The sequence below is a fragment of the Gallinula chloropus genome, assembly GCF_964237585.1.
Source record: "Gallinula chloropus genome assembly, chromosome: 4".
Taxonomy (NCBI): domain Eukaryota; kingdom Metazoa; phylum Chordata; class Aves; order Gruiformes; family Rallidae; genus Gallinula; species Gallinula chloropus.
The window spans coordinates 39548554-39610383 of record NC_140088.1 but is presented as its reverse complement, the minus strand read 5'-3'; the positions used below and the strand labels follow the sequence as shown (position 1 = coordinate 39610383).

The window sequence follows — 61830 nt, the reverse complement described above, 5'->3', positions numbered from 1 at the left end:
GGAGGTGCCGGGCGGTGACGTCACGGAGGCCGGGTGCGGGCGGTGACGTCGCGGCGGCGGAGGATGAGTCACCGTGCCGTGATGCAGTCCCCGGGCACGCAGGCCACCCCCCCCACCCCCCATCCCGCCTCCACCCACCCCCCTCCCCCCCGCTGCCGCCCGGTGCCCGCACCCGGCACCCGCCCCGGGGACAGTGGCAGCGGCGGCAGCGGGGACAGCGGCAGGCGGTGAGCGGCTCTCGGCCTTCCCCGGCCCCCCACTATCTCCCACCCCCACCTCCCCGGGACCCCAAACGTGTGCCCTCCCCGGCACCCCTAACATCCTACCCCACCGGGACCCCAATCCTCCCGTCCCGGGGCCCCCCCCAGTGACCCCTCACGGGACCCCCGATATCCGTCCGGGACCCCCAAAACCCTCCCCATCCCAACCCCCACGCCGCCTTTCTCTTCTGGCTCCCCCGGGGACGGGGCGGTGCCGCCCCGCGCTGCCCCTCACTCCTGCGATGAGCTGACCCAGCCTCAGCTGGCACGGGGCGGGGGGTGGAAGCGGGCTGAGGGCCGGCTGTATCGCGGGCGGGGGGGGGGGAGGGGTGTTTGGGCCCGGGAAGTGCCGCCCCCCCTCCTCATTATTCCCTTTTAACCTTTTTTGCAGGCCGCCCCCCCTTTTCCGCCTGCGTCTCACCTTGGCGGGGGGGGGGGCCCGGGGCGGCGGTGCCCCCCCCGACCTCGGCGCGGGAGGAACGACGGCACTCGGCACTCTGCTGCGCTGCTTCCCCTGCGAGCGGCTCTGCGGGGGGTGCACGGTGCCCCCCGCTCCCCCGCGCCCCCCCGGGGCTCTGCCGCCCGCCATGCCGCCCCCCCGCCGCCGCCTGCCCCCCGCCTCCCGCCTGCCCCCCCGGACCTTCCACAGCTACCTGCCCCGCTCCCACCGCACCTACAGCTGCGTCCACTGCAGGGCGCACCTGGCCCGCCATGAGGAGCTCATCTCCAAGGTGCTCCCCGGCTACTCCCCCGGCTGTCCCCCACCCCCACCCCCCCGGGTCAGGGAGCACACTCCACCGACGTCCGCAGGGCAGGGACCTCCATCCCTCGGGGCCCCGGGCAGCGAGCATCCCCCCTTCCCCCGGTGACCGGGTGTGAGCCTCTTCCACAGTGGCGTAGGGACACACAACACCCCCTCTCCTCCCCCCCCCCCACACACACACACAGCGGTGCTCCTGGTGCAGCAAGTGACACCCACGGTGTCCCCGGGGGGAGGGACCCAACACCCCTTCCACAGCCTCCATGGTGGTGAGCATTGCCCCAGGGCAGCGAGTGTGTGTGTGTCCCCCGTGCTGTCCTGGGGGTGCAGGTGTCCCATCTGAGGTGACCATCCCCCTGCGGTGTCCCCAGGCTGCTGAGTGAGTGTCCCCCTGTGTCATGCCAGGCCGGAGGTCCGGGTACCCTGGGGTGTGAGGGCCCAGGGGTGTGGGTGCTGCAGGATGTGGGTACCCCAGCTGTGCGGGGGCCCCAGGGGTGGGGGGACCCAGGTCCACACAGCCCAGCTGGTGACGGTGCCGTGTCCCCACAGTCCTTCCAGGGCAGCCACGGCCGGGCCTACCTGTTCAACTCCGTGTGAGTACCCCTGGCACTTGGGCACGGTGGCCATGAGCAGCAGGGACAGCAGGAGGGAGGGGGGCTGTGGGCACCAGCCGGTCACCCAGGGTGGCTGTACAGCAGTGCCAGACCATGCTGTGCCATGCTGTGCCGTGTCAGGCTGTGCCATGCCATTGGCTGTGCCATGCTCTTGGCTGTGCAGTGCCATTGTTTGTGCCGTGCCAGGCTGTGCCAAGACAGGCTATGCCGTGCCAGGCTGTGCCGTGCCATTGGCTGTGCTATGCCAGGCTGTGCTGTGCCAGGCTATGCCATGCCAGGCTGTGCTGTGCTGTTGGCTGTGCCATGCCAGGCTGTGCCGTGCCAGGCTATGCTGTGCCAGGCTGTGCCACGCTGTTGGCTGTGCCATGCCATGCCAGGCTGTGCTGTGTCAGGCTATGCCATGCCAGGCTGTGCCGTGCTGTTGGCTGTGCCATGCTGTTGGCTGTGTCATGCCAGTGGCTGTGCCACAGCGTTGGTTGACCCCTGTCTCCCGGTGCAGGGTGAATGTGGGCTGTGGGCCAGCAGAGCAGCGGCTGCTGCTGACAGGGCTACACTCGGTGGCCGACATCTTCTGCCAGAGCTGCAAGACCACCCTGGGCTGGAAATACGTGAGTGCCCCTGCACCCAGCACCCCCACCCCACTGCGGGGTCTGCCACCGGCACCCGCACCCCCATTACCACAGGCAGCACCCAGGGCATCCTGAGCCCACCCTGTGGGCAGCGCCCCTGGCACTCCAAACCCCCGGGCTGGGCACCCCAAACCCTTAACATGGGCCCCTTTGCTGTGGGCACCACAAAGCCACGGCAGAGGCAGGCAGCACCCCGGGCGCCCCAACACCGGGGCACCCGGTCTGGGGTGGGGGTCTCATGCCATGTCCCCCAGGAGCAGGCCTTTGAGAGCAGCCAGAAGTACAAGGAGGGGAAGTTCATCATCGAGATGTCGCACATGGTGAAGGAGAACGGCTGGGACTGAGGGCACGGTGGCACGCTGTGGGCACCCGCACTGGGGTGCTGCAGTGGGTGCCCCTCGCCGTCCCCAGTCTCCCCTGGGTGCCCAGTGCCAGCTGGTGCGCCCTGGGAGGTGCGGTGCCTGTCACCAGCACGTTGGGGCTGCGGGGGCTTTTCTAGGGCAATAAAGGCTTTTTTTTTTTTTCTAGGAGGGTTCTGGGTGTCACCAGCCCCCGGTGCTGCCACACCACCCCCCACCGGCTCAGCCCTGGCACCCAACCAGGACCCCCAACTCCCCTCTGGGACGCGCCAGCTGTCCCTGCCCCTCCCTACAGGCAGGAGTGGCGCTGGGCTAAGTGTGTTTATTGGGGTTCAGACCCCCGCAGGGAAACTGAGGCGGGGGGGGAAGAGAGACCCCATAGTGCCCTGTGGGAGGGAGGGGAGATGTGGAGAGATGGGGGGGTTGGAGATGGGGAAGGAGGGGAGGGGAGATGGGTGGGAAGGGGGGAGGGAAGGGGATATGGGGGTCAGGGAAGTAGGGAAAAGAGGGATGGATGGGGGCTGGAGGGTGGTGGGAAGGAAAGGGGGAGGGAGAGTGGGAGGCTGGAGAGGAGGGCCGGAGTGAGAGGAGGAGTGCCGGAGGGGAAGGAGGGACAAGAGGAGGAGGGATGGGGAGGGGGAGAAGAGGGGAGGAGGTGGGAAGAGGGGAAGGTGGGGTATCAGGGCTGGGGGTCGCTGAGGCGACCCATGAAGAGGGGGACGGCGCTGGCGTCGTGCCAGAGGACGAAGAGGAAGGGACGCAGGAGCTCCAGCATCAGGGCCGTGCGCGCCACCGAGGTGGCCATGGCTCCCGCCGCCTCCACGCCGGCCTCGTCCAGCGCCAGCACCGCCCGGTGCCGCGCCGCGTCCACCGCCGCCGGGCCCCGCGCCATCCCGCACAGCTCCGCGTCCAGGAACAGCCCGTAGTCTGCAGGAGCCGTCCTCAGCGCCACGGGCACCGCGGGCACCGGGGGCACCAGGGGGAGACGGGGGATATTGGGGACACCAGAGACGGTGGGGAAATTGGGGGCCAAGGGGGACACCCGGGACGTGGGTACTGGGGGACATCAGGGACAGATGGGGCAGGGTCCCAAGAGGGGCCAGGGGGACCCAGGAGGGGCCAGGGACATCCCGCAGGGTGTGACATCATTGCGCATCCGCTCCCGCGCAGCAGAGCGACATCACGCCCAGCCCACCCAGCCTGAGGAGCAGCAGTGTCGCAGGCAGGCCCCGGGGTGTGGGGTCAGTGGCCTTACCCATGTCGTGGACCAGGGCCACCACATCCAGGGCGAGGTCGAGGCGCATGCGGGGCAGGGCCAGCGCGGTGGCACGCAGTGGGGTCTGGGACGCCCGCCGCAGCAGCCCCAGGAAGGTGGGGGGGTTCAGCGCCCGCTCCAGTGTCTGCAGTGGCCCCAGGGGCCCAAGTGGCACCAGCACCACCAGGCTCAGCCCCCCGCTCAGCTCCAGCCGCCCCACCTGCAGGACAAGCCCCTGGCCCTCAGCACCTCTGCAGTGACCTCACAGCCTGGCACACACACCCCCCACCCAGTGCCACTGCAGTGACCTCACAGCCTGGCATCCCTCCTGGTGCCACCGCGGTGATGTTACAGCCTGGCACCCCTGCCAGCCCCAGGAGAATGAGGTCACAGCCCACGCCCACCCCTCAGTGCCAGGGGAGTGACGACATAGCCTGGCTCCCTCCCCAAGGATGCCACAGGAATGATGCCACCCGCCTGCCCACCCCCAGTGCCAGAGGAGTGACATCACACCCTGTTACCCCCTCTGGTGCCAGGCAGTGAGGCCCCAGTACCTGGACCTGCAGGCGGGTGTCAGCGAAGGAGCCCACTGGGTACTTCTTGCTGGTCATGGTGGGCACCAGGCGGGGGGGTGCCCCAGGACGCAGGAAGGGCAGCAGCATCGTCTGCTTGGCCTTCAGCGGCGTGCGCCAGGTGGCTGCGGGGACACAGCACCAGGGTTGCAAGAGGGACCAGGGGGAGGGAACCAGAGGGGCCACGCAAGGTGGTGGCCTCGGCCCCACACTGGGTGCCAGGGAGATCCCAGGGTAGATCCTACTTCAGGTCCATCCCCGGGGCCATACCCCGGAGGTGGACAGCGCTGAGCAGCAGCAGACGGGGCTGGGGGGGCAGTGCAGACAGGAGCTCAGGCAGGAGCCCCCGGCTCGCCTCGCGCACCCACTCGTTGATGTGCAGCAGGTCCAGGCTCTCGTTGCCGCTCAGTTCGCGCGGGCGGGCGCCGTAGAAGAGCCAGGACTCATTGAGGAAGCGTGACCGAAGGTGCAGGTCTGTCCGGTGGCACAGCTGGCATCACCCCGTGCCTGCCTAGCACCGGGGGTCCCGCCACTGCCCACCCACCCACGTGCCTCACCTGGCTGGTGAAAGATCTCAGCGGCAGAGAAGAGGCCGGGCGCGCCAGCGAGCTGCTTCAGGGTGCTGTGCACGCAGCCCAGCTCTGGTGGGTAGGCCAGGATGGCACCCAGACGCTCACGGGTCTCTCCGCGGGCACCTGCAGGCACAGGGGGAGCTCAGCAGGGAACAAGCCGGGGCTCCTGCTGCTCCGTGGCTGTCCCAGACTGGTGCCCACAGCCGAACGACAGCAGAGCCCACAGCAAAGCATGCAGCGATGCCCATGGTGCCCAGGGCAGATCCCATGGTGCCCACGGCAGAGCCCACGCGGTGCCAGTGCCCGTGGGCAGCTCCTCACCCAGCAGGACGTGCGAAAGCCCCATGGCCACATTGATGGGGGAGAAGAGCAGGTTGGCATCAGGCTGGGCAGCCTCTGCCATGTGCTGGTAGAAGCGGAGGGCGAACGTGCCCAGCGCCTCAGCCACGGCCACCCGCTGCTCTTCCGTGGGCACCCCACAGGCCTCGGCCGGCTCCTCGTCCCCAGGGCATGGGGGAGCACTCGTCCCCAGGGTGCCTGGGAGGCCGCAGGTGGTGCCGGGGGTGGGTGCCGCCGTGCTCCCGTTGGCCGTGGTGCCCAACTCCTCGGGGGTGGGTGCCGCCGTGCTCCCGTTGGCCGTGGTGCCCAGCTCCTCGGGGCTCGGTGCTGCCACGCTCCTGTTGGCCATGGTGCCCAGCTCCTCAGGGTTTGGTGCTGCCATGCTCCCGTTGGCCATGGTGCCCAGCTCCTCAGGGCTTGGTGCTGCCACGCTCCTGTTGGCCATGGTGCCCAGCTCCCCAGGGCTTGGGAGTTCTATGGCCTTGAGGGGGGCATCTGACCTGGGTAGCTCCTCAGGATGGGCATGGTGGGTGGGCATGGGCAGGACAGATGCCTCCACATCCCCCGGTGGGCCTGGGGCAGGATGGGGGGGCACTGTCGTCATTCGGGGCTCTGTGAGCAGCTTCACCTTTGTGGGAGAAGTCTCCAGCACCTGGGCACAGGGAATGCAGTGAGGGGGGCAGGGGCACCTGGGTGGGGGAACATGCATGAGGCTGGCCACAGGGGCAGCTGGGTGCAGGACGGCCATGTCCCTGGGCCACACTTACCCGGGTGACAGTGGCTGTGGCTGAGGCCACCAGCAGCAGCAGGGGCAGCCAAAGTGTCATGGTGGGCATCCTGGAGGGCAAGCATGGGTCAGGGCCTTGATGGGCACCCCCCCCCCCAGCTCCTGGCACCCCGCCTTGGCACCCAACACCCTCCCAGCACGGTGCCCTGCTCCCCATTCCCAGCGGCGCCGGTATCCCCACCCTGTGACCCCCCCACCCAGGGCTGCCCAATGTTCCGACACCCCCCAGGGAGCTGGTGTGGGGGGCAGAAGGAGGCAGCGCCCCAGGCCCACCTGGGTGCCCAGCGGGTCGGGTCCCTGCGTGTCTGGCTGAGTGCAGCGGGGATCTGGCCGGGTTTGGCCCTGCCTGGTTAAAGATTAAGGCGGGTGGCAGGCAGCAGCCGAGACTTCCCGTAAATCAGGCGGGCCGGCGGCTGCGGGGGTGCCTGGAGCAGACCAGAGGGCTGGGCGTAAGCGCCCGTGGCAGGATGTGCCCCCGCCTCCAGCCCGACGTCCTGCTCTGCCCCCTGGGGACACCACGGGGGAGGTGGAGAGGAGGTGTTCTGCCTCCCTCCCCAACTCCCGTGGTGATGAGGGGCAGTCTGGCCACTCAGGCCCCAGCTCCAGCTGGGGTCCTCATCTCTCTGATCCCCCCAGTGATTTGGGGGGAGGCCCAGGTGGTCTGAACCCTCCTTCTCCAGTGTGTCCCCCCCCATGCCTCTGCTGCCTGGGGTGGGGCAGGGGCGACCTTGCCCCTCTGCCCTCCAACCCTCGGTACACCCTGCCCAGACAGCAGGGGATGATCTGGGAGCCTGCCTGACCCACACCTCCCCAGCGCCTGGGGCTGCCCCAGAGCGTCTGGCCACTCCACCGACTGTATGACCTCCTCTGCCTGTGCCAGGCTTGGGACTTGGAGGGGTGGAGCCCCCCAAAGAGCCCTCCCCACCCCACTGAAAGACCCAACCTACTGCTCCTGGGCAGCCAGGGCACTGCGGGGCAGGCTGCCCTCACCCCACCTCCCAGCAGGCACTGAGGCATGGACCCCTCTGGTCCCCCACCCTGCCAGACCTGCCATGCCCACGACTGCGTAGGGCAGGTCCAGCCCCTCACTGCCAACGTCTGTGGCCCTGGGGCACCCAGAGGCTGTCTGAACCCTCATCCCGTCCACCTCTGTGGTCCAGGGACACCTGTCTGGGAGCTCATCCCGCCCATCACCGTGGCCCCAGGCCCCCCCCTGCCCCACAGCGCGTACTAGGGGGGCGGTGCTGGAGCAGCCGGACCCGCCTCCCCCGGGCCGGGACCTGACGGAGTCCCGCCCAGCGGCACCGGGCACCGGTACCATGGCCGGGAGGATCGCCAAGGTGCGAAGGGGGAACCGGGGGTACAGGGGACGCGAGGCTGTGGCAGTACCAGGAGGATGTGGGGGGGGTCGCGGTGTCCGTCCTGCGAGGTGCTGACACGCGGGTGTGGGGCAGCCGCGGGCTCCCGACCTCGGGGTGCGGCGGGCTCGGGCGGGTATTGGGGTGCCGGGGTAGGGGCGGAGGTAACGGTGCCGCTGCGGCACTGCCGGGGTGCCGGTGTCAGGGGCTCTGCCGGTGCCGAGGCGGGGGTACCGGGGGGGGGTTCCAAGCCCCCACGGGCCGCGCCCCGGTTCGGTTTCGTTTTCCCGGCGAGAACCGATCGGGGAAGGGGGGGGGGGGCGGGGGGGGCGGCGTGGCACCGGCGCGCCCCGCCCACGGGGCGTGTCCGGGCAGAGCCGAACGGGCGTGTCCCGGGCCGTGTCCCGCCCACGGGGCGTGTCCGGGCAGAGCCCCGGGCCGTGTCCCGCCCACGGGGCGTGTCCCATGACTGACCCCCGCCCACAGGAGCTGGACCAGGCCCGGCGCTGTGACCGGGTCCGCGACCTGCGGACGCTGGATGGGAACGTGCTGCGCTGGGGGGGGCTGCTGCTGCCCGTGCGTGGGGTCGGGGTCGGGGGGGGGGGACACGGACAGGGTGTGTGGGGCTGGGGAAACACACACACAATATATGTGGGGCTGGGGGGGACACGGCTTGTGTGGGGCTGGGCGGGGGGCGGGAGGAACACACCGTGTGTGGGGCCGGGGTGGGGAATTCCCTGAGCACAGAGGGTTGGGAGACCTGGGGGCAAAGGTGGAGGGGGTTCTCGATGTCCTGGGGGTGTGGGGGACTTGAGGGCATGAGGGGACTGTGGGACCTGGGTGGGGGCTGTGTGGGGAGAGTGGACATGGGGGTGTCTCCTGGGGGGCACTAAGGGGGTGTCTCTACCACAGCAGTGTGAAGGAGGGCCATCCTGGGGTCCTGGACTGAGAGCACTGGGGGTGGTTCCCCTCCTGGGGGGCTTGGGCTGGGGGTAGTTGTCTCCCCAGGGTGGCACTGGGCAGGGATAGGGGTCCACCCGATGGCCTCTGCAGTAAGAGGAGCTGAGGTGCCCCTCCTATGCCATGGCAGAACAACCCCCCATACAACGCAGGCGCATTCCGCTTCGAGATGACCTTCTCCCCACACCACCCGCTGACACCCCCCAGCATCACCCTCCGCACCAGCATCTACCACCCCGGCGTAGACCCTGATGGCCACGTCTGCCAGTCCCTCACCTCCGTCCAGAACTGGGTGCCCAGCACCCGTGCCATCCAAGGTGGGCACCTCAGGGATGGGGGTGGGCATGGCAGGAGGCGGTGCCTGTCCTGATGCCCTCCATCCCGGTGCCCGCAGTGCTAGAAGACCTGCTGCTGATGCTGGACAACCCAGAGCCCCACCAAGCGCTGCGTCATGATCTGGCCCGTGAACTACAGGACCAGCCTGAGGTTTTCTGGCGCAGGGCAGAGGAACACACCTGCCTCCATGCTGAGCCACGCCCCAGCCCCTGAACCCCATACCTGGGGGCTCTCAGGGGCACCCATGTCTCACCCCCACTCTCAGTGCTGGCCAGGGTTGACCCTGGCATCGCCTCCATCATGGCGCTGGAGCCTGGGCATAGGGGCAGCCTGGCCACAATGGGGGGTCCTGGCACACCGCTTAATTTAAGTTAATAAATGTGCTCCTGTTCCTGCTTTGGCACCATGATGCCTCGCTGGGATGAGGATGCGGGGCAGCGAGGTGCTGCTCGCCATGCACCAACCCCAGGGGGGACACCACCCCAGCTGCCCCACTCCTCTGTGGTGACAGTGGTGACAGCTTATGCCAATCCCCAACACCCCTCTTGGCACCCACCCCCCCCCCCCCAAGAGACAAGGCTGTCGCCGCACAGCACCTTGAGCCTTTACTGCTGGGGTATGAGGCTGGGAACAAAGCAGGGGGGCTGACACGGGTGTGGGGCTGCTGCAGGGGACCCCTCCGGTCAGCGCTGCTTGGTCCTGACCAGCCCCTTGGCCACGAGGCAGCGGTACAGCTCCTGCAGGTACGTGTACACGCACTTGGCATCGGGCACCGGCATCCGCACCATGTCCTCCACCTCCAGCAGTGGGGCACAGCCCGCCCGCTCCCTGTGGGGATGCAGCTGTCACCCGGGGCCACCCACAGGGATGGGGGGGGTGCTGGTGTGCATGTACGGGAGGGGGGAGGGGGTGTGTTTCACGCTCGCACTCGGCAGTGGTGAAGGCCAGGGCAAAGTTGTGCCGTCGGGCGCCAGGCTCCAGGCCGCCATAGTCGAAGGCGTCGGGGAAGAAGCTGTGGAGGAGGGCGCAGAAGGCCAGGCCGCTGCCCCAGCTCCCAGAGAAGTTCTGCACGTCCACGTGCTGCAGCAGAAGGGTGGGAGGGGACAGGGTGCGACACGGGATGGGACACGGGTGGGGGGACACGGGATGGGATGGGACGGGACGCAGGTGGTGGGACGCAGGATGGAACGGGATGGGACACAGGACAGGATGGGAGACGGGCGGGGGGCATGGGACAGGGCGGAACGGGACACGGGCAGGGGGACATGGTGGGAGGGGTTCAGGCGGTACCCACCCGCGGCCACCCCACGCGCGGCCGCCCCGCCCCGGTTCGCACCTGGTAGCCGCGGGTCCTGGCGCGGCACCACTCCAGCAGCATGGCCTTCACGGCGGCGGTGCCCCCCGCCCGCCGCAGGTGCGGGGCCGGCCCCTTGGCTGCCCTGCGAGCGGCGCCGGGCGCGGTATGGCGCGGGGGGACGCGGGGTCCTCACCCCCATCGGCCCGAGCCTCCCGCCCGCGCTCCATTGGCTGCTGCCCTCCCCGTCCGGACCCCCAATTGGCCAGGCCCTGCCCTATGCCGCATCCCCATTGGTCCATCTCTGCCCTCCCTCTCCAAGACGGCCTTCCCATTGGCTGATCCATGCCCCACTGTTACCCGCTGGCCCATTTCCCCCGCGGCGTCCGCCACTGGGTCTCCCCATTGGCCAGCGGCCCTGACCGCCGACCCCGCCCGAGCCCCTATAGCCCCCTCACATGGCCCCGAGCTCCCCATAGCACCTCGTGCCCCCCCATGCTCCCCATGCTCCACACCCCCCCGTGACCCTCGTGTCCCCCAGCCCGCCAGTCCCCCGTGCCTCCCATACCCCCCACGCTACACACATCCCCCTAACCGCCGTGCCCCCCCCCCCCCGCGCCTCCCCACGCCCCCCAGCCCTCCAGTCCGCTGTGCCCCCCCCCCCATACCCCGCATACTCCCCACGTCCCCGTGCCTCCCATGGCTCCCTGCCCCCCCCCCCTCCCCCCGCCCCCTCTCACCCTCCGAACTTCTCCAGGATGGCGCTCCGCCCCTGCGCCCGGGCACTCGTCCTCGGCCGCCCCCCGGCGCTCTCCGGCCTCGGCCTCGCTGCCCCGGGGGGCGTCCGGCCGCTCGTCCCCGCCGCCGGCACAGCCCTGCGGGCACACGGGTGGGCTCGTGGGCGGAGGACGCACACCCCCCCCCTCAAACACCCCCCGTGGGGCCGTGCCCCCACCACCCCTGCCCCCACTCACGTCTTGCCGCGCCCCGAACCACCGTCGGCGGCAGCTGCAAGGGAGAGAGGGGAGGGCAGCGGGGGAGACACACTGCGGGGGGGGGGGTGGCACCCCATCCCTGAGGTGCGCCTCACCCCCGCCCTCCCGTACTCCTCCGGGGATCCCGCCAGCGGAACGGTGTGTGGGGCAGCGGTGACCCCCGGGCGGCCCTTACCTGTGGGGGATACAGGGGATACAGGGGACACGGGGGACACGGGGGACACGGGGGACGTGGGGCTGGTGCCCCCCTCCGGGGACGAGCAGGGGGGAAATTCGGGCCACAGTTCGTCCTCCTCGTCCTGCAGCCAGGAGGGGTCCTGCAGACACAGCCGGGCGGCGCTCGGCCTGGGGGGTGGCACCCCCAGCCCTGCCCCACGCCTATCCCCCCGTGTCCCCTCTCACCTGCCGGCCCCGGGTGCTGCCCGCCGCCGCCGGCCCCTCCGCAACGCGTCCCCCGGCACCCCCTGCCCCGGAACCCGCTTCAGAACTCCCTGCCACGGCACCCCCTGCCTCGGTATCCCCCTCGGAACCCCCTGTCCCGGCACCCTCTGTCCCTGCACTCCCCTCGGCACCGTCTGCCCCGGCACCCGCCTCGGAACCCCCTGTTCCGGCACCCTCTGTCCCTGCACTCCCCTCGGCACCGCTCGCCCCGGCACCCTCTGCCCCGGCACCCCCCTCGGAACCCCCTGCCGCGGCACCCCCTGTCTCGGTCCCCCTCGCAGCCTCTCCCTTGGTGTGCCCCCCGCCATTCCCCGCTGCCTGGCCATCGTCCCCCACATCCTGTGCCGCCGTGCTGCCAACCCCCTCGCCCCCCGTGTCCTCACCCCCCACTGCCCTGGCTTCGCCCTCCGTGTCCGCCGTGTCCCCCGCGGCCCCCGTATCCCTGTCCTCACTCCCCACGGCCCCCGTGTCCCCGTCCCCACCCCCCACATCCCCTTCTCCCCGGGGTCCGCCCCCACTGCCCCCCGCCGCCCCTTCCCCCTGGCTGTCACTGCCGTCGCCCCCCCCTGCCCGGGGGTCCCTCCCGTCATGCTGGTCTGTCGCTTCCCCGTTGCCCTTCCCCGCTCCCACATCCCCCGGGTCCGAGGGGGGCCGTGGGGGGGTGCCGGGGGTAGGGGTGTCCGGGACGGGGGTGTCCGAGGTGGGGGTGCCAGGTGTGTCGGGTTCTCTCAGGGGGTCCATGCTGCTGTGGTCACTGCTGCAGGGGCATAAGGCTGTCACTGGGATGCCCCCGGTACCCCCCCTTCCCCTGTCCCCTTAGTCCCCTCCAGCCCAGCCCCCATTCGCCACCCAGTTCCCCCCAGCCATCCGGCACCCCTGTATCCTTCCTAAGCCCCCCTTGCCCCCACCCCAGGACCACCCATGTACCCCTTCCGACCCCCCATGTCCAATCCTAGCACCTCCAGTTCCCCGTCCCGACCCGCCCCCAGTCCCGTTCCGACCCCCCCCCCCCCGCCATGTCCCATCCCAGCCCCCCGTTCCCCTTCCTGACCCCTCCGGTCTCCTCCCGACCCCCATTGCTAATCCGGGCCCCCCAAATCTCCCCCCTTCCCCGTTCGCCCCCGATCCAGCGAGACCCCCGTACCCTCCCTGTCCCGCTCCCGCCCCGGCCGCTCTCTCCGGCCCCGCCCGCCCCGGCGCTATTTTTACCCGGCGGGGGGCAGGTGCCGCCTTCACTCACCGCCCACCCGCGGGGCCCGGGGCACGCGTGGGGCCGGGGCGGGGGGGGAGACGGGGACACACGTGGGGACGTGACGGACACACGGACACGGCCGGGGCGGGCAGACGCTCCCGTCCGGACACCGGGGACACCCGGGGGGTGCGGGGAGGGGGACGACAGGTGTGACCCCGGGGGAGGGAAACAGGGTACACGGGTACCCCAGAGAGGGACGCGGGGGTCACAGGTACGGGGGGACACGGGGAGGGGGGGGGGGACACGACACACAACCGGGGCACAAGCCCGCGCGTCGCTCCCGACCAGCCGGCCCCGCCCCCGGGCTATGGCCCCGCCCCCCGGGCTATGGCCCCGCCCCCCCCCCTCCCGGCGGTGGCCCCGCCCCCAGCCGCTGGCCCCGCCCCCGGGCGCTGACCTCTGTCCCTCTGTCCCTCTGCCCCTGGCCCCGCCTCTTGCAGGGCAAAGGGCGGGCAAAGCGCGAGGCGGCTCCTCCCACCGTCCCCCGCCCCTCCGTGAGTGCTGCCGCCGGCACGCCCCCTTTCACGGGGCCCTATCAGCGTCGGGGACGCGCCCGCCTTTCCCCGCCCGCCCGGCTCCTATTGGGTGAAGCCGGGGCGGGGTGGGGCTGCCTTGGCGGGTGGGCGGAAGCGCGGCACTCACGTGGTTCCTGCGGGCGGCCGCCGAACCGGGCCGGGCCGGGCGCCATGGACCCGCTGCGGGCCCAGCAGCTGGCGGCCGAGCTGGAGGTTGACATGATGGCCGACATGTACAACCGGTGCGTCCCGCCGGGGGAGCGGCGGGGGCCGCGGGGGCTTTGGGGAGACGCTTGGACCTGGGGCGCTGTGGGCAGCGAGGCGGTGCTGGCCCGTGGGGCTGAGGTGCTGGGGGGCACTGGGAGGTGTTCGGGCTGGGGGGGGGTGGAACTGGGGGTACTGGAGGCTCTGGGGGATGTCTGGGGCGAGGGGGGACACTGGGGGGATGGGGCGGGTTGGGGGGGTACTGGGGACTCTGGGGAGTGTCGGGGGGGTGCTGGGGTCTCTGGGGGTTGTGCGGGGCGGGGAGGGGGACATTGGGGGTGCTGGGGGCTCTGGGGGTTGTCCGGGGCAGGGAGGGGGACATTGGGGGTGCTGGGGGCTCTGGGGGTTGTCCGGGGCGGGGAGGGGGACATTGGGGGTGCTGGGGGCTCTGGGGGGTGTCAAGGGGTCGGGAAGGAGGAAGGGAATGAGGATGCTGCAGGCACTGGGGCTACCCGGGTGTGTTGGTGAGTTTCTGGGGTTGGAGGGGTTCTGGGGGACCCTGGAGTGCTGTGGGGAGGCTCTGGGGGTGGCTGAGCACAGGGGATGTGGGGAGTCCTGGGGGGGGGTGCCTGGGAATGGTTGTGGGGGGGCAGGAGGAGTTGGGGTGCTGGGCTTGGGGCTAAAGGTGCTGGTGCTGTGCAGGATGACCCAGGCGTGCCACCGAAAGTGCGTCCCCCCCCACTACAAGGATGCGGAGCTGTCAAAGGGGGAGAGCATCTGCCTGGACCGCTGCGTGGCCAAGTACCTGGAGGTCCACGAGAGGATGGGCAAGAAGCTGACGGAGCTGTCGCTGCAGGACGAGGAGCTCCTCAAGCGCATGCAGCAGGGCACCGGCACGGCCTGAGCCCCCCCCGGCCCCCTGCTCCCCATCTCCCCAATAAACTGGAACCTTTGGGACAGCTGGGTTGAATCTCTTGCCCCCACAAATGCACCCCATGATGATGTGTTGGGGTCCATGCTGACCCAGTGATGCCTTGGAGTGCTTCTGGGCTCCCCCTCCCCCAGCCTCACTGTTCCCAGCTACCACATGCCATGTCCTTGAGGGGGGCACCCCTGGGTGTGTCCTCGCCCCATCCCGGCCCAGCCCTTGTAATCCCTGGGATTAGGCAGAGCCAGGCTGAGCCCCTCGTAATCCCCTGTGGGGTGGGGATGGGGCTCTGCCCCTCCCTGTCTGACCCCCAGAGGGGACCTCACCCGGGGACACAGCCCTGGGGCAGCCACAGAGGGGCGGGCACATGGGGACACCTGCACAGGGACGCCCTGCCCCCCATTAAGGATACCTGCTGGGGGTGACACCCACCCACCCACGGGCGGGCAGTGTCTGTGTGTCTGCCTGTCACATGTGCTGGGTGCCTTGGTGCCCACTGGGAATCGGGTCAGGGCGTGCAGGGGGTGGGTGATGTCACGGCGGCCCTGCAGCTCCCATCACACCTGCTATCCACCTGCGGTGCCGCTGGGCCTGCTGGTGACGGGCGCTGCGTGGCGGCGGGCGCTTGCCTGCGCAGCACCGTGGGGGGTGTCTGTCCACCCCCCCCATCTGTCCCTGCAGCACGCCGTGCGCGCCTCACCGCCCTCCAGCCGCAGCAGTGCCACCATCAATATTTCAGGAGGAGCAGGCGGTGACCTGGAAAGGCAGCGCCACCCCCTCCTCGCATCCCCCCCCCAGCAGCCAGGCCCTGCTCTCCCAAAATAAGACCATTTTTAATAAATAGTTTCCCGCCTTTCGGTTCCTGTTGAGGGGGAGGGGGGTCCCACTCAGTGTGGAGGGGACTCCCCCGCACCCTGTGCCTCCCCTCCCCCCACAGTTCTAAGGGCTCCCCCTGGGGACAAGGAGGGGGGCATAGGCACCCTGAGGAGCCAGAACCCCCGTGGGGTGCTGAGGAGAGGCTCAGAGCCAGGGCAGGAGCAGACCCAGGAGGGGCAGGAGGATGTGGGGCTGGTGGGGAGGGGCAGCGGCCATGGGGGCACAGGGTGCCCGGGGGCAGCGGGCATCACCAGGGGGGCCACGGGAGTCGCGAGAAGGAGGGGGCGGCCGGGGCTGGGGGCCCCGCAGGTCATGGGGCGGCAGGCCGTCGCGGTAGAAGGCGGAGGGCGGGGCGGCTGGGAGGGTGCCGGGGCGACCCAGCGCACGCCCAGGGGTGCCCATCACCGCCACCCCGCCGCCGCCATCTTCCTCCTCCTTGTCCTCCTCATTGTTGCCGTCCTCCTCCTCCTCCTCCTCTTCTTCTGGGCAGGCGTCAAAGTCGCGTGGGCGGAGGTGGCGCAGGTCGGTGCCACGGCGATGTGGGGGGCTGGCACAGGGTACCGGCGAGCTGGAGACGCGGGTACGCCGGAACCAGGCCCAAAGCGGGCGGGCCCGGCAGTCGCAGGCCCAGGGGTTGGCGTTGAGGCGCAGAAACTGCAGTGCGGGCAGCGCGGCCAGCGGGTCCCCGGGCAGAGCCGACAGGCTGTTGTTGAACAGGTAGAGGATGGTGAGGCGCGCCAGGCCCCGGAAGGCGCGGCGGTGGATGGCGACCAGGCGGTTGGCGTGCAGTAGCAGGCGGTCCAGACTGGGCAGCCCTCGGAAAACGCCCTCTGACAGCACCCGCACCCGGTTCCCGTGGAGGAAGAGGTGGCTCAGGTTGGCCAGGTCAGCGAAGAGATCATCCTGCCAGGGGAGGAGCAAAGCAGAGGGGGTATGGGGTGCACGATCCTCAACAGGGAGTCCCCAGCCCTGCTCCATGTACTGTGGGCATCACTCACCGCCCTTCCCCATGGCCTTGCTCCACAGGCATCGCCTATCGCCCCTTCCCAGCTCCACAGGTATCATCCACTGCCCTATCCCCATGGGCATTGCCCATCTCCCTGTCTTCCTGATCCATGGACATCACCTATTGCCCCATCTCATGTCCCAACTCTGTAGGCTTCACTCATTGCTCCATCCCCTATCCCAGCCCCATGGGCATCACCCAACTCTCTGTCTCCCAGCCCCACGGGCATTGCCCGCCACCCTATCCCATGTGTGTCACCAAGAGCCCCTTCCCACATCCCCAATCCTGCGTGTGTCTCCAGTTGTGCTGACCCATGGCCATCACTCCACCCACGTCATGGCTGTCCGCACCACCACCTTGCCCTGTCCCCCAGAGCCTGGTCCTGTGCCCTGATGGCATCTCCCCCACCACCCCACACGCACCCTCTTTCCCTAGAGCCCTGCCCCATGTCTGTGCCAGGTTGGGGGGCAGCCCCAGGGCCAGGTCAGACCTGGAGGTAGAGCAGCCCGTTCTCTTGCAGGTAGAGGTACTGGAGGCTGCGGAGGCCGCGGAAGATGGTGCTGGGCAGGCTGGCCAGCTGGCACCTGTAGAGGTGCAGGGCCTGGAGGCGCCGGAGCCCGTGGAAGGTGTCTGGGGCCAGGACACGGAGGTGGGGGTTGTCACCCAGGTCAAGCTCCTCCAGGGCGGGCAGGTGGCGGAAGGTGCCCGGCTGGATGGAGGAGATGTTGTTGGAGTAGAGCCAGAGGGTGACGGTGCTGGGCCCGAAGGTGCCCGCCCGCAGCGCCCCGATGACGTTGTTCTGCAGGAAGAGGCGGCGGGCGCCGGGCGGGAGCCCCGCGGGCACCGAGGAGAAGTTGTTGGCCTGGCAGCTGACGGTGGGCGGCGAGACGTAGCAGGTGCAGAGCGCAGGGCAGGCGGGCATCCCGCCGGGCACCCACGCCAGCGCTGCCAGCAGCAGGGCCGCCAGGCGCCCGCCTGCGGGCACAGCGGGGCGTCAGCACGGGGCGTTGACTGGGGCACGTGCCCCAACCCGGCCCGGCGCGCCCACCGCCCCAGCAGCGTCCTCACAGGGCGTCCCCTGTGGCACAGGGCACCCTGGGAACTGTGCCCCAAGGAGCTCCCCCTGGGACCGTACCCCCATCTGCCCCAAGGCCGAGGTCCTGCTGGGAAAACCCCCCAAAGCTATGACATCCCCATAGGGTGGGCACCCACAAGAGCCCCCCGGCCCATGGCAGCCCCCCCAGGGCCGTGCTCCCCACAGCACCCTGCGCACCCCTCAGAGCTGGGTCCCCCAAAATGTAAGCACAGCACTTGATTGGGTTCCACCAGGACCCCCAGCACTGTGGCAGCCCCCCTGGGGCCAAAGTCCCCCACCGCTCCCACCCCGGTCCCTGGCCACTCTCCCACAGGACTGTGCCCACCCCAGGGGGCCATGGTCCCCTGGGATGCTCCACGTGTCCAACATGCACCCCCCCTGAACCCCAACCCCCACAAACTCGGGGATGGGGGGTGGGTGGGGGGTGCCCACCCCCCCCCCCCCCCCCAGCCCCCCCGGTGACAACGGGGCGGCGCCACGTGCGCGCGTGCCGCGGCCACGTGCGGGGCGGGGCACGCGTGGGCGCGGGCTGACGCTCTCGCCGGTGACACGCGCCGCCGCCGCTCCGGGTGTTCAGCGCCGCCGCTTCTCCCCCTTCCACCACCATCCCCCCCCCCACCCCCCCGCCTCCCCGCCGCCCGGCTCCGTGTCCATCCCCACCCCCCCCTGCCTCCCCACCCCTCCCCACGGATGCAACCCGAGAGCTTCATCCATAATTCAGCCCGGCGGCGGCCTGGCCCCACGCCCGGGGATGCGTGGATGCTCCAAGCCGCCGGTACCGGGGGAGGGTAGAGGGGGGCAATGGCCATCCCCACGGTGCACCGGTTGAGGGGGGGGCCCACAGACCACCCCCTCCTCTCCCCTGGTGCGCCATGGGAAAGGGGGGGGGGGCACACACGACACACCCCCACCCACCCACGGAGGCGTCCGGCGCAGCTGCTGAGCGCCGCCCCCCTCCCCCGGCGCCCCGTGCCGGCGTGCGCCCCCCACCCGCGTCCCATCTGTCACTCCCCCTCGCCGCGGGCTGACTCAGTTGGGAGCTGAAGTCACCGATTCCCGGGCATCGTTTTTTTCTCCGTGCCAGCTCCCCCCCCCCTCCGCCCCTCCTCCCCGCCCCCCTCCGCTCCGAGTCCTGGTACAGAACCGTCGGTTCCCCCTTGGAGCCCGCGGCACCCACCAGCGGAGTGACCCAGGCACTCCCTGCATCCACACGGTGCACCGGGTGTGTGGCTTGGTGCAGCCCCCTTCCCCCCCCACCGCGCAGGGTTGTGCACCCCAGGGTGGCACCGGGCACCCCGAGGGTCCCGGGGTACCCCGTGGCGGGTGGTGAGTCCTGGGTGGTACCGGGCAACCCCGTGGGCAGCCCCGACCCGGGTTGTGCGCCCCAGGGTGGTACAGGGCACTCCGTGGGTCCCGGGGTACCCCCGCACCGGACCGAGCGTCCCGGAGCCGCACCGGGCAGCCCCGTGGGTCGCGGGGAGTGGATCTTGGGGTGCGCATCCCGGGCTGCACCCCCCACGCCGGGCTGCGCGTCCTGGGGCGGCACCGGGGACTCCACACAACCCGGGGCTTCCCGAGAGCGCCCCGAGGGCGGCACCTCGGGGGGCGTCCCGTGCCCTGTCCCCCCCCCTCCACGCCCCGGGTTCGCTCGGAACCTGTGCCGCCCCCCCTAGCCCGTCCCCACGCCTACCTTGGGGCAGGTCCCGAGCCGTGGGGGGCCGCATGGCGGGGCCGCCGCTCAGGCGCTGCCCGCTGCCCGGGGGCTCATGGCCGGTGCCCGGGGGGCTGCTGACCCTCTTCCCCCCCCGCCGCGCCGCCGGGAGCAGCAGCAGCAGCCGCCGCCGCCCCAGGGCATGGCACGGGTGGGCACGGGTGGGCTGAGCGGGCACGGGTGGGCTCGGGCTCGGCACGGCTCTGCCCGCGGCGCCGGTGGGGCTGAGCCCTGCCCCGCGCCGCGCCTTATCCCGGGGCGGCCGCGCTCCGCCCCCCGCCGCCGGTCCCGCCGCTTAACCCTTCCCGGGCCGGCCCGGCCCGCTCCACGCGGGATGGGGACGGGGGTGGGTGTCCACGGGGGAATCCCCTCGCGCACCGCCGGCGGGCCGGCGGGGAGAGGGGGGACGCGTTGCGGGACTTCCCGCCCACCCCTCACCCCCTCCCGAGGGGACCTTCACCTGGGGACGCGGTGGCGGGTGCCCCCCCGCTGGGGACGCAGGGCGTCCCCCCATCTCGGGGTGCCGGGATGCGCTCCGGGTCGTGCCTCCCCCGGCGGGGGCTGCCCACGGGCGGGTCTCGCAGGGCCGGGAGCCCGGTACCCCGGGCACTGCCGGGAGGGCGCTGGGCAGGGGGACGCGGCGCTCGGCCGCTCCCACGCGGGACCGCGGCGCTGTCCGTGGTCCCGCCGCCGTCCGCGCTGTCCATGGTACCGAGAGCACTGCTCCCACCCAGGATGCAACCGGGACACAACCGTGGGGCCGCGCAGGCGGGGCGGTGGGGAGGGGGGTGTGTTGGGAGGGTGCGGTGAGTGCGCCTTGCCGCGACCCCCACGCAGGTTCCCACGTGGGGAGGGGCTGGGGAGGGGGGCACGCACGGCCGCGCCAGGCTGCGGCGGTACAAGCTGGCACCGGCGACGTGTTTGCGGCGCCGTCTCCGGCGCAGCTCCCGGCGAGTGAAATACCACAAGCTGGCGCGGCAGGCGCGGCGGGCACCCGTGGGTGGGGGCGTGGGCGGCGCGGGGCTGACTCAGGGGCTGCAATCCTCTTCTTGCCCCGATGGTGCCCCCAGCATCCCCAGCACGGGCCCACAGCCTCCCCAGCAGGTGAGCCCCACCACGTAGGGGGTCCTGGGGGCACCCACCAGTGGGTGCCCCTGTCCACCCACCCGTGGGGAGCATAGGGAAGGGGACGATGATGCTGCCAATGCAGCTCGGGTAGGGTAGAGATGGGTGGTGGTGGTCCATGAGGGGATGTGTGGAGGACAGACAGGCAGACAGACAGGCGGTTGGGTGGAGGGAAGGGAGGGGGATGTACAGGCGATGAGTGGTGGGACGGATGGATGGTGGGACAGGAGGATGGTGGGACAGGCCTGAGGATGCTGGAGGTGTGATTGGATAGGGACAGATGGGCGGGCAGCAGGCAGACGGATGGGTGACGGACAGACGGATGGATGATGGACAGATGGATGGGTGATGGACAGACGGGTGGATGGGTGACGGACAGATGGGTGGGTGACGGACAGACAGATGGGCGGCTGGCTGAGCAGATGAACGGCTGGAGAGGGGGAAGCAGGTGGGGACCAGGACGGGTGGCCACAAGTGCTGATGGATGGGAAGGACAGGGGAGCCCTAGGTGGGGTGGAGATGGGGGCAAAGGCCCAGGCAGTCTGTAGGGTGGGTGCTAGGGATGGGCAGGTGACAATGTGCCCAGTGTGGGGATGGCAGCGGGCTGAGACACAGGCAGAGCCTGGCAGAACATAGGCAGGATGGCATGCCAGAGGTGGCACGGAGGGGGCCTGGCCAGGGGGTGTCCTGGGGTGGCACAGCAGTGAGTGGCACAAGGGTGGCCCAAGTTTCAACTGAGGGTGGCCAAGGTTGACCCAGGAGTGGCCCAGGTTTGTCCTGAGGGTGGCATAAAGGTGGCCAAAGGTGGCCCAGGTGTCACTCAAGGGTGGCCCAGGATGAAGCCAACATTGACCCAAGGTTGACCCAAGGTTAATCCAAGGGTGTCACCCAGGGATGGCCCAAGTGCCAGCCGAAGATGGACTGTGGGTGGCTGTGGCTAGAAAACGCCTGCTGGACCCCAGTTAAGAAGGGACAGCTGGAGATGGGGGGGGGTGGGCACACACACGTGGGGAAGGGTTGTGGAGGGGTCACACTCCCGCGGGTGGCACGGGGGAGCGCGGGGAAGGCAGAGCAGGGAGAGCCCTGGGCCGGGCCAGCCCCTCCGGGAGGGACCCACGGGCTGAGCCCCGCGGCCGCTTCTCCGGGGACACCTCCCGCGTCCCCCCCCGCGCCGCGACCGAGGGGGGGGGGGGCGGGGCGAGGCCGGACGCTCAGCCCCTCCCCGGCGGGGCGGGGTGGGGAGGGGCGAGAAGCCCCGGGCCCCTCCGGCAGCACCGGGCCCCTCCGGCAGCACCGGGCCGTGCCGGGGAGCGGTGTGGGCCCCTCTCCGCCGCACCGGGCCGTGGGACGCGGGGTGAGCAGCGCCCAGGGCGGCGGGAGGGGCCGGCGGGGCCCGGATGGTCGCGGCGTTGTCCCGCCTTGGGGGGGGGGCCGGGGCCCGCGGAGGCGCGGGGCCGCCGCGGAGGTGACCGGGGTGGTGGTTGGGGGCGGGGGGGGGGGGCGTGGGAGGGGCCAGTCGGCCCCTGGGCTGTGGGGGCAGGGCTGTGCCGTGGTGGGGGGGGTCCCTGCACCCCCCGCTCGGGTCCGGACGCTGTGTACCCGGTACCCCCCAACCCCCCGCGCCCCACGGCTGCCCCCCTCTCAGGGGCGTGCGTGTGTCCTGTTCCCCCTCCCCACGTGTGTGTCCCCCATCCACGTGCACGGGCAAAGTCTCCACGACTGGGGCCGCCACCGCCCCTCCCCCCTGCACCGTGGGGCACGGGGACACCCCACACATCCCACATCCCGGGAGGGGGGCAGCCCTATTGGGGTGGAACCAGCCTTGTTACGATTAATTATTAAATCCCGTGCGGCCGCGGGAGCTGGAGCGTGGCCTGAGCCAGGCCCTGTCCCACGGGAGGCTGCTGGGGGGCTGGGGTCATCCCCATCCCCCCTCGCTCCACCCTGGCCATGGCTTGAGGTGACTGGTATGGCTGGGTGACCATTGGCCCCCACAGGGATGTCAGAGTGGGTGATGGGGGGGGTCTCAGTGATGGAGACGCCCCTGGAGCTGCTCACTATGGCAGCAACCCCAACAGTGACACCCCCCCAGCGGGGTGGCTAAAAATAGCCGCTGGTGGCTGGAGAGATCCGGCACAACCCGGGCCCAGTGCCCGGTTAATCTTTAGCTGCTCAGATGCTGTAATGAGGTCTCATTAATGGTCATTACACCTGGCTGGAGCTTGCATGGGCCTTGTGACGGTGGTACACTGACATGGTGACACGGTGGTGGGGCCTCGGGCAGGTGCAGCATGTGTGGGAGTGGGATGGGAGGGACACAGGACACAACAATGTGGGGGGGGAACTGGCCTTGGCACCTGTGATGCCCCACGTAGGCCATGCTGGTGACCCTGAGGACCAGGAGGTGCCAGCTGCTCTGGGATGGACAGATGGACTGACAGGGTGCCCAGCTGTCCCCAGGGTGTGGCCACCTCCCCGGCATAGTGGCGGGGTCTGCAGGGGTGACAGTGTCCCTGAGGAATGTGTCACGGTCTCCAGCAGCTTGCTGGGGTCCTGGGGGCAGGATGGGATCCCTGAGGGGATGGGGTGCAGGGTCCTGAGGACATCACAGTGTCCCCATGGGCCGTGCCAGAGGTGCCAGCATGCCCACGGTGCGTGCCAGGCTCCTGGCGCCTGTGCCAGCTCCCTGGCAGTGCTGGTGTCGGGGGGGTGCAGGTACAAAGGCCCCGGCAGCGTGCCGGCATCCCTGGGGAGGTGCTGGCTCTCTGGGACGGGCTGGCACGCAGAGATAAGGAGGCCGCGGGGGGGGTTCTGGTGTGGTGGGGGCACCCGGGTGCTATCAGGGACCGGCAGCCCCTGGGGCCAGGGGTGCTCCCAGGAGATTGGTGCGGGGGGGCTGTGCCGGTGTGGGGGGGATGTGTGGCCCGACTGTCCCCTCACAGTGTCCACAGTCCGTGGCGACAGCGGTGGCGGCGACGGCGACGGCAGGAGGACCTGGCCTTGTGCAGGTGTGTGGGGGTATGGCGGGGCATGTGCATGGACACAGGCATGTGTGCCAGCACGCTACATGCGTGTGCATGTGTATGCGAGGCCCTGTCTGCAATCAGGGCCCTTGCCGGTGCCCCAGCGGGGGGAGCGGGTGCCAGGCACCGGTGGCAGGGGACAAGGGGCAGAGGCAGCGCCATGGTGGCCTTTGCCCAAGGGGCCATGTGCTCGCATGTGCGCCCGAGTCCCCAGCTCTGGGTGCTGGGGGTGTCACTGCACAGGTTCCCGGTGCTGTGACATGCCACCCCAGGCGGTGTGTGTGTGTGTGTTTGTGTCACCCCCAGGCACAGTGGGGACACCCCAGGCCGGTGACATGGCTGGAGGGGGCGCAGGGGTGGCCAAGCGCCTGGGGACCCTCCTCTCAGGGCTGCTGGAGTGTGGCGCCTTCTGCGGCATCATCTTTGGCTGGGCGTCCCTCGTCTTCGTGCTCAAGGACCTGGGCTACTTCAGGGACCTGTGCCAGACCGGCCCCACAACCGGCCCCAACCAGACCCAGCTGTTTGGTAGGGTCCCAGCCCCCATCCCCATCCCTGCGGTGGCCCTGTCCCGCTATTGCCCTGTCTCCCATGCCCTATGTGCTCATGTCCTGGAGTGACAGTGGTGGCCCATGTCCACATGCTGCTGCTTGCCACATGTCCCCACTGCCCGGTGGTGCCCCATGTTCCCAGAGCCCCATCTGTGTCCCCAGTGTCCCTGTGTCCCCATGTCCCTGTGTCCTCATGTCCCAGTTGGCCCCATGTCCCCTCTATCCCTACCGTCCCCACATCCCCTCTGTCCCCATGCCCCCCTCTCCCTGTGTCCCTGTGTTCCCACTGTCCTTATGTCCCCACGCGCCCGGTGATGGCGTCCACCCAGACTGCAGCCAGCAGGATGAACAGTTCTCCCTGGTCTTCACCATCGGCTCCTTCATGAACAACTTCATGACCTTCCCCATGGGCTTCATCTTCGACCGCTTCGGCACCACTGTCGCCCGCCTCATCGCCATGTGAGTGGGGATGTGTGTGTGGGGGGGGAGAGGGGGGCAGCAGCAGTGGACAGGGCTGGGGTGCCCATGGGTGCTGGTGCAGACAAGGGCTTGCGTGGGGGCTGGTAGTAGGGCTGGGGCGGAGGATGCTGCCAAGAGCTGGGAGGTTATCAAGGCAGCCAGGCAGGGTGGGGCTGGAAGGGCCCATCCTGGCACCTGCCCCCCAGTATATCCCCCCCCAGCCCCAGCAGCCCGCGTTGTCCCCCAGCACCCCCCCCCTCGGGTGTCCCTGGCATCCTCAGGGCCCCTCCCATCTCACCCCATTCCTTGGGTGCTGGACGGCAGTGGGACACCTGTGAGATACCAGGGTGCCAGGTGATGAAGGGATGGTGGTGCCGGGGCACAGGGGTGCCAGCTGCCCCCCATGACCATGTCCCCACGTCTCAGCTCCCTCTACACCAGCGGGACCCTGCTCGTCGCCTTCTCCACCTCAGGTGAGACCCCATGGGCATCGCACGCCCCATGGGGAGGGTCTGGCAAAGACCCCGCCCCCTCCATCTCCGCTGACCCCTGTGTCCCCAGAGCTGGCGGTGCTGCTCTTCCCCGCCATGTCCATGCTGTCGGTGGGCGGCATCCTCCTCATCCTCACCAACATGCAGGTGAGTTTTCCCAGCACCCCGACCCCGTACCCCACAGCCAGGGGACCCCGCTTGGTGCCGGGGGGGTCCTGACGGCGCAGGGTGGGTGGGGTGTCTCCATGCCAGGTGGGTAACCTCTTTGGGAAGTACCGCTCCATCATCATCACTCTCTACAATGGGGCCTTCGACTCCTCGTCTGCCATCTTCCTCATCATCAAGGTGGGTGCGGGGTTGGGGTGATGGCAGTGGGAGTGCCGGAGATGGGGTTGGTGCTGGGTGACCCCAGGGGCCCGCCCCCAGCACAGGCACACCTGGTGTGCCCTCCCGCATCCCCGTCTCTGTCCCCAGGTGCTGTATGAGCGGGGGCTGTCCCTGCGCACCATGTTCCTCTTCATGGCGGCCTGCAGTGCCTGGCACCTCCTGCGCACCCTCTTCCTCATGCCTCGCACCCGCATCCCCTACCCGCTGCCCCCAGCCTATGACTACGGGTAGGGGGTCCTTCCTGCACCCCGGGGGTGCTGCCCAGCCTGGGGGGGTGGTGGTGGTGCCCGTGCTGTGGGTGCTTGGTCCCATGGCTGGTGGCAATGCTTGTTCCATTGGCGGTTGGTAGTGCCCATCCTAGGGTGGTGGGGGGGTCACATCCTGGGGTGGTGGGGGGTCCCATCCTGTCCCAGGGTTTGTGTGTGGGTCCCATCCCACACCAGGGTGGTGGGGGATCCTGTCCTGTGGGTTGGTGGGGATGTCTCATGCCATGGGTGGGGAGTCCCGTGCCATACCACACCACAGGAGGTGGGTCCTGTCCCAAGGTGGTGGGGAGTCCTGTGGGTGGGGGCTCATATCCTGGGGTAGTGGGGGGTTCCATCCCGTACCAGGGTGTTGGTGGGTCCCGTCCTGTGGGTTGTGATCACATCCTGGGGTGGTGGTGGGGTCCCATCCCAAGGGTGGAGGGTTCCCATGTCATGGCACAGGTGGTGGGCCCCGTCCCAGGATGGTGGGGGGGTCCCATCCCATACCAGGGTGGTGGGGGGGTCCCATCCTGTGGTGGGAGTGTCACATCCTGGGGTGGGAGTGTCACATCCTGGGGTGGTGGGGGGTCCCATCCCGTCCCAGGATAGTGGGGGTCACATGCCACGGGTGGGGGCTCCCATCGCACGGCGGGGGGGGGGGGGTCCCCATGCCATGCCGCAGAAGGTGGGGTCCCGCCCCAGGGTGGTGGGGTCCCGCCCCGGGGCGGCGGGGTGATGGGGCGGGCGCTGCCGCAGGCTGCGGTGCCCGGGGCGGTCCCAGTCGTACCGCACGTACGAGGAGAAGCGCCCGCCGGAGGAGGCGGGTCCCGAGGAGACCCCGCTGGAGCCCGGCGCCCCCAGAGGTGCGGGGGCGGGGCGGTGGGGGGGGGCTTGGCGGGTGTGGGCACGGGGCGCGGCCGGTGCGGATGAAGGGCGGGTGGGAGTGCCCGGGGACAATGATGGGCGTGGGCAGGGGGGCGTGGGCGGGCAGCTGTGGGGGGGGCCTGGGGCATGACGTGACAGGAGGGGGTGGGGGCTGGCGACGGTGGGCGGGACCTGGTGGGACGGGAGCCCACGCTGCCGCCCCCCCCGCCCCCCCGCTATCCCCCGCCCCGCAGGCGGCCGTGCTCCCCCCGGGCCGTCCTTCGGGGCCTGCGTGTGCTCGGGGCTCTTCGCCTGGCACGTGGTCTGGCTGTCGGTCCTGCAGCTGCGCCACTACCTGTTCATCGGCACCCTCAACCCCCTCCTCGAACATCTGGCCCACCGGGACGCCAGCCTGGGTACGGAACTCCCCATCCCACCCCCCCACACACACCCTCCCCGGGGGGTCCGGCCCCGCCTGACGCCGTCTGCCCCGCAGTGAGCACTTACACCAACGCCTTCGCCTTCACCCAGCTCTGCGGGGTGCTCTGCGCCCCGTGGAACGGCCTCATCCTCGACCGACACAAGCGTGGCAAGGCCCCCCGCCCCGAGGGTAAACCGGACACCCCACCCAGGGTGCTGATGTCTCCCCCCTGCTCCGTACCCTCAGTGCGGCTGCGGGCTGAGTGCCGCCGGTGCCACCCCCTGAGCCCACCACGTTTTAGTGGGGGACACACACGTCCCCCTCGGCCCCCCAAGCCCTGACCCCGCTGTCCCGCAGGGGCCCTGGGCGCGCTGGCTGACCTGCGTGCCTCCGTGCTGTCACTGGCGGTGACGGTGGCGCAGTGCGTGCTCTTCTCGGTGTGCGCGGCCGTGCCCGTGCTGCCCGTCCAGTTCGCCACCTTCGCGCTGCAGGTGCTCAGCCGCTCCTTCCTCTATGGCGGCAACGCCGCCTTCCTGGCCATCGCGTGAGTCCTGCGCCCACCACGGCAGGGCACAGGCCCTGGGCGCCGGGGGCGGGGGGGACATCAGGGGATAGGGTGGTGGTGGAGGCAGGTTCAGAGGATGGTGGGATCAGGGGGTGGCGGGCGGGAGGGTGAGGGGTGGCGAGGGGTGGTGGCAGGATTGGGAGGGTGGCGGGATTTTGGGGGGGGTGGAATGCACTGGCGGGATTTGGGGTGGTGTGGGACAGGGTGTCAGTGGCAGAGGGTGGTGGGATGGCAGGGGATGATGGCACAATCAAGAGCTGGTGGAGGACAGGGTGGTTGTGGCAGAGGGTGGCAGGATCGGGGGCGGTGGGGGCCAGGGCAGCAGGGGTGGGGGGTGCGGGTACATCCGTGACGTGGGGGGCGGGTGGCAGGTTCCCCCCGCAGCACTTCGGGAAGCTGTACGGGCTGGCCATGGCCCTGTCGGCGCTGGTGGCCCTGCTGCAGTACCCCTGCGTCGCGCTGGTGCGTGGGCCGCTCCATGGGGACCCCTTCTACGTGAGTGTCTGCCCCACGGCTGGGCCAATGATGGGTGGGGGTCCTGCCCCATGGGGGAATGGGGTCTTGCCCCATGGTGGGCTGGGGTTCTGCCCCTTGGGGCACAGGGAACCTTGGAGGTTCTGTGGGGCTGGCCCCAGACCCCCTCCGGCTGGGGTCACCCTCCCCCAGCCTGACGTTTTCCTCCCAGGTGAATGTGGGGCTCATCGCCGTGGTGCTGGTGGCCTTTGTCAGCCCCGTGGTGGTGGCCCGCGAGTGCCGGAGGCGAGCCAAGGAGCTGGGGGCTGCCGGCACCCCCCTCGCAGCACCCCCAGGCGCCGAGACATCTGCCGAGATGCCCCACTGAACCCCACACCTGCCACAGGCCAGCCCAGCACCCCCAGTTGGCCCCCCAATTTCCTCTTTGACTTGGGGGGTGCTGTGCCGGTGGGATGGAGCGTGTCTGGGGGGTGGGGAATAAATATTTGCTACCACTCGCCTCGCTATGCTGCTCCCTTCCACCCCCCAGGCTGCTCAGTGTCTACCCCAGGGCTGGGTACCCTGCAGCCCCCCACTCTGGGGGACACAGACCCCACCCCACGGACCCTGGCATGTGCGGATGCACGGCCCCACAGCCCCACTGCTGCACTGGGCCCGGGGCCACTGTGGGTCCCCAGGGACAGGGGGGTCATGGCAGCACCCCCCGGGTACTTGTGCTCTCAGAGTGGAGGAGGCACAGATGGAAGCAGAACTTGCTTCCCTAGAGGCTGTGTGGGGCAGCACCATGGGGCAGCCCCCCATGCTCCCTTCCAGGGGTCCCAGTGCCCTGTGCATTCTCCCAGTGTCCCCAGTAGCCCTGTCCTCTCATTGCCCCCCACCCCCCCTGCCCCTCCCTTTGCCCCTCATCAGCCTCATGGTCCCACGCCAGCCCCACTGTGGGACCCACACACCCAATTGCTGGGGATGCCTTGGGGGGCACCCTAGGGGGTCCTGTTTACACCCTGCCTGGCCCTGCCAGGCACGTGGGGCACCCACCGGCACCTGGGGGCTGGGGGCTGCGGGGGTCTGGGCTTCACAGAGCAAGGGGCTGGGGGGTGCTGTGGGGTGGGGGGGGTTGGGGTGCTGCGAGGAGTTGGGGTGCTGATACCATCTCCCGCCGGGCAGCACTTGCCCAAGGGACGTTTCCTCCCCAACGGTCCAGCCAGCCGTTGGCCCACAGCCCCCTGGCCTGTTCCCCCTGCTCAGCACCCCAAGCCCTGCAACCCCTCCCCTGTGCACCCCACACCCCCCATCCCTATGCCCTGTGCACCCTCACCCCAGCATCCCCCTCCCTGGGACCACGTCAAACCCAGACCCCAGTAACTCTCACCCCCTGCTGCCCAAACCGTGCAGCCCCCACCCCATGCCCCCTGCACCCCAAACCCCACAGCCCCCACCCTTTGCACCCCAAACCCTGCAGCCCCCACCCTGTGTCCCCCAAACCCTACGGCCCTCACCCCATGCCCTCTGTACCCCAAATCCTGCAGCCCCCACCCCATGCCCCCTGCACCCCAAACCCCACAGCCTCCACCCTTTGCACCCCAAACCCTGCAGCCCCCACCCTGTGTCCCCCAAACCCTACGGCCCTCACCCCATGCCCTCTGTACCCCAAATCCTGCAGCCCCCACCCCATGCCCCCTGCACCCCAAACCCCACAGCCCCCACCCTTTGCACCCCAAACCCTGCAGCCCCCACCCTGTGTCCCCCAAACCCTACGGCCCTCACCCCATGCCCTCTGTACCCCAAATCCTGCAGCCCCCACCACATGCCCCCTGCACCCCAAACCCCACAGCCTCCACCCTTTGCACCCAAACCCTGCAGCCCCCACCCTGTGTCCCCCAAACCCTACGGCCCTCACCCCATGCCCTCTGTACCCCAAATCCTGCAGCCCCCACCACATGCCCCCTGTACCCAAAACCCCATAGCCCTGACAGCTCCCACCCCATGCCCCCTGCACCCCACATCTGTGCACCCCCACTTGAGTAGTCCCTTCCCCTGGACCAAATGCACCCTGCACGCTGGCCAGGGAGGGTGCAGGCAGGGTGCAGGCAGGGGCCCCCTGGGTGACCCTCCCCCCCCATGCCCATGCCCAGTGGTTGGGGGCCACAGCAGGGCTGGTGTGGCGCAAGGCTGCGGTTGGGGACACGTGTCCCGATCACTGCTATAAGGGGGTGCAGTGGGCAGAGCCCCCCAGCCTGCAGCGGGTGGAGCCCCCCGAGTCCCAGGTGAGGAGCAGGGGCAGCAGGTGCGAGTGGGCTCAGCGGGACTGGGCACTGGGGCGGGTGTCGCTGTCATGGGTGGCCCTGAGGTGCCAGGGGGAGATGGGGGGGACAGAGTGGGGACCCAGGGACATGGGGGAAGCAGGAGGCTGCGGAGTGGCACTGAGGGTGGCAGAGGGACAGGGGAGCGGGCTGGGCTGGCACAGGGGACGTGGGAGGGGGGTAGCAGGTGGAGATGAGGACGTGAAGGGGCGGGGGGTGACATGGCCACAGACTCCCCAGGGTCCGCTGTCCCCGTCCGCGCCATGCAGCTCTGCCTGCTCCTCGCCCTGGCCCTGCTGGGCTCGGCCACCGCCAGCCACCTCGGTGAGTACCCCCACACTGCACCCCCAAACCCTGGGGACACCCCCAAACCCTGGGGACACCCCACTTGCCACTCTGCACCCCCACACCCCAGGTACTCCCTGCTCCCCGTGCTGCATCCCCACTCCCCATGCTGCACCCCCACACCCCAGGGGGCACCCCCAAGCCCTGGGGACAGTTCCCCACACTGCACTCCCAAACCCCAGGGACTCTCTACTCGCCATGCTGCACCCCCACACCCCGGGGGCTCCCTGCTCCTCATGCTGCACCCCCAAACCCTGCTGTTCCAAATGCTGCACCCCCAAACCCTGGGGGGGCATCCTTGGGGACACCCCGCTCACCACCCTGCACCCCAACACCCTGGGGAATCCCTCCTCCCCATGCTGAACCCCCAAACCCCAGGGGGCACCCCCAAACCCTGGGGACACCCCGCTTGCTGAGCCCCCCACCCCCGCGCCCCCAGCCCCTGCCAGCCCCGAGGCTGAGGAGGCGTCGCTGGAGGCGCCGGGGTGGGAGGAGGAGTACGAGGATGACATGCAGTGCCCGCGGGAGAGCGAGGCGCACGCGGTCAGCGTCCCCGGCACCACCGGTGCCACCACCTTACGCTACGTCATCGTCACCAAATGCCAGACCTTCCGCAGGGCCCAGGTGGGTAGGGGAGGGGTGGGCGGGTAGGGGATGGGGAGGGTACCGTCTGTGCCGGGGCGTCCCCGTCCGTCCCCCCCCCCCCAACCAGCGTGTGTCCCTCCCCGCAGCGCATCTGCGCCCGGTGCTACCGCGGGCGCCTGGCCTCCATCCACAGCCTCCGCACCAACTCCTGCCTGCAGCAGCAGGCACGGCTCCGCACCAACCGCGGCCAGGTCTGGATTGGGGCCATCACCCGCCCTGTGGTAAGGCACACCCCCCTCCCCCCCGGCATCCTGGCCAGCCTGCGCCCACCAGCCCTGTCCCCTGTCCCTGTTTCCCCAGTGTCCCCAGTGCTCCCAGTGCCCCTAGTGTCCCCAGTGCCTGGTCCTAGGTGTCCCAGCCCTGTCCTCATGTCCCCAGTGCCACCTCAGGGTACTCCAGCCCTGCCCCCTGTCCCTATGCTCATCCCCGGGTACCCCACCCTGTCCCCAGTGTCCCCAGTACCCATCATCAGAGTACCCTGTCTCAGTGTTCCCGGTGTCCCTAATGCCTGTCCCTGTGTGCCTCAGCCCCATCCCCCTGTCCTAGTGGGAGGATACCCCAACCCCTATCCTCATGTCCCCAGTGTCCCCAGTCAGGGTGCCCTCACCCTGACCCCCCCCATCCCTGTGCCCATCCCTGGGTGTCCCAGCCCTGTGCCCCTGTCCTAGTGGGAAGGTACCCCAACCCCTGTCCCAGTGTCCCCGGTGTCCACTTAGGGTGTCCCAGTCCTGGCCCCCACCCATGCCTGTCCTGGCCATGTCCCAGTGTCCCCAGTGCCCACCCAGTGTCCCCCAACCCTGCCCCCCTTGTCCCCATGCCCATCCCTGGGTGTCCTAGCCCTGTCCCCCTGTCCTAGTGGGAAGGTACCCCAACCCCTGTCCCAGTGTCCCCAGTGTCCACTTAGGGTGTCCCAGTCCTGCCCCCCACCCATGCCTGTCCTGGCCATGTCCCAGTATCCCCAGTGTCCCCCAACCCTGCCCCCCTTGTCCCCATGCCCATCCCTGGGTGTCCTAGCCCTGTCCCCCTGTCCTAGCAGGAGGGTACCCCAACCCCTGCCCCAGTGTCCCCAGGGTGCCCCAGTCCTCCCCTCCCCACCCCTCCCATGCCTGTCCCGGTGTGTCCCAGCATCCCCAGTGCCCATTCCTGGGTGTCCCAGCCCACCCCCTGCCATCCCCCGGGTGCCCCTGCCTGGTGCCAGGGTGGGGGGGGTTCCCCTCACGCCCTCGCCCCCGCTGCGCAGGGCAGGTCAGTGAAGTGCTGGTGGTTGGACCGGACCGCCTGGAACTACACGCACTGGCTGCGGGGGTACCCGCTGCTCTCCCACCGCTTCTGCACCGTGCTCTGCACCAACAGTGAGTGGGGCACGGGGGGGGGGCACCGGGGCTGGGGGGGCTCCGCTGCGCGAGCAGGAGGATGCTGGGGGGACCTTGGGATGGCAGGTGGTACCCGGGGGTTGGTGGGAGGTATACGGCAGTTGGGGGGTGTGTGTGTGAAATGGGCACAGAGGGGGTTAAGGTGGAGTCCCTGGGGGGTGGGGGTGGTCTCTGGGGCTGGGGGTGCCACTGGGTGCTGGGCTGACACACCCCCCCCCCCGTTTTCCCCCCACAGATGGGCGCTGGAGGAGCCTGAGATGCCGGGTAAGGCTGCCCTTCATCTGCGAGTACTGAGTGGCTCAGCCCCCCCCGGGGTGCCCCCCAGCCCTGCGGCCACCCCCAGGCACCCTCCCTGCTGCTGTGCCTTCCGCATGGCCACAGCAGGGGACTGCACCCCCACCCCTCATCTCAATAAAGTATCAGCTGTCAGCACCCATCTCCGTTTCGGGGTTCCTGGGCAGGGGAGGGTGGGGGTTCCTGGGGGCACCTGGGCTGTAATGGGGTGAGGGAGAGCACCCTGGGGTGTGCAGTGGGGGGAGGTTTGGGGACAGGGGTGTCCCTTGTATCCAGCGCAACCCTTGCATGAGTACTGGGGGGCACAGAGCCACCCCAACTCTTCCTGGGTTGGTGGCATCCCCTTGACCCCCCCCTTGCTCTGCCCCCACACCCCAACCCATCAGATCCCCCCAAGAACCACCCCTCACCCCACTGCAAACACTGGAGACGCCTAAGTGCTGCAAGCCAAAGGTTTATTGGGGTGGGGGGGTGCAGCCCTGCCAGCATGGGGCCAGCTGGGAATAGGGAGGTGCCAGGGTGGTGAGGGGTGCAGAAGTGAGGGGCACCAGGGCAGCTGAGCCAAGCCCCCCGGTACCAGCAGGCTAAGGGCAGCCACCCTCAGCACCAGTCTGGGGGAGTTAGGGGGGGTAACCCCTGTCACCCAGCAGCACCCACTGCCCCAGAGTGCAGCACCCAGCCACCCCAGCTGGAGAGGTGGGAGCTGGGGGCACCTGCGGGTTGTGGGGTGGGACCTGTAGCTGGGGGCACCGGCTGAGGGGAGCACTGGACATTTTGGGGGGGTGACACATGACGACACAAGGGGACTGTGGCACCCTGGGCACAGGGCTGGGACACCCCAGCATGGACACTGGAGACCCTGGGACCCCCTGGGATGGGCAGTGGGGACAGTGGGCACAGGGCGGTTGTGGGATCTGTGGGTCAGCAGAGTGGCATGAGAGCCCTGTCCCCCACTGCCCCTGGGGCCACTCCACGTCCCTTATCCCCACCCTGCCCCCCACACCTCTCCCCATCCCCCCCCTATGTCCAGTGTCACCCCATGCCTCTGCTGCCACTACCGTAGCCACATGTTGTCCCCCCAGCCCCCCCTGCTCCACGGCACTGGTGTCACCCCACTGCCCCAAATGTCCTTCATGCCCTGTGCCACTGACAGTGTGGGGAAAGGGGTGCCAGTGCGGGGATAGGGGGGTGGGGGAGCCCTGGCCGGTGCAGGCGGGGGTGTCCCCACAGTGGGGAGCAGGCGGGGGGCTGCTGCATGGTGCACAGGGCTAGAGGCCGAGGGAGAAGGTGCCTGAGTCGGTGGACTGTTTGTCTCGGCTGCAGCCCCCCAGTGCCCTGGGGGGACATGCCGTGGGGCTGGGGGGGGGCACAGCCACGCCGGCCTCTGGCACCTATGGGGCAGGCACTAGGTGAGTCCCTGCCCCACAGCCAGGACACCCAGGCGAGACAGGGGCACTGCCTGTGCCTGTCCCCCCCAGCCCCACACAGCCCCCAGTGTGGCCTGATCCAGCCTCCCTGGAGGTGACCCCAGCCCCATAGCAGCCCCAGCCCCATGGCTGACCTCCTCGAACTTGCGGGCCTTGTAGTGCTCAGCACCCTTCAGGAAGTTGAGCAGGATGATATCACACAGCACCGTGCCCTGGGGGTGGATGCGTTGGGGGAGCTGGTTGGGGCACACTACGACCCCTGCCCAGCACCTGTGGGGTGCACAGGGCCTCTTCCAAGTTCCCCCTCCCCGCACGCCCCCCCATCCCACCCCCAGGGAGATGCTGCCACACAGAGGCTGAGAACGGCCACAACTCACCACACCGATGGAGGTGAAAGCTGCCACCGTGTTGATGAGGGTGGGGACGATGCCAAACTTCCCAGCCTGGGGGCACAGAGTCCTCCCATAGGTGGGGGGGCCCCGAGCCCCATGGCCCGTGTGGGCATCCCCAAGGGGTCCCCGAGCCTCACACATACGTTGCCGTACACCAGGACGTCGAAGCGGATGCCGAAGGCCTTGGTGAGGGTGCGGCGCTCGGTGCCATCCTGCCAGCGGTAGTACCGGGCGTGCCTGCACAGGGACGTGGGGACAGCGGGCCGGGGGCCGTGCCGTGGGCACGGCTGTGACACGCGTGTCCCTTGGGGTGGCGGAGGCCGTACCTGAAGTTGTAGCCGGGGGCGGGGGCGCGGGCCAGCCCGTCCAGGCGGGTGAAGGAGTAGCGGGGCAGGCAGCGCTCCCAGGCATGGTCCAGGTCACACACCCACCCGATCTTGATGCCCAGCACCCCGCCCTGCCCCGCCGCTGGGTCAGACCCATACCGAGTCCCCATGCCCCCACATCCCATGTCCCACATCCCCAGTGTGTCCCCCGCATTCCGTGTCCCCACATCCTGCATCCCACAGCCCCTTATCCCCCCCATCCCTGTGTCCCCTGTCCCCGTGCTCCACAGCCCGTGTTCCTGCATCCCACCTCCCGTGTCCCCAAGACCCACATCCTCCTGCCTCCAGCACCCTACATCCCATGTCCCCATGCCTGTGCATCCCACGCCCCCCACATCCCAAACACCATGCCCCCATCCACATCCCTCTGTCCCCACATACCTGAGTCCCACGTCACTGTGTCCCCAAGTCCCGTGTCCCACAGCTGGTGTCCCCACACCCCATTCCCTACATCCCACCCTCACATCCCCACGTCCCACATCCCCATGACCCATGTTCCACCCCCTGTGTCCCTATGCCCCCCCTCCCATCCCACCCCCATGTCTCCATGTGTTCTTGTGTCTCCCCATGTCCCCCCATCGCGCCCCCGTTTCCCCGTGTCCCCGCTCACGGTGGCGGCCAGCGTGGGGAAGTCCTGCCCGGCCAGGCGCACCACGTCCCCTAGCCGCAGGATGGGGCAGAGCGGCTGCTGCTCCGGGTGGAACCGGCAGCGCCCCAACTGCCCGCCACTGCCGGGGGGCGGCAGGTTGGCCCTGGGGGGGGTGGTGTGCACATATTTGGGAGGGGGACATGCTGTCAGCTGTCCAGGAGGGGAGCTGAGATGGGGTGGGATGGATGAGACGGGGATTGGGGGTGGGGGTTGGGGGGGGGTGATAGTGTGGGGGGGCTCCCTGTGCCCCCCGTGCCACCCACTTCTCAAAGCCGAAGAGCGGGAAGCGGATGCTGTTCTTGATGAAGAGGGTGAAGTTTTCGGCCTCCAGCATGACAGGCCTGGGGGTGGGGAAGAGGGTGTCCTTGGGTGCTGGGGGGACAGCCCACCACCCCATCCCTGCTGTGCCCCCCGGCCCCGCGGCACTCACACGTCGACGGTGTCCACTTCCGTTGGGCACCAGCCGTGGATCTCGCAGGTGCGCAGGGTCCGGTTGAAGGGCACGCAGCGCCCCGTCAGCACCCCTGCGCAGCCCCGTCAGCACGGCTGGCATGCCCTGGCCCCCCCACCCCCGTCCTGTATCCCCCCCAACCCCGGAGTGGGGGTCCCCCCTCACCGCTGCCCGTGGTGGGGCTCTTCCCCCGGCAGTCGCGGTCGGCCGTGCACTGGTACTCAGCTTCGCTCTGTGGGGGACAGCGGTAAGCCAGGGCGGGGGGCTGTGTGGGGGGAACAAGCACCCCCCTCCCAACCCCCACCACCCCCAGCACCATACCTCCGGGCAGACGCCCTGCGACTGGTTCTCCGTCAGGATCTGCTTGGTGACCACCACGAACACCGAGGTGCCCTGGAGGGGGGTGGGGGGTGGTGTCACCGTCACCCCACTCTCCCCCTGTGCCCCATGCTGCCCCCCCACCCCCGAGGGGGGAGACTGAGACAGGGGAGGCCCTCAGCACCCACCTGGTGGGGGGTGACATAGTCGGCCGTGTCCAGCACGCGCCCCGCATAGCGCCCGACGCCCTTCACCTTGGTGACCACCGAGGACTCGATGACAGTGTCCCGTACCTGGTAGGCCTTCTCATGGAGGAACACCCACCTGGGACCACAGCACCGGGGGGGGGGACATGGGGGATGGTGGGGACAGCTGCTCCTGACACCCCCCCGCCCCCTCAGATGCCAGACCCAGCGGTTCCACAGGCGTGTGTCACCCGCTGCTGTCGTCAGGTCCTGGGGATCAGAGACCCCCCCACCCCCAACACCCACTTGGCCGGGATGCTTCTCCCGCCACCCTGTCACCCACCCCATGCTGTCCCCTGTGCCACCTGCACCCTGGTATTCCCGGCGCTGACACGCTTGTGGCCCCCCCCGCCCTGTCCCTCCCCCCCCCATCACGTCCCATCATCTGCTCAGGGACAGTGGGGAGGGGGCTGGGGGAGAGGAGGGGGATGGCGCGGGGTGGGAGGGGGTCCCTCTTCGGGTGGGGGGCTGGGGGTGTGTCTCCCCGGGGAGGAGGGGGTGTGTCTCACCCGATGAAGTAAGCGAGGATGAGGAGCTGCACGCCGCGGTTGACGGCGCCCACCACCCAGCTCTTCACCACCACCGACTTGGCGGTCTCGTAGGAGAAGAACTCGGTGACCCAGCGTGGGGGCATGGGCGGGGGGGCCGGCGGGGGCGCGGGAGGGCTGCGGGGCGGACGGGCAGGGGAACGGGCAGGGCGACAGGCAGGGGACAGGCGGCGGGGGGGAACAGGCAGGGCAGGCAGCAGGAGGCAGGGTGGCAGGCAGGGTGACGGGAGGGTGACGGCAGGAGACGGGCAGGGTGGTGGCTGGGTGCGGGACGGGGCTGGCAGGGTGACGGCAGGGCGGGCGGCAGCAGGTAGGGCGCGGGCAGCGGAGGCTGCGGCGGGCGGGGCAGGGGGCGGTGCGGGGCGGGCAGCGAGAGGCGGTGCGGGGCAGGGGGCGGTGCGGGGGGGGCAGCGAGAGGCGGGGGGGGCAGGGGGCGGTGCGGAGCAGGGGGCGGTGCGGGGGGGGGGCAGCGAGAGGCGGTGCGGGGCAGGGGGCGGTGCGGAGCAGGATGCGGGCAGGGCGGGGTGCGGAGGCGCGGGGAGGGGTCACCCCCTGCTCCCGGCCGCGCGCTCCGTGCCCCAGGGCTGCTGCTGCCGCCGCCCCCCCCCCTTCCCCCAGTGCCCCATTCTGGGGTGTCCCTTTCGGAGCGGTCTCACCCCCCCCCGCCCTAGCGGTGACGTCACGGCACCCCCCCCCCCCCCCCGACCAAGGGGGGTCCGGAGTTCTCCCGCCGCTACACGGCCCGGCGGAAGGGCTGCTCTGAGCCCGTCACACCCACGTGTGTGTGTTTCCCTCCCCCTCCCCCCGCCCCGCCGGGACCCCCCCTCCAACATCTCTACGGCGGGGCGAGCGCGGGGCGCTGTGTCCTCTCTAGCTGGAGTCCTCCGGGCGCTCGGTGGTGCCGCCCGCTGCGCTCCGCGGCGCCGCGGTCCTCCCGCGGCAGCGCCCAGAGCGGCCCCTCTCTATGGCGGAAGCGGGGGCGGGTTCCGGCGGCGGCGGGGGGAGGCTCCGCGCGAGGTTCGTGTTGCGCAGGCGGGAAAAGTGGCGGCGGTGCGGGGGGGCCGGGCCCGGCCCGGGGGGGCGAGCGGGGCGGGGGGCGCTGGGGTCCCGGGGAGGGGGGGGTCTGTGCCCCGTGGGGGGGGGGGTTGGGCCCCCGGGGGGGGGTGGGGCTGGGCCCGGGAGCGGCGCGGGGGGGGGGGGCTGGCGGGGCTGAGGGAGGCGGGAGCGCACCGGGGGTGGGAAAGGCCCTGGGGCCGCAGCACGTCTGAGGAGTGGGGCGAGAGCCCGAGGGGGTGCGGGCCGCCCCCCGCCCGTCGGTCGGTGCCGGACCCGGAGGCAGTGTCCCGGGGCGGTTTGGGGGGAGGCCGGGTGTAAGGGTTTTTTTGGCGGGGGGGGGGATGGCGGCGTGGCCGTGCTCGCAGAGCTCCCCCCGCTTTCCCCCTCCCGCGGCGGGGCCAGCAGCCATCTTCCCGGGGGCCGCCCCCCGTCTCACTCTCCCCTTCCCCCGCAGCTGCTCTTTCCCCGGCCCCGGGGAATGCCGCGCTGGGGGGGGAACTGAACCTCCTGCCACGCTCGGCCTGCTTCCCCTCCTGAAGCCCAGGTGTTGCCGCCTCCCCCAGCCGCCATGGCCGACACGCTGGAGTTCAACGAGATCTACCAGGAGGTGAAGGGATCCATGGTGAGTGAGCTGGAACAGGGTGGCACACGCATACACACACACACACACGCCCTGGGGGGACCCGTTCAGGCCGTGTGTGGCATCAAGACCTGCTCCGCCAGCCGAACCGCGGCAGGGCACTTCCCCCACCCCGGCCTCTCGCCTGGCAGAGTGCGTTTTGCTGATCTCGCCTGGAAGCAGGGAGCGGATGCACCTCGTTTCCGGGGCTGGAGTGTTTAGGAGCATCAACGGGGGCTTTTAGTGCCAGCCCCTTTGCGGCTGGGAACGCTTCCAGTGGGAGGGAGAGGGATGCCAGCTCTGTGTGGCCACCTTCCTGTGCCGCAGGAGGGCTGGTTGTGCGTCGGCCATCAGGCTGTGCCAGGGAGTGGGCAGGGTGGTGTGGAGTGTTTCTGGGTCACCCTTAACCCTCTGGCTGTTGGGAGCTTGTCCCCAAAGCCTGATGGAGCTGTGACAGTGTGACAGCACTCATGGGTGCTGGCAGCTGTCTTGTAGCTGCCTGAATCCCAAATTAGGGTGCTAAGGAGTGTGTGAGGCCTAAAGCCGGTTGGGGAAGCCGCCTCGTTCTGCTCCAAGAGGTTGTGCAGCCACCTGTGGCACCCGAAGGGCGGGGGCTGCCCGCCCACGAGCCTGTCGGTGTGGTCAGGCTGGTCCCCTGCGCGTGCGGGACGAGCCGCCCCCGCCTCATGCCTGCCTCTCCTGCCAGAATGACGGGCGGCTGCGGCTCAGCCGCCAAGGTGTCATCTTCAAGAACAGCAAGACGGGGAAGGTGGACAACATCCAGGCCTCGGAGCTGGCTGAGGGCGTCTGGCGGCGCGTGGCGCTCGGTCATGGCCTCAAGCTGCTCACCAAGAACGGCCACGTCTACAAGTACGATGGCTTCCGGGAATCGGTGAGTGCCCCGGCCTGTCCTCGTCCCTGGCTGCAGTCTCTTCTCTTTCCAGCTCACGCTCATCCTGTATGGAGCCGTGCTCCCTGCAAGCGCTGTTCCCCCCCACCCCCAAGAACAGTGCTGACCCCCATTGTGCGGGGGCGGGGGGGGATTGGGGGGGGGGGGGGGCTGTGTCCCAGCCATGGGCTCTGGGCAGCACCTGCCTGTATGTGGTGGTTTCTCATGAGCATTTCTAATGAGCGTTCCCTCCTCTCCCGCCCCAGGAGTTTGACAAGCTCTCAGATTTCTTCAAGGCCCATTATCGCTTGGAGCTGGCAGAGAAAGACCTGTGCGTGAAGGGCTGGAACTGGGGGACGGTGAGGTTTGGAGGTGAGTCGAGATGGCACCATTACTGGGGGTGAGGAAGCTCTGTGCCTGGCGCAGCCCATAGCGGTGGGCTTTGGGTACCTCGTCCCTGCCCCATGTCGCGGTTGTCCCGACACTGCTGTGACAGGCTGCGTCCGGCCTCCTGCCCGCAGGGCAGCTGCTCTCCTTCGACATCGGGGAGCAGCCAGTGTTCGAGATCCCCCTCAGCAACGTCTCCCAGTGCACGACGGGTAAGAACGAGGTGACGCTGGAGTTCCACCAGAACGACGATGCCGAGGTCTCGCTCATGGAGGTTCGCTTCTACGTGCCGCCCACCCAGGAGGACGGCGTGGACCCTGTGGAGGTGATTGGGTGGGGGGCCGTGGGGACAGCAGGTCAAGCTGGGAGGAGGGTGCAAGCGGGCACCTTCATCCCACCATAACTCCCTTCCTCTGCAGGCCTTCGCTCAGAACGTCCTCTCCAAGGCGGACGTGATCCAGGCCACTGGAGATGCCATCTGCATCTTCAGGGAGCTGCAGTGTCTGACGCCTCGTGGGCGTTACGACATCCGGATCTACCCCACCTTCCTGCACCTCCACGGCAAGACCTTTGACTACAAGATCCCCTACACGACCGTGCTGCGCCTCTTCCTGCTCCCGCACAAGGACCAGCGGCAGATGTTCTTCGTGGTGAGGAGGGGAGGAGGGCTCCTCACTCATCCAGGAAGCACGGCGGGTGATGGGTTCAGGGCATTTCGGGTCCTCGCCTCCTCGTCTCTTTTCAGATCAGCCTGGACCCCCCGATAAAGCAGGGCCAGACCCGCTACCACTTCCTCATCCTGCTCTTCTCCAAGGATGAGGACATCTCCCTGACGCTCAACATGAATGAGTGAGTTCCTCGACCCCCTCCCTTGGTCTGGGGCTGTGGGGAGCTGGGTGGGAGGGCACGGCCCCCATGGGTTCCCCCGCTTACCGTTGCCTTCTCTTTTGGCTGCGCAGGGAGGAGGTGGAGAAGCGCTTCGAGGGGCGGCTCACCAAGAACATGTCGGGCTCCCTCTACGAGATGGTCAGCCGCGTCATGAAGGCACTGGTGAATCGCAAGATCACCGTGCCTGGCAACTTCCAGGGGTGAGGCACGCTGCTGCTGTCGTGGAGTGGGATGCGGGACCACCCTGCCGTAGGGAGGGGTGCTTTGGCAGGGGGGAACAAAAGGAGCCGCTGCTCTGGTAGTATGAACCAGCTGCTTGAGATCCTCCCCAAAGGGAGCAGGGTCAGCCCCCAACCTCCTCTCATCAGGGAGAAGGGGCTTTGCAAGGTTCAAGCCCTGTGCTGAGGGAGGGGTCCTCTGCACCCCACGGGTGTGGGACTCGTGCCTGGTCCCTTGCAGACACTCGGGAGCGCAGTGCATCACCTGCTCCTACAAGGCCAGCTCCGGGCTGCTCTACCCGCTGGAGCGCGGCTTCATCTACGTGCACAAGCCGCCGGTGCACATCCGCTTCGATGAGATCTCCTTCGTCAACTTCGCCCGCGGGACCACCACCACCCGCTCCTTCGACTTCGAGATCGAGACCAAGCAGGGCACGCAGTACACCTTCAGCAGCATCGAGAGGTGGGCGCGGGGGCGGCGGGAGGGGCTCGCCGCTCCCCCTGGCACCCCGACCGGCACCCGTCCCTGACCTCCCCCCCTGTCCCGCAGGGAGGAGTACGGGAAGCTCTTTGACTTTGTCAACGCCAAGAAGCTGAACATCAAGAACCGTGGCCTGAAGGAGGTACCCGCTGAGTGGGGCAGCTTCCCCGCTGGGACCGCTGCCTGCCGCCTGGGGGGGCTGGGGGCTGTCCGCTCTCCAGAATTTTGTTGCTTTTCCCTCTTGTTTTTTTTTCCTCTTTTCCTTTGTTTTCACCTCTCTCTTCTCTCCTTGCCCTTGTAGAGGAAAAAGGTCCGTGCGATATCCCTTCCTCTTTCTCCTCTTCCTCCTCCTGGTGCAGGTTTCCTCTGCATGGCTGTGGTGGTCCCTGACTAACCCCAGTAACTCTGGCGTGGTTTGCAAGGGCTCCCCCTCCCCTAACTCTGATAACTTTTCTGCCCCTCAAAGGTGCATGCTCCCATCCCCCCTGCCCCATGCATGGGTCTGGGGCCATGACCCCCCCCATCAGTGTGCCAGGAGCTCCAGTTTCCAGAAGGGTTTTGTATGTGTGTGTGTGTGTGTGTGTGCGCGCAGGTGGGGGGGGCATGGGGAGTGGCTCTCACTCGTGCTGTCTCTTCTGCAGGGCATGAAGCAGAGCTATGACGAATATGCTGACTCTGATGAGGACCAGCACGACGCCTACTTGGAGAGGATGAAGGAGGAAGGCAAGATCCGTGAGGAGAACGCCAACGACAGCAGCGATGGCTCTGGGGAGGAAACAGGTGAAGTGTGGGGGGGCTGCTGAGGGTGCTGCCTGCTGCGCTCAGGCTCCTTCCCAACCCAGTGAAGTCCTGTCTGTCCTTGCCTCGCTGTAAGCTGATCCCTGTGTTCTCTCTTTCCAGATGAGTCTTTCAACCCAGGAGAAGAGGATGACGACGTGGCTGAAGAGTGAGTGGCAGCTGGGCAGGGCTCACTCGGGGGGCTGGGGAAAGCTCCAGGTATGGCTGGTGGCACTTTGTAAACCCCCGGACCTCAAAGCTGTGGGAAGCGGGTGCGATTCCAGGGTCACTCTGTGCTGGTGACAGTAATGCAACCTCAGAGGCTCCGGGAAGGGCAGCAGGGGCCAGGTTGCTCCAGGGTGAGATCCTGAAATCCCGAGCCAGGGGAATCACAGTCTGTACCTTTCTGCATGCCGGTGGGAGCCACGCTCAGCCCTACGGGAGCAGATGGTCGTGGTGGTGCCGAGCCTAAAACATACAGAGAGGGCTGAGCCATGTTTGTGGCAGGGAAAGCCTCCCTCCCCGAGCTGTAAAGCACAAACACGGTGGTACTGGCTCAGGGAGTCTCTGGATTACGGGCTGCTGGGGCTGGGAACCATCTGGGGGACAGGGCTCGTTGCTGCTTCACCTCTCCCACCCGTGCTTCATCTCTTTGGGGTGCGTGGGGGCCTTGAGCTGCTGCTGACGCCGAGCACCTCCACGCAGGTTTGACAGCAATGCCTCGGCCAGCTCCTCCAGCGGTGACGGTGACAGTGACCGGGACGAGAAGAAGCCGTCCAAGAAGGCCAAGATCGTCAAAGACCGCAAGCCACGCAAGAAGCAGCCGGAGGTGAGAGGCTGCTGCCGGCAGGGTCAGGCTGAGCAGCCAAAGGCCGCCTGCTGCTGTTGGCTCTGGCGCTGTCACCGCTCTGTGGGTGGGTCATCTGAGCCTGACGGGCGGCACCGAGCCTAGGCTGAGTGTCACGAAGGGCATTTTGCTTGTGCTCAGCCCTTTGGGTGTTGGGGGATGTGTCCGCAGCAACCTTTCGGTGTGGTCTGTCTGCCTATCGTGTAGCCAAGTTGCTGAGGGGGGGGCTTGTAGGAGACAGTGGTGCCATTCAAGGTGTCCATTCTCCTCCATCTCCTCATCTCCGCTTCCTCCCTCCCAGAGCAAGAAGGGGAAAGATCCCAACGCTCCCAAGCGGCCGATGTCGGCGTACATGCTCTGGCTGAATGCCAACCGTGAGAAGATCAAGTCGGACCATCCCGGCATCAGCATCACCGACTTGTCCAAGAAGGCTGGGGAGCAGTGGAAAGCCATGTCCAAGGAGAAGAAAGAGGTGAGGGCTGGGGCAGAGTGGGGTCACTGGATGGGGGGTGGGGAGCAGTGTGGTGTGGGCGGGGATGGGAGGTGGTGAGGTGGCACCGGTAACCCCCCCTCCCCATCCTCTTCTTGCTGCAGGAATGGGATCGCAAGGCGGAGGACGCCAGGAGGGACTATGAGAAGGCCATGAAGGAGTACAGCGTGGGCGGCAAGTCTGAGAGCTCCAAGGCGTGAGTGTGCTGAGTGGGGGTGCTGCTGGGGTGATGAAGGGGTTGGCGGGGCTTTCCCCCTCCAAAGTGGGGCTGCTCTTGGGTGCGAGGAGCAACCTCGGCTCTGTGGGATTGGTTGGTTGACAGCAGGGTGATGCTTCTCTCCCCCTGCCCCCAGGGAGAGGTCTAGAAAGAAGAAGAAGAAGCAGGAGAAGCAGATGAAGGGCAAGGCAGAGAAGAAAGGTGCCAGCTCCAAATCGTCCTCCCTCAAGTCCTCTGCCAAGAGCATGAGTGAGAGCTTTAAGAGCAAAGAGTTCGTCTCCAGTGATGACAGCTCCTCTGCAGAGAGCAAGAAGGAGGTGGGTTGGCCCGGGTGGGTGGGGGTGTCCCTGTGCCTCGGCCGAGGGGGGCAGCAGGGGAACATGAGGTGCCTGCTGCAGCGCCTGACCTGGTGTCCCTCCCACAGGACTCTGAAGAGGAGGGAGGTGCCAGCCCGGCCCCCAGCTCCGAGGAATCGGCGTCCGGCTCAGATTAGCCCCCAGCCCCAGCTGGCTCCAGGCCGGTTCCCACATCGGCCAGAGGACTGGGGCCGGCCAGCCCCTGCGGCAGGGCCCGGGCTTTTGAGTTCCGGCCGGTTCCCGGCACCCCTTCGTCATCGCCGTGGCGAGGACGCAGTAGCAGACCCCCTGCCCTCGGTGCCTGGCTTGGGGCAGCGGGCCCCCGTGGAGGCCCGAGGGGGGCAGGGGGGGGGCAGGCACGGGAGGTGCCTCAGTTCCCCCTCATTCCTCTTTGGCAGCAATTTATTTTTTTTAAATACTCGGGTTTGTTTCCGGCTCCTTTTCCCCGGGGCCGGCGTCTTGTTGGGCTTTGTAGCGGGGCCCCTTTGCGTGGTGACTCGCCTTGAATAAAGAGACGAACCCCCGCGCCGGCCGGAGTGTGGGTGCGGGGCGGTTTCCCTTCCTCCCTTCCTTTCCTTTCCCTGCCCCTCCGCGGCGGGAGCGGCCGCCCTCCTTCCCGCAGCCCCTTGAACGAGAGCCAGCCCTGAGCTCCCTCTGCCCGCCTCCCTTCCCGGCGCCTAATGGAGGCCCCTGGGTCGATCCTGATTCGATTCGGGGCTTCCTGCGGCTCCCCGCCGGGCCGGGCCGGGGTTGGGGGTGGTGGGTCTGGGATCCGGCCCCGATCCGATTAGCATCGCTTCCCGGCGCGGCTGCGGGGAACCGGCCCCGCGGGGACCGCTCTGCTCGCCGCCTCGTTTCCCAGCACCGGCGGCCGGGCGGGGCCGTGGGCCGCCGGGGGTACGGGGCGGAGCGGCGGGGCGGGGAGGCCCCAACCACCGCCCCGTACCCCGGGCGGGGCGGGGGGTGGGAGGGGGAGGCAACAGCGGGAGCGCCTCTCCCGCCGTCTCTATGGTAAAGGCAGCGGCGGGCGGGGCGGGGTGGGACGCCTCTCTGGCCCCTCCCTCCCTCCCCCGGTGCTCCCACCCCGGCCACGCGGCGCCGGGGCCGCTCTGCCCCGCGGTTCTCGCTGGTCGCGGGGGGCGTGGCGGGGGGCGGGAAGGGGCGGCCGCGCGCTCATGAATATGCAGCAGCAACGGCGGCGGCAGCGGGTGAGCGGGGGGTCGCTTTGCCGGGCCGCGGGGAACCGGGGGTTTTATCCCTACCCTCGGGGCCGTTGTGCCCGTCCATGGCCTCGGTTTCCCCCTCCGGCGCCAGGGCACAGCGGGGCCGGTACCTTCCCCCCGCTCCAGCCTTCCCCCAAAATCGAGCGGGGGGCTGCGTTGCCATGGCGACGGGCCTAGGCCCGTTGGCTGCGGCCTACCCGCCTGCTCCGGCGGGGGCTCCGTGGCGGCGGTACCGGGACTAGGCCCCGCTGGGGCCGGGCTCGCGGGAGGGGACGCGCGTACGCGCGCGGGGGCCGGAGCCCTATCGCCGCCGAGGCCTCGTCACCGTCCCGGGGCTGCCAAGGGGCCGGGAAGCGGGCCCGATGGTTTCCAGATGCGAATTGGGGCGGCCGTGACGCCGGGTCCCCCGTGGGGGGGGGAGGTGGGTGGAGGGGTGTGTGTGGGGGGGTCTGTGTGTGTGCGGGGTGGGGGGAGGGGGTGGCGTGGACCCCGGCTGGGCAGGAGGGAGTGAGGCGGGGAGGGGAGGGCAGGGCAGGGCCGGGAGGAGGCACCGAGCGGGTTTTTCCTGTCCCCGCAGCCCCGGTGAGTCACGGGAGCGGCGGCGGCGTGAGACCCGTGGGGACGGTAACCCCCTCCTCCCCGCCCCTCTTCCCTGCGGCTCCCCCCTCCCCCAACCGTGTCCCCGACCCGCTCCGGCCATGAGGCTGCCGTGTGGAAGGTGAGTGGGCACTCACTGGCCCCTGCGCTGGAGCTGGCGGGGGGGTGTGTGTGTGGCGGGGGGCGCCTGGCCCCCATGAGGATTTGGGGGGAGGTTGGTACCCCCTGCGTGGGGCTGGGGGTGGTGGGCGAGGGGCTGGCGGGCTGAGGGGTTTACTGGGGCAAACTGGGGGCCGGCCCGGTGTTTCATGCGGATTGGCACAGGTCGGGAGGGATGACGTGTGCGTGTTGGGGTGCTGGGCCGGGCTAACACAGGGGTGGTACAGGCAAAGGAGGAACCGCACCGTACTGGGGGCTTGCGGCATGCGGGAGCCGGTCCGGGATACAGGACGACCACTGACGGGTGTGAGGGGGTACAGGCAGAGGGGGGTTGATGTGGTGTCTGGGGTTAGTGTGGGCGAGTCGGGGACGGTGTACAAAGGGTGGTACCGGCCACGAGAGGGTTGGCGGAGCGATAGCGGTTTGGCACGCTGTCCAGGTGCCGGCACAGGTGGACATGGGGGTTTGGCACAGGGCCGGGAGGTTGGTACTGTGGCACAGCGTGGCCAGAGGAAGCAGCTGTCTGCCGCTGGGTCCCTCCAGTCTTCAAGGCATGCTCTCTAAAATGCTTTCCCCTCCTCCTTCTCTCCCTAGGGGCTGACCCTGCGCTGCGTCCGCTAAGCCACGGCCCCAGTTTCACCATGGCCTCCCAGCCGCAGCCCCTATGCCCCGCCTTGCCCTGCGCCTCTGGCGCCGGGGGGGCTGGGCTGGCGGCCAGCAGCCCTGAGAAAGGTCTGTCTCCCCACGGTGGGGGTGGGAGAAATCGGTCGAGGCGTTGGCTGGTCTGGTCAGCACTGGGAAAGGCACCCTGGGGATGCCGGGCTGGTGCCTGAGGTCTGTTCTTGGCCCGGTGTGCGTGGCTGACCTGCCCTGGGGAGCCCAGTGCGGCCATGGTTTTCCTCTAACACCACGTTTCTCCTCTCCTCTCTTCTCTCACAGGCACTGCTCGCCCCAAGCCGCCTGTCCGCCCCAAACCCCGGGTGCTGCCCAAGCCGGCCCTGCCCGCCAAGCCCTCCCTGCCAAACACCCCACCGGGGCTGCGGCACCCTCGCCCAGAGCTGCCCTCCGCTGAGAAGATGAACCGCCTGGCAGGGCCGCAGCCCTACGGCGGGGGCAGCTCTGGGGGGCCCCTCAGGCGTCCCTCCTTCACCATCAAGTCAGCCGAGACCCCCAATGGGAAGGGGCTCCCATCCCCTCCCATTGCAGCCGCTGAGAACCCCAGTTCGATCCCCGTTGAGGAGGTGCCCCCCACTCCGCCAACCCCATCTCGCAAAGGCCCGGCTCCCTTCAAAGTGACGCCAGTGCCAGTGGCAACCAAACCGGAGCGGTTTCCAGGCACCACCGTGGAGGAGATCCTGGCCAAGATGGACAGCAGGGAGGGTCCGGGGAGCCCAGACCGATCCCGGCTCTCACCCTTTTGCCCTGATCCCCCCTCTCGCTTCGGATCCAAGACGTTTTCTGCTTTCCGGAGGCGCCCCAGCGGGGATGCGGATGGAACCCCCCCCAGTGAAACCCACCAGACACCCCAACCCACGGCGGGTGATCTGGGGACGGGGGATGACGGAGGCCCAGTTGGCGAGACAAGGTGAGGGCCTAGGGACTGACCCTGGGGTGGGATGAGGGGCTGCAGGGGTAGGGGATGTTGCTCTGAGCTGTCCCAGGGAGGGGAATAATGGAGCTGAAGTCTGGTTGCTAGCAGGAGACCAGTGTTCCTCCAAAGTAGGTGATGCCGTGCGCTGCCTTGGTGGGCAGGCCGAGGTGGCCGCCGCAGCACCAGGCGGTTTGTTCAGACCACAGGAACGGGCTGTCCCGGTCGAGGAGCTGCCTCTGCGCCTGCAGCCCCTGAGGGCTGGGAAGCTGGCCAGCTGGCTGTCCCGCTGCCCAGCAGCGGCCATCCCCAGGGCAGGAATAACGGGGAGGGGTCGCTCCCCTGGGAAAACGTTCCTTTTTTCCCACCCTTACTGCTTTGCTTCCTGCCGGGTGGGGGGAAGTGGGCAGATTTGTGGGACTCCTGGCTGCAGGGTGTGCTGGGCAGGAGCCAGCGCTTGGCCATACTCCCGAAAGCTGGGTACCTCTGGGAGAGTGAGATGGGGGCTATTTTAAACTGGAGTGTGAGAAACTCACTCTCTGAAGGGCTGAAAACTTTCCGGAAGGGGGATTGTGGCTGCTTTGCCGCCCTTCCCTCTACAGTGAAAAAAACCTGGCCGATAACTCAGTGCTGGGTGTGGGTACGGCTTGTGGTGGTTGAAGGGCCGCTTGTGGTTCGCCCAACTCCATCCTCCTGTGGCCAGAGCGGGTGGTTCGGGGCTGGCAGGTGCCCCTGCAGGTGGTGGGAGAGGAGAGCGGAGGTGCACGGGGGGGAATTCACCCTCCTTTCCCATTTCTCTTTGGCAGCGGCTCCCCCCCAGCTGGCCCGAGCTGTGCCGGGGATCCCCGTGGACACCGGAGGCCGCCTTCCCCCCCTGACGTGAGTTCTCGCCTCGCCCTTCCGTGCTGCGGCGGCTCCGCTCCTGGGCTCTCTCCTTCGGGGCTCTCCTGTCTCCTCCGGGGCTCCCTCTCTGCGGGGTGCGTCTCTCTCCTTTCTCCTTGGGGTGCTGACTGCCCTTTCCTCCCGGAAAGCTGGGTGCCCCCTCTCTGGGTGCCCAGGCACGAGACCAGGCTTTTGGAGGGGGGTGGTGTGTGTGCCAGCACCGCTGCCGAGGCGTGGGCAGGGAGCAGCCATGAGTCACCGGCCAGGGTTTGGTTTGGTGACCCGGCAGGTATGTGGCAGGGCAGGCCCCTCTGGGCTCCCTGCCAACCCCCTGCACAGTGACTGACTGGGACACCGGGGGTGGCAGCCCAGGGATCACCCCAGTGTGGGGTGCTAACTCTGGTGGTGCTGGCTGGGGGGGGTGTGAGCCCCGCTATGGGGTGAGGGATCCAGGCTTGGGGGTGTTTTTGCTTCCTCCTGCTTCATTTCTTCCTCACCATCTGTCTCCACACTGCCAGAGGGTGGGCATTCACGGGGAGCAGTGGTGGGGGGGGTGTGCGGGGCTCTGCCGTGCCCTGCCCGGGGGCGGTGGTGGGGGGAGGCTGGGGGCCGCTGGGAGCCGCCCGGGCTGAGTCACGCAGGAAGCAGCCTGGGGCTGGCAGGAAGCGTGGGCACCTCCTGCCTTGGGTTTGGGAAGGGAGGGGGTGCTGGCGGGCAGAACCCCTGCCAGAGAGGGAGGAATGAGATTTGGGGGACAGGGAATGCCTGGGAGTTTCCTCTAGGATGATGTGAGACCACCCCCCACCCTGGCTCTTTTCACAGCTCTCCTCTCTCCAGCCGGGCGCCCTTGAACCCCCTGGCTCCCCAAGGCCCCCTACCTGCCTGGCCTCTGGAGCTCCCTTCCAGCCTACCGAGCCCTCTGCCTCAGCCCCCGGCTCTCCTGATGCCCCCCCAGAGCTCCCAGCCCCTGGCTCCCCCACGCTGGCCCCTGGCTCCCCCGAATCCCCTGCTCGGCCCCTGGACAAGGTCTCGGCTGCCTCCATCCAGGCCCCCGGTGCTCCCTCCTCTGCAGCTGAAGCCCGGTTCGGCATCTCCCGCTCCCCCGGCTCCCCCCACACTCCCGGAGAGGGATCCCCCAATACTGTCAGCCCCCCCGGCACTCCTGAACTGCCCCCCAGAGCCACCTGCCCCCCTGGCTCCCCCGAGGCTGCCGCTGAATACTCATCCTCCCCCAGCCCACCCCCTGAGCCCCCTGCTAAAGCCTCCCGTCCCCCTGGCTCCCCGGAAGGACCTGATGACTCCCTGGTGTCCCCACGGTCCCCTGAGAGTCCCAATTACAGTCCCCCTCCCCCTTCCAGGGACTCAGGGCTCCGTCGTGCTTCGGAGGGGGTGTTGCGGCCCGTGGCCACGGGGCAGGGCATGGGGGATCTGGGGGGCTCACTGAGTGCCCTGCCCCATCCTGGGGATGTGCTGCCAGAGCCGTCCCTGGGCAGTGAGTCTGGCTGGAGCCTTTCCCAGTCCTTTGAGTGGACATTTCCCTCGCGGGGGTCACGGTGGCTGGCATCCCCTCCCCAGTCTCCCATCCGGGAGGCAGCTGACTCGGGGCTCTCTGGGGAGGGTGAGTCAGATGGGGAGGGTCTGTCCCCTTGCCCCCCGCGCTCCCGGGGTGACAGTGGCTCCGAAGGGCCTGGCCCCACAGTCGATGGCAGCCGGGGAGCTGAGGGGGCTCCATGCCCTGGGGGACCTGTGGCCCAGCAAGAGGCTGAGGGCTCGGAGGAGGAAGGAGAGGCAGAGCGGGGTCCCGCAGTGCCCTGCTCCCCTCTCTGCGTGACGGAGCCCGAGACCCCTGCCCAGCCTGCCCTTCTCACCGATGCCACCCCGCCAGATCCGCCTGACTCAGCCTGGGCGTTGGCGGGCAACCGCCCAGTGAGCCTGCAGGGCCCCGGGGGGCCAGGCCAGGCTGAGGGATCCTTGAGGGACCACAATCCCCACGCCGACCCAGGCTGGCTGACTGAGCTGCTGGCGTCACCTGGGGCCCACGCCGTGGGGCACGGCTCTCCGGATGCCGAGGGAACGCAGGTAAGGAGGCACGGGTAGGGGTGTGGTGGCAAGGGTTCACTGGTGCCAGGCCATGGGCTGGGGAGCCACGTTCCGGAGCATGGCCATCCTCTGGTGGCTGCTGGCTGTCCGGGAACCATGGGATGAGCTGGGCTGGGGAGGGCCTTGGCCTGCTCTGGCTACTGTGGGGCAGCCAGAAATGGGGGTCCTGCGGGGTGGGCAGGGCAAGTGGTAAGATCTGGCCCCCTCCTCTCGGGACAGGACCCTGCTTGTGTTCCCCTAGGCATCTGAGGGTATTTCTTCCCCTCTTCCCCTCACTCCTCTGGCTTGAGCCGGGGCTGCGGCCCCCTTTAATCCCCTTCTTTCCCTCTGCCCCCAGGACCTGCTTGGCTGGTCGCGTAAGGACCTGTGCAGTGAATTTGGCATTGGCAGAACTCAGCAGGCTGGTTCCTTCAGCTGGACGCAGGAGGCTGTGTCCAGGGAGAGAGACTGGCCTGGTGAAACGGAGGCGGACCGGGAATTCGGGACCAAATCAAGCTGGGACAGCACCTGCAGCGTCGGGGATGGGGACCGGCACGACGGGCCGTTCAGCGCTACCACGAAGGATTGGGGCAGCAATTACAAAGGGACGGAGCCGATGGGGGAGATGGGACTGAGCTGCAAGGAGTGGTCCAAACCCCATGGCGCGGGGGAAAGCTGCCAGCAGGATCAAGACTTCGGTGCCGGCAAACCCAGCTGGGGCGTGGGCTACGGCTTGGACAGTGTGGGCAGCAGGGAGGAGCCGGGCCCCGGGAAGGCTGACTGGAGCAGCGGCTGTGGCGTGGGACACGGCCAGCAGCAGGGTGAGCAGCCGAGCTCCAGGAGGACCAGCTGGGTTGGTGGGTACAGCTCCAGGGACCTGGAGAGCCGGGACCGGGAGGTCGCACCTGCGTGGGCTGGTGGATACAGCACCGGTGAGGCGGAGATGAAGGACAGGGAGCTCGCTCCGGACTGGGCCAGTAAATACAACAACAGGGATGCTGAGACCAAGGACAAGGATTTTACACTGGGCTGGGCTGGCAGATCCAGCACTGGGGACGCTGGGACCCCAGAGAAGGAGTTCAACAGGCCAGCCTGGGACAGCAAGTACAGCACCCAGGACATGGAGAGCCAGGACCGGGAGTTCAGCCCCAGCAGACCAGCCTGGGATGGTGAACGCAGCACCCAGGGCATGGAAAGCCAGGACCAAGAGTTCAGCCCCAGCAGACCAGCCTGGGATGGTGAGCGCAGCACCCAGGGCATGGAAAGCCAGGACCAAGAGTTCAGCCCCAGCAGACCAGCCTGGGATGGTGAACGCAGCACCCAGGGCATGGAAAGCCAGGACCAAGAGTTCAGCCCCAGCAGACCAGCCTGGGATGGTGAACGCAGCACCCAGGGCATGGAGAGCCAGGACCAAGAGTTCAGCCCCAGCAGACCAGCCTGGGATGGTGAGCGCAGCACCCAGGGCATGGAGAGCCAGGACCAAGAGTTCAGCCCCAGCAGACCAGCCTGGGATGGTGAATGCAGCACCCGGGGCATGGAGAGCCAGGACCAAGAGTTCAGCCCCAGCAGACCAGCCTGGGATGACGGATACAGTGCCAGGGATGTGGACAGCCGGGAACGGGAGTTCAGCTCCAGCAGACCAGCCTGGGATGATGGATACAGCAGCAGGGATGTGGAGAGCCGGGAGTTCAGCAGTCACAACAGGCTGGCCGAGGCTCCTGAATACAGCACCAGGGACATAGAGAGCCAGGACAGAGAATTCAGCCCCAGCAGACCAGCCTGGACTGGTGAGTGCAGTACCCGAGGCATGGAGAGTCAGGACAGAGAATTCAGCCCCAGCAGAGCGGCCTGGGCCAGCGAGTGCAGCGACCGTGCCATGGAGCCCAAGGACAGCAGGTTGAGCCCCAGCAGGCCTGCCTGGCAAGATGAGTGCCATGCCAGGGATGTGGAGAGCCAGGACCGGGAGTTCAGCCCCAGCCGAGCGGCCTGGGCCGGTGAGCGCAGCTCTGCGAACACTGAACAGGAAGGAGGAGAGTTTAGCCCAGGCCGGCTGAGCTGGGCTGGCGAGCTCAGCATTGGCCAGACGGAGCTGGTCGATGCTTTTGGCGTCAGGAAAGATGAATTGCCTGGCTCCCATGGTCCCGATTCCTCGGCCCAGGAGCCTGGCTGGGGCAGCTCCGACCGGCAGGAGCGTGGTACCACCAAGAGTAGGGACTGGGCTGAAGAGCTTGGAGGAACTGAGTGTAACAACCAGTTTGGTATCATTGGGACAGAGCGGGTGCCGGATTCCTTCAGTGCCAGAGCGTCGTCAGACGACTCAATGTCCTGGGCCAGCAGATCGAGGCCCGGGGACCCGCAGAAGCCCCTGGCAGGCTGGCATGGTGACTTCTCCTTCAGCAGCCCAGCTGCCACCAGCCACCCAGGTGCTGGTGATGCCAGCAGGGTTGGGCTGGGCCAGACGGCATGGGGTCAGGGCCTGGGTGCCCTGCCTGCCCCAGTGCCTGGCCTGGAAGAGCCAGGCTGGAGCCGGGCCCCCGACACAGCTGGCTGGAGCACGGAGCAGCGCGATGCTGAGGCCAAGCGCCAGGAGTGGGCTAGCGCATTCGGTGCCCGTTGCGCCGCCCGGAGCCGGGACTTCGGCACTGGAGAGCAGAGCCCGGGAGGTGACACCGGATCAATGGACAGGTGAGCAGGGAGTCAGCATTGGCAGCACAGTCCTGGGGAGGGATCTGGCCCCCTCGGGTGCCCCTGCTGTCCTGTGGTGGTTTGTTGCCACACCATGGAGCTCGTGCTGGCAACTTGCCATGCCTTGCTTGTAGCTGGGGATGTGTTACCTCCGTTCCCATGCTGCCAGCACTCCTTTTCCCCAGCCTCCACCTTTCCCTGCAGAGCCTCCAGCCCTGCAATGGGGGCAGGAATTTTTCAAGGGTCTGGGTTTCAATCCGTCCTGGCAGGACCTACTGTCTCAAGGTGATCTAGAAGGGCCAATGCCACTGGGACTCCTTATTCTGCTCTCCCTCCGATGTGGGGACCTGCATGCCAAGTTTGGGGAGGGGGGCTGGTGTTCCCTCACCCCGCCCAAAAAGCAGGCGGAGTTAGTCCTGTGCCCTTCTTGCTTCACTTGGGTGTCAGAACCCTGATTGCAGCCAAATCTTTGGAGGTTGATGAATGTTGAATTCCCTTACACTACCTGAAAATCAGGATGCTGGGAGGAGGGAGGTGGAAGCCTCACGGGCCTGCTGACCCTTGGGGGGTAGGGCTGACCCCGTCCTCTGCTACCAGAGTTGGCCTGAATCTCCTGTGAGTCTGGCAGCCTCCTTGCTCTCCCCAGACCCCAGGTTTTGCCACAGCCTTTGGGCAGGAACCTTGAGGGAACTTTCCAGAGGCTCCACCCCATTGGTGTGACATCCTGGGAGATGGGGGCAGAGTGCTGGACACCTGGGTCCTGTTCCAGTGTTGCGGGAGCAGCATTTGGCTGTCCCCGTGCCTCAGTTTCCCCTGGAGGCTGATGGAGACAGGGGTCGGGGCAGGGGAAACGCTCGGGTCAGCTGGACCTGGGGGAACTGTGGGGTCTTGCCTTGTTTCCCTGAGCAGAAGCGTCTATCCCTCGGACTCCAGCCCACTGGTGGGCGATGTGCCAGCTGACCCCCTCACTGCAGAGCCCCCCTGGAGTGAGCTGTCTGGCCCCATGGAGGAGGAAAGGGACATCTCTGGGCTGGCTGCTGCCCCGCGGAGCCTCAGAGCCTCCCCTCTGCAGCCGGAGGCTTCCGGTGAGACCCTGTCAGACTCGGAGAGCGAAGAACCCCCCTCGGACCACCTGGATGGGAAAAGACCCCCAAGCTGGGAGGAGAAGCGTCTCTCCCTGGGCACTCCTCAAGCCGAGGGATCCACAGAGCATGCCGGGCAGGAGTTCTCCTTCCTGGAGGTGAGGGATCATGGGGCAGCCTCCAACCCCCTCGTACAGCCCGGGGGTGCCTGGCTGTTACCAAGGTGCCTGTGTGGGGGCCCTGTTCCCGTCGCTCTGGGGACGGGGGGCTTTCCCCTCTGCCTGCAGCCTCCCCCAAAGAACAGCCTCTGGATTCAGGGTTATGGTGGGGCTCCGTGGGCTGGCTGGCTGGGTGCAGCGTGGGTCCTGGTGCTGGGCACTGAGCTGTCCCTGTGGCTCTGCAGGACACGGAGATCCTGGACAGCAGCGTGTACCGCAGCAAGGCCAACCTGGGCCGCAAGCGCAGGCACCGGGCGCCAGCTCTCCGCCCCGGAGCCACCTCGGAAGGGGACAGCTGGATCTTCCGGGATTCCACAGGTGAGAGCCCATGGGGCAGCCAGAGCAGGAGGAGGAGGGATGGTGGGGGCTGTCTGTCCTCGGCAGAGCTGTCTGACGGGACACTGTGCCTCGTGTCCTTCCCGCAGAGCCCCAGCCAGCTCGCCCCGCAGCGTCCTCTGATGAGGAGGTGGTGGAAGAGCCCAAGAGCCGGCGGGTGCGAGCGTCCACATCGGGCAAGGGTGTGAAGGTGCCACTCTTCCCTGGCCTCAACACCTCTGCCCTCAAGGTGAGTGATGGAGGGGTGATGCCTCTGAGCCTGGAAGGGAAACTGAGGCAGGCTAGGGCTGGGGATGCAGGCAGCATGGGGGGGGACAACAGGGAGGAGGCAGTGGGAGGATGGAGGAGGGGACAGAGCCCCGGGCCAGCCTGACTTCACTCCTCCGCACCCAGGCCAAGCTGAGGGGCCGAAACCGCTCAGCTGAGGAGGGGGCAGTACCAGGGGACAGCAAGGCAGCCCCCCCCAAGGATGCCCACGTGCAGCGCTCCAAGTCCTGCAAGATCCCCGGCCTGAGTGGGAAGCCCCTGGCACTGCCCCCCAAGCCAGAGAAGTCCTCGGGGTGAGTTGGGGGTGTGGGACCCTCTTGGGGAGGCGAGGGCTGTGCTGGAGCGATGACAGTGGGAATGGGGCCTGGGGGTGTGTGCAGGCTTGGGGATGTGGGGCCAGTGCTGAGGGTGCTAAATGGGGAGGTGTTGGGGGCCATTACCTGGTTCTCCGGGGGCGCTGTTTCCAGAGGCACAGGGGTTTTGGGGTGCTTTAGGGGTGGGAAGGATGTGAGTGTTGCTGGGGCTCCCCTGGTGGGCACCTCAAGTGGTGTGGGGGCTGGGTACTGGCCTGGCTGGGACCGGGCACCTGCTCTGCCGTACCCCCTGGGCAGCAGATATCGGCCAGGAAGCCTCTTGGCTGTGCCCCAGGAGTTGGTCTGTGTCCCTGGGGTGTTTTGAGGGGGGGCATGTGCCAATGCTGTGCTACCACCTCCCAGGTCTGAGGGCTCCCCCCCTCACTGGCTGCAGGCACTGAAGCTGAAAAAGAAGAAACCTTGAGTGGGGTGAGTGTGGGAGCCGGGGGGATGCTGTGGGGGCCTGCACCCCCCTCGGAGGGCCTGGAGTGGGACCTGCAGGCAGAGGGAGCCCAGGTGGGGACGTGTCCCCATGGCCCTGGGCTCTGTGCTCCCCAGAGGGAGCCAACCCTCCACCCCACCCCAGTCTCTTCCAGGCTTGCTCCCGCCCGCGTGTCCCCGAGGCCGATGGCTGCTGCACCCCAGGATCTGGGCTGCCCCTCCTGGGGGTGCTCACACACATCTATGCACTTTGTATGACGCTCGCAGGGTCCCCATCCCCCCTCCCTGTCCCTTCCTCCCCCCCTCCTGTGCCCACGGGCCTCCCCCGCGCCCCAGTCCCCTTGGTACCTGTGTCCCCAGGGGCTGACAGGGGACAGCAGACCCCCTGCCTTTCCTCTCGCCCCCTGCTCTTGTATCACCCTCAGACGGAGAGCAACTGCTCTGGATCGCGGTGCCTCTGGGACAGGACAATAAATCTTTGGTTGGTTTTGGAGGAGTCCCGGCTCTTCTCTGAACCCTCGGGGAGGGTGAGGGGGGCGACTGCCACCAGGAGGAGCTCTCAGCCCGCGCCTCTGCCCGAGGCTGCGGCCGTGGAGGCACCCGTGGGCAGGACCGAGCCCCCCCCATCCCCCCCGGGCGCAGCCCGAGGCCGTGGCTGCCAGCACAGGGCCAGCGTGCGCAGCTGGGCACACGCCTGGGTGCGGCGTCACCCGAGAAAGCGGGGGTACAGAGCCCCCCAACCCCAAGTCTTGTGGCAGGCCCAGTTACCCCAACCCCCAGGCCCTGCGAAGGGGGGTGAGCCCTGGTCCCCCTGGTGAGCTGTGCCCTGAGACGTGGCGGTAGAGGAAGGGGGATCCCCCTCGCTGCAGCTGGACGCCCCTCACAGCGCGGGGGGAGAAGCACGGCGCTGCCAGGGAGTGCCACAAGTACCCCCATGCCTTGGGCTTCCAGCTGCATGGGTGAGCCAAGTGGCCACCGTGCCTGCTGCTGGGGCACATGGCCTGGCCGTGTCCCTGCCATGGGGACCCCGAGGTGGATGGAGGGGGAGGCTGAGGGGACGTGGCCAAGGAGCTGCTGTTTCCTGAGTAGGATGTGGGTGACTCCAGCCGGCTGCCGTGGAAGCTGCCACATCCCATTGCTGCCCTTCCTGGCAGATGGTGCCAGCAGTGCCGGGGGCTCAGCTCCACATCCTGACCCCCGGTGGGGGTTCTCCAGGGGCACCAGGGAACACGGGGGTACGGTTACCCCCCCGGGGGTGGGCTTTGTGCCAGGCCTGCCAAGCAGCCCACGGCTCCAAGCTGAGGAACGCTTGATGGCTCAAGTTCTCTGGCAAAGCTTCACACCATGAGCTGGTGTCGGGGCTCCAGCTCACCCCCAGACCTCGGCTCCGTCCTGCAGCTGCAGAGAGCTCAGCCCCCTGTACCCTGGGGTGCTGCCCCCGGGGGGGGGGGCGGGGCTGGGGCGGCCGAGGGTCTGGCTCTGTGCTGCCATCTTTGTGGAGCTGCCGGCTGCCAGATTGATTCCCCAGGGATGCAGGGTGTGGGGTGCGGGTGCCTGAGTGTCTCGCTGCTGCTGGGGATGGGGTTATGGGTGGTCCCTGAAGCGCCCCTTGCTGCCGGGCTCCACACCCCCAACCACCTCCCCCCGGGCCACATTCCTGCTGCCCACCCACGGCACAGATAACGGTGTTGGTTATCAGCCCTGCCACCCCCACTGCTGATAACACCCCGCAGCTTCGGGGCCCTTCATCCAGCCCTGGCCATCATCCCACCCCCCACGGCTACGGCAAACACCCTGAGGGGGCTCGGGGCCACAGGATGAGGCTGCAGTTGTTGGGGAGGGGGGGGCTGGAGCTCGGCATCATGCTGGGACCCCAGCACGGCACCGAGTATCCCGGGGCAGTGGGGAGGGCACCGGGGTCCTTTCAGATCCCCCGGCACGGCGTTGGCAGGGCTGCAAAGGGTTACCTGCTCCGCGCTTCCCACAGGAGATGGAAATAGCCGGGATCGTTATTAATAGTGATCTTCGTTACACGGCTGGAACATCTCCCTTTGTAGCGGTTCCTGGCGCTGCCACGGGTCTAATTAACATTTCCTTTCATTTCCCTGCTTTATTCTGTTTATTACCTCATGGGCTTAGGTAACGTCTCTGTCAGGCAGGCTTTGTGCACGGCTCAGTCTCCCCCTCCCCGTTACACAAACCTGGGGGTTTTGCCCCAAACCGGTAGCCCCCACATTCGGGTGTCACTTCCAGCAGCTTTCCTGTCCAGCTCGCGGCCTGGCTGGCACCTTTGCCACAGCACTGCCCTGGTATCCGCTGCCCCACTGCACCCCGGTTCCTTCTCACAGGGTGGTGACCTCCCACCCTGCATCCCCATTTCCCAGCCCCTCGCCCTCCCTTCTGATTTCGGACACACCTTTGAGCTTCCCCCCCCTCCACTCCTCCTCATCAGCCACCAAATTACACTGCCATCCCTTTGCTTTCCCACCACTTTGCTGGGAAAAGGGACCCGCTGTGCTGGAGAAAGGGGGTCAGGGGGTATTAGGGGGGGAGGCTCCCCTCTCCATGTAGTTCCTCCCCCCTACCCAGGGTTTTAATGCCCCTGCTTTCACAGCCCTTGTGATTTACCTTTCCCAACAGCAAAAGGCACCTCTGCTCCTCTGGCTCCTGGCCCAGCCTGAGCCCCCCTGGCAGTTCCCGACCCCCCAGCTTTTCGGACTTTCTGCTCAGTCTCTCTCATCTTTTCCAGTCCTTTTCTCCAAAGCTGTAACTGGGAGCTCAGCTCCGGCAGGACAGCCCTGTCCCCACAGCTCTGCTGTGCCCCAGGAGCTCTTTACCCTCCCCCTGCTCCTTCCCATAGTTTATTTTTGGGGTGGGGTGTGATTTTTCTTCTTTCCTGGCTGGGCTGAAGGCGTTGCTGCATTCAGCTCCTTTACACAGCAGCAGAGCCCACACAGGACCGGGATGCAGTGAGGGTTCTCTATCCCTGTCCCCATCCTGTCCTTTGGCACACGATGCCTTAAAGTGGTGGGATGGTGGGGGGGGCCATCCCGGAGCTCCCCCTCCCTAGGCTTTTGGTAAATGCATACAGCTCTCCCCAGCACGTCCTGCCCGAAACAGACCCCAGTGATTTGGGACCCTCCTGGTGCCACAACTGTCAGCAAAATGCAAAATGTAAAATCCCAAGTGCTAAAGGCGACGTCCCAACGTCAAACACCCCCCTGCCCCCAAAACGCAACACCCTGACACCAAATGCCCAATGCTCCACACCAAATGCTGCACCCAATGTGCAAACCCCCCCCTCTCCCCCCAATGCCAAACGCTGGCTGCAGCACCCCAAGGGTGAAACCCCAAAGGCAAATTTCGGGGTGCTGTGCCTGCGCTCCCCCTGCCCCACCACAGCTGCTTCCCCTGGCTGCGGCACTGGACCTGGGCGCCACAAGGTGACGGAGACCTCCAGGGAGGCAGCTGCCTTGTGGGGGGCTGGGGGTTCTCTTGGGGGGGGGGGTTGGTGCTTTGACACCCAGGTGAGAGCACAGTGAAACCCCCCAGGGAGGAGCCAGATGGAGGGTGGAGGGCAAGGGGGGAGCTGTGAAATTTCCCACGGGGGCTCTGTCCATCCATCCGTCTGTCCGTCCTGTCCCATCAAGGAGGAGGAGGGCGGGGGAGGAGGAGGAGGAAGGGGAGGTAACGCGGTGGGATTTGTTGGGCCGGGCTCAGAGGGCCAGAGGAGCTCGCTGAGCCCGGGATGAGCTGAGCTGAGCTGAGCCCAGCGTCTGGCGGCATGGAGGAGGTGACGGACGCCTACGCCTACGGGGACAATGAGACCGAGTGCGAGTACGCAGAGTGGGCCCCCTCGCTGGCCCTGCTGCCTGCCATCTACCTGCTGGTCTTCCTGCTGGGCACGGCGGGCAACGGGCTGGTCCTCTGGACCGTCTTCAAGGGCGGCCGGGACCGCCGGCGCTCGGCTGACACCTTCATCGCCAACCTGGCCGTCGCCGACCTCACCTTCGTGGCCACCCTGCCGCTGTGGGCTGCTTACGCCTGGCTGGGCTACCACTGGCCCTTTGGCACGGCTGCCTGCAAGGTCAGCAGCTACCTGGTCTTCGTCAATATGTACGCCAGCGTCTTCTGCCTGACGGGGCTGAGCTTCGATCGCTACCTGGCCATCGTCCGGCCCCTGGCCACGGCCAAGCTGCGCTCGCGGGTCAGCGGGCTGGTGGCCACATTGGCCCTGTGGGCGCTGGCGGCTCTGCTCGCCCTGCCGGCCCTGGTGCTGCGGCGGGCGGCCGCGCTGGGAGGGGACACCAAGATCACCTGCTACATGGACTATGGGGGCCTGGCCGCCCCGGGGACGGAGGGTGCCTGGGAGGTGGGGCTGGGGCTCTCCTCCACCGCCCTGGGCTTCGTGGCCCCCTTTGCCGTCATGCTGACCTGCTACTTCTTCATCGCCCGCACCGTGGCCAGCCACTTCCGCCGGGAGCGGGCTGAGGGGCCCCGCAAGCGCAAACGACTCCTCACCATCATCACCGTGCTGGTGGCCGCCTTCGGGGGCTGCTGGCTGCCCTTCCACCTGGTAAAGACCCTCTATGTCCTGATGGACCTGGAGGTGCTGCCGTGGTCCTGCGGCCTCCATGCCTTCCTCAACAACCTCCATCCCTACTGCACCGGCATCGCCTACATCAACAGCTGCCTCAACCCCTTCCTCTATGCCTTCTTCGACCCCCGCTTCCGCCATGCCTGCGCCGCCCTCCTCTGCTGCCGGACCCCCGGCCCTGCGACCGACCGCTCCGCCAGCTACTCCTCGGGGCACAGCCACCCCCCCGGCGGCAAGGGGACAGCCATCCCAGGGGGCAAGCTGGACCCCACCACCCAGGAGACGCTCTTTCGTGCCTAACATACCCCCCAAAACCCCTGAAACCTCCCCCCCCCCCCATCCGTGCCCCCCGAGCTGGTCTCCTTGGGGGGGACCCCACCACCTCCTGCTTGCCCCAGAGCCTGGCTTGCTTTGGGGACCTCCCCACTGGAAAGCCCTGCTCATAGGAAGGGGAAACTGAGGCAGGGGCTGGGCAGACCCTGGGAGGAGCCCCTGGGGGGCTCAGGCAGGGGCGGCTCCCCCTGGCACCTGCAGGGCTTTGGTTTTTGTGACAAATAAATGAATTTTGGTTAAAAAAGGAGCAGGGTGTGTGCAGTTCCCTCTGGGGGGATGAGGAGGGAGTAGGGTTGGGAGGGACATGGTGTGGGGTGGCGTGGGTTGGGGAGGGGTATTGCTGGGTTTTAGTGTGTGCGTGAGCGGGGGCTGGGGGTATGTGTGCACACTGGGCTGTCCCTGCACCCTGCAGCCTCTCCTGGGTACCCCCACACGGGGGGCTTGAGCCCAGTGCAAACTCTCCCTGGGCTTTTCCCCAGCCTAGGCTTTGGGAAATGCACAAATTCTCACCCAGCACACGCCAGCACTGCAGCCTGCTGAGCTGGGGCAGGGCATTTAAGGCCAAAAAAAACAGTGCAGCTCCCTGCTTGAGTGTCCTGTGGTGCCTGCCCACCCCACCCCAGCAGCACTGATTGCATCAGGCAGCTGTCCTGTCCCACCAAATCCTGCTT

At 68.3% G+C, this 61830-nt stretch overlaps 12 protein-coding genes across 16 annotated transcripts; 8 read left to right on the top strand and 4 right to left on the bottom strand.

Moving 5' to 3' along the window:
- Nucleotides 1-704: 704 nt before the first annotated feature.
- YPEL4 (yippee like 4) lies at nt 705-2790 on the top strand. Of its 2 annotated transcripts, XM_084262675.1 has the most exons (4): nt 705-991; nt 1570-1613; nt 2134-2242; nt 2518-2790. In XM_084262675.1, the coding sequence occupies exons 1-4, from the start codon at nt 848-850 to the stop codon at nt 2605-2607; spliced, it is 387 nt and encodes a 128-aa protein (XP_084118801.1). In that variant the 5' UTR covers nt 705-847; the 3' UTR covers nt 2608-2790. The 2 variants fall into 2 exon arrangements, with proteins under 2 accessions (XP_084118801.1, XP_084118800.1); XM_084262674.1 differs by having other exon boundaries at nt 2134-2790.
- A 139-nt stretch (nt 2791-2929) lies between these two features.
- Nucleotides 2930-5861, bottom strand: SERPING1 (serpin family G member 1). The gene is made up of 6 exons (XM_084262673.1): nt 5343-5861; nt 5007-5144; nt 4720-4923; nt 4432-4574; nt 3878-4097; nt 2930-3549 (listed from the first exon to the last, which is right to left on the bottom strand). The coding sequence occupies exons 1-6, from the start codon at nt 5803-5805 to the stop codon at nt 3302-3304; spliced, it is 1416 nt and encodes a 471-aa protein (XP_084118799.1). The 5' UTR covers nt 5806-5861; the 3' UTR covers nt 2930-3301.
- A 1572-nt stretch (nt 5862-7433) lies between these two features.
- Nucleotides 7434-9192, top strand: UBE2L6 (ubiquitin conjugating enzyme E2 L6). Its single transcript, XM_084263008.1, has 4 exons — nt 7434-7487; nt 7992-8081; nt 8596-8782; nt 8860-9192. The coding sequence occupies exons 1-4, from the start codon at nt 7467-7469 to the stop codon at nt 9012-9014; spliced, it is 453 nt and encodes a 150-aa protein (XP_084119134.1). The 5' UTR covers nt 7434-7466; the 3' UTR covers nt 9015-9192.
- Nucleotides 9193-9386: 194 nt separating this feature from the next.
- Nucleotides 9387-12272, bottom strand: SMTNL1 (smoothelin like 1; the record flags this gene model as incomplete). The annotated part of the gene is made up of 7 exons (XM_084263233.1): nt 9387-9629; nt 9730-9881; nt 10138-10240; nt 10836-10970; nt 11070-11103; nt 11266-11407; nt 11493-12272. The coding sequence occupies 7 exons, from the start codon at nt 12270-12272 to the stop codon at nt 9485-9487; spliced, it is 1491 nt and encodes a 496-aa protein (XP_084119359.1). The 3' UTR covers nt 9387-9484.
- Nucleotides 12273-13410: 1138 nt separating this feature from the next.
- On the top strand, nt 13411-14452 carry TIMM10 (translocase of inner mitochondrial membrane 10). Its single transcript, XM_084262714.1, has 2 exons — nt 13411-13540; nt 14205-14452. The coding sequence occupies exons 1-2, from the start codon at nt 13470-13472 to the stop codon at nt 14404-14406; spliced, it is 273 nt and encodes a 90-aa protein (XP_084118840.1). The 5' UTR covers nt 13411-13469; the 3' UTR covers nt 14407-14452.
- Nucleotides 14453-15450: 998 nt separating this feature from the next.
- Nucleotides 15451-19132, bottom strand: RTN4RL2 (reticulon 4 receptor like 2; the record flags this gene model as incomplete). Its single annotated transcript, XM_084264214.1, has 3 exons — nt 15451-16209; nt 16803-17287; nt 19099-19132. The coding sequence occupies 3 exons, from the start codon at nt 19130-19132 to the stop codon at nt 15451-15453; spliced, it is 1278 nt and encodes a 425-aa protein (XP_084120340.1).
- Nucleotides 19133-21509: 2377 nt separating this feature from the next.
- Nucleotides 21510-28215, top strand: SLC43A3 (solute carrier family 43 member 3). Of its 4 annotated transcripts, XM_084264183.1 has the most exons (14): nt 21510-21598; nt 23187-23252; nt 23574-23792; nt 24145-24274; nt 24701-24747; nt 24836-24912; nt 25018-25110; nt 25240-25379; nt 26154-26260; nt 26516-26677; nt 26758-26871; nt 27040-27226; nt 27619-27742; nt 27933-28215. In XM_084264183.1, the coding sequence occupies exons 3-14, from the start codon at nt 23603-23605 to the stop codon at nt 28086-28088; spliced, it is 1527 nt and encodes a 508-aa protein (XP_084120309.1). In that variant the 5' UTR covers nt 21510-21598; nt 23187-23252; nt 23574-23602; the 3' UTR covers nt 28089-28215. The 4 variants fall into 4 exon arrangements, with proteins under 4 accessions (XP_084120309.1, XP_084120310.1, XP_084120311.1 ...); XM_084264184.1 differs by having other exon boundaries at nt 23187-23792; XM_084264182.1 differs by lacking the exon at nt 21510-21598 and having other exon boundaries at nt 23238-23792.
- Nucleotides 28216-29306: 1091 nt separating this feature from the next.
- Nucleotides 29307-32813, top strand: PRG2 (proteoglycan 2, pro eosinophil major basic protein). Its single transcript, XM_084263009.1, has 6 exons — nt 29307-29985; nt 30262-30345; nt 30806-30990; nt 31098-31232; nt 32252-32363; nt 32620-32813. Exons 2-6 carry the CDS (start codon nt 30285-30287, stop codon nt 32676-32678), a joined length of 552 nt encoding a protein of 183 aa, XP_084119135.1. The 5' UTR covers nt 29307-29985; nt 30262-30284; the 3' UTR covers nt 32679-32813.
- Nucleotides 32814-33733: 920 nt separating this feature from the next.
- P2RX3 (purinergic receptor P2X 3) lies at nt 33734-37497 on the bottom strand. The gene is made up of 12 exons (XM_084263907.1): nt 37056-37497; nt 36490-36625; nt 36305-36376; nt 36149-36215; nt 35963-36056; nt 35796-35873; nt 35494-35635; nt 34824-34954; nt 34641-34734; nt 34483-34548; nt 34240-34317; nt 33734-34069 (listed from the first exon to the last, which is right to left on the bottom strand). Exons 1-12 carry the CDS (start codon nt 37178-37180, stop codon nt 33947-33949), a joined length of 1206 nt encoding a protein of 401 aa, XP_084120033.1. The 5' UTR covers nt 37181-37497; the 3' UTR covers nt 33734-33946.
- Nucleotides 37498-38099: 602 nt separating this feature from the next.
- SSRP1 (structure specific recognition protein 1) lies at nt 38100-44881 on the top strand. Its single transcript, XM_084263796.1, has 17 exons — nt 38100-38111; nt 38605-38772; nt 39476-39661; nt 39925-40030; nt 40180-40370; nt 40465-40695; nt 40791-40894; nt 41005-41133; nt 41393-41614; nt 41702-41774; nt 42274-42412; nt 42533-42578; nt 43115-43238; nt 43558-43728; nt 43851-43942; nt 44100-44280; nt 44388-44881. Exons 2-17 carry the CDS (start codon nt 38719-38721, stop codon nt 44454-44456), a joined length of 2118 nt encoding a protein of 705 aa, XP_084119922.1. The 5' UTR covers nt 38100-38111; nt 38605-38718; the 3' UTR covers nt 44457-44881.
- A 2058-nt stretch (nt 44882-46939) lies between these two features.
- On the top strand, nt 46940-56705 carry TNKS1BP1 (tankyrase 1 binding protein 1; the record flags this gene model as incomplete). Its single annotated transcript, XM_084264073.1, has 12 exons — nt 46940-47030; nt 47238-47883; nt 48693-48765; nt 49591-50847; nt 51206-52016; nt 52146-53532; nt 54442-54772; nt 55018-55150; nt 55258-55397; nt 55562-55728; nt 56152-56217; nt 56375-56705. The coding sequence occupies 11 exons, from the start codon at nt 46940-46942 to the stop codon at nt 56210-56212; spliced, it is 5097 nt and encodes a 1698-aa protein (XP_084120199.1). The 3' UTR covers nt 56213-56217; nt 56375-56705.
- Nucleotides 56706-59961: 3256 nt separating this feature from the next.
- On the top strand, nt 59962-61373 carry APLNR (apelin receptor). The gene has a single exon (XM_084264101.1). It carries the CDS (start codon nt 60014-60016, stop codon nt 61124-61126), a length of 1113 nt encoding a protein of 370 aa, XP_084120227.1. The 5' UTR covers nt 59962-60013; the 3' UTR covers nt 61127-61373.
- Nucleotides 61374-61830: the final 457 nt, after the last annotated feature.

Excerpts from the sequence above, each read along its gene's own strand:
- SERPING1 (XM_084262673.1), bottom strand. The coding sequence starts at position 5,805 with ATGGCCAACAGGAGCGTGGCAGCACCAAGCCCTGAGGAGCTGGGCACC. Across the intron at positions 5,145-5,342 it reads GCTTTCGCACGTCCTGCTGG|GTGCCCGCGGAGAGACCCGT; the intron begins GTGAGGAGCTGC and ends CTGTGCCTGCAG. Across the intron at positions 4,575-4,719 it reads CAGCGCTGTCCACCTCCGGG|CCACCTGGCGCACGCCGCTG; the intron begins GTATGGCCCCGG and ends GTGTCCCCGCAG.
- APLNR (XM_084264101.1), top strand. The coding sequence starts at position 60,014 with ATGGAGGAGGTGACGGACGCCTACGCCTACGGGGACAATGAGACCGAG.
- SSRP1 (XM_084263796.1), top strand. The coding sequence starts at position 38,719 with ATGGCCGACACGCTGGAGTTCAACGAGATCTACCAGGAGGTGAAGGGA. Across the intron at positions 41,134-41,392 it reads GTGCCTGGCAACTTCCAGGG|ACACTCGGGAGCGCAGTGCA; the intron begins GTGAGGCACGCT and ends GGTCCCTTGCAG. Across the intron at positions 41,775-42,273 it reads AGAACCGTGGCCTGAAGGAG|GGCATGAAGCAGAGCTATGA; the intron begins GTACCCGCTGAG and ends TCTCTTCTGCAG.
- TIMM10 (XM_084262714.1), top strand. The coding sequence starts at position 13,470 with ATGGACCCGCTGCGGGCCCAGCAGCTGGCGGCCGAGCTGGAGGTTGAC. Across the intron at positions 13,541-14,204 it reads ATGGCCGACATGTACAACCG|GATGACCCAGGCGTGCCACC; the intron begins GTGCGTCCCGCC and ends GGTGCTGTGCAG.
- PRG2 (XM_084263009.1), top strand. The coding sequence starts at position 30,285 with ATGCAGCTCTGCCTGCTCCTCGCCCTGGCCCTGCTGGGCTCGGCCACC. Across the intron at positions 30,991-31,097 it reads AGACCTTCCGCAGGGCCCAG|CGCATCTGCGCCCGGTGCTA; the intron begins GTGGGTAGGGGA and ends CCCTCCCCGCAG. Across the intron at positions 31,233-32,251 it reads GGGCCATCACCCGCCCTGTG|GGCAGGTCAGTGAAGTGCTG; the intron begins GTAAGGCACACC and ends CCCGCTGCGCAG.
- YPEL4 (XM_084262674.1), top strand. The coding sequence starts at position 848 with ATGCCGCCCCCCCGCCGCCGCCTGCCCCCCGCCTCCCGCCTGCCCCCC. Across the intron at positions 992-1,569 it reads ATGAGGAGCTCATCTCCAAG|TCCTTCCAGGGCAGCCACGG; the intron begins GTGCTCCCCGGC and ends GTGTCCCCACAG. Across the intron at positions 1,614-2,133 it reads GCCTACCTGTTCAACTCCGT|GGTGAATGTGGGCTGTGGGC; the intron begins GTGAGTACCCCT and ends CTCCCGGTGCAG.
- UBE2L6 (XM_084263008.1), top strand. The coding sequence starts at position 7,467 with ATGGCCGGGAGGATCGCCAAG. Across the intron at positions 8,082-8,595 it reads GGGGGGGGCTGCTGCTGCCC|AACAACCCCCCATACAACGC; the intron begins GTGCGTGGGGTC and ends ATGCCATGGCAG. Across the intron at positions 8,783-8,859 it reads CAGCACCCGTGCCATCCAAG|TGCTAGAAGACCTGCTGCTG; the intron begins GTGGGCACCTCA and ends CGGTGCCCGCAG.
- SLC43A3 (XM_084264184.1), top strand. The coding sequence starts at position 23,312 with ATGCGTGTGCATGTGTATGCGAGGCCCTGTCTGCAATCAGGGCCCTTG. Across the intron at positions 24,913-25,017 it reads TCATCCTCACCAACATGCAG|GTGGGTAACCTCTTTGGGAA; the intron begins GTGAGTTTTCCC and ends TCTCCATGCCAG. Across the intron at positions 27,227-27,618 it reads GCCGCCTTCCTGGCCATCGC|GTTCCCCCCGCAGCACTTCG; the intron begins GTGAGTCCTGCG and ends GGCGGGTGGCAG.
- P2RX3 (XM_084263907.1), bottom strand. The coding sequence starts at position 37,180 with ATGCCCCCACGCTGGGTCACCGAGTTCTTCTCCTACGAGACCGCCAAG. Across the intron at positions 36,377-36,489 it reads ACTATGTCACCCCCCACCAG|GGCACCTCGGTGTTCGTGGT; the intron begins GTGGGTGCTGAG and ends ACCCCCCTCCAG. Across the intron at positions 34,318-34,482 it reads CTTTCACCTCCATCGGTGTG|GGCACGGTGCTGTGTGATAT; the intron begins GTGAGTTGTGGC and ends ATCCACCCCCAG.